Source organism: Pistacia vera, unplaced genomic scaffold (genome assembly GCF_008641045.1).
Source record: "Pistacia vera cultivar Batoury unplaced genomic scaffold, PisVer_v2 Contig476, whole genome shotgun sequence".
In the NCBI taxonomy this organism is placed as follows: Eukaryota; Viridiplantae; Streptophyta; class Magnoliopsida; order Sapindales; family Anacardiaceae; genus Pistacia; species Pistacia vera.
Genome location: NW_022196308.1, coordinates 75,043 through 135,990, shown reverse-complemented (window position 1 = coordinate 135,990; position 60,948 = coordinate 75,043). Strand labels below are relative to the sequence as shown.

At 34.6% G+C, this 60,948-nt stretch overlaps 6 protein-coding genes across 6 annotated transcripts; 3 read left to right on the top strand and 3 right to left on the bottom strand.

Moving 5' to 3' along the window:
- Positions 1–303: 303 nt before the first annotated feature.
- On the bottom strand, positions 304–865 carry LOC116146317. Its single transcript, XM_031431723.1, has 2 exons — positions 759–865; positions 304–676 (listed from the first exon to the last, which is right to left on the bottom strand). Exons 1-2 carry the CDS (start codon positions 838–840, stop codon positions 324–326), a joined length of 435 nt encoding a protein of 144 aa, XP_031287583.1. The 5' UTR covers positions 841–865; the 3' UTR covers positions 304–323.
- Positions 866–10,308: 9,443 nt separating this feature from the next.
- Positions 10,309–19,384, top strand: LOC116146316 (WD repeat and HMG-box DNA-binding protein 1). The gene is made up of 12 exons (XM_031431722.1): positions 10,309–10,684; positions 11,194–12,299; positions 12,499–12,675; positions 12,821–12,934; positions 14,407–14,511; positions 14,825–14,959; positions 15,047–15,102; positions 17,658–17,760; positions 17,853–17,969; positions 18,189–18,315; positions 18,456–18,586; positions 18,681–19,384. The coding sequence occupies exons 1-12, from the start codon at positions 10,405–10,407 to the stop codon at positions 19,119–19,121; spliced, it is 2,892 nt and encodes a 963-aa protein (XP_031287582.1). The 5' UTR covers positions 10,309–10,404; the 3' UTR covers positions 19,122–19,384.
- Positions 19,385–19,954: 570 nt separating this feature from the next.
- On the top strand, positions 19,955–21,696 carry LOC116146343. Its single transcript, XM_031431757.1, has one exon. The coding sequence runs from the start codon at positions 20,060–20,062 to the stop codon at positions 21,413–21,415; it is 1,356 nt and encodes a 451-aa protein (XP_031287617.1). The 5' UTR covers positions 19,955–20,059; the 3' UTR covers positions 21,416–21,696.
- Positions 21,697–24,330: 2,634 nt separating this feature from the next.
- LOC116146328 (basic leucine zipper 43) lies at positions 24,331–25,272 on the top strand. The gene has a single exon (XM_031431739.1). It carries the CDS (start codon positions 24,438–24,440, stop codon positions 24,993–24,995), a length of 558 nt encoding a protein of 185 aa, XP_031287599.1. The 5' UTR covers positions 24,331–24,437; the 3' UTR covers positions 24,996–25,272.
- On the bottom strand, positions 25,210–28,777 carry LOC116146315. The gene is made up of 5 exons (XM_031431721.1): positions 28,302–28,777; positions 28,144–28,220; positions 26,077–26,180; positions 25,904–25,958; positions 25,210–25,814 (listed from the first exon to the last, which is right to left on the bottom strand). The coding sequence occupies exons 1-5, from the start codon at positions 28,377–28,379 to the stop codon at positions 25,682–25,684; spliced, it is 447 nt and encodes a 148-aa protein (XP_031287581.1). The 5' UTR covers positions 28,380–28,777; the 3' UTR covers positions 25,210–25,681.
- A 512-nt stretch (positions 28,778–29,289) lies between these two features.
- Positions 29,290–32,405, bottom strand: LOC116146342 (pentatricopeptide repeat-containing protein At1g18485). The gene is given in 1 exon segment (XM_031431755.1): positions 29,290–32,405. A coding segment is annotated over 1 exon segment (2,646 nt). The 5' UTR covers positions 32,095–32,405; the 3' UTR covers positions 29,290–29,448.
- Positions 32,406–60,948: the final 28,543 nt, after the last annotated feature.

Sequence of the window (60,948 nt, the reverse complement as noted above, 5' to 3'; positions counted from 1 at the left end):
TTAATCCAAGCGATGTGTATCCTTAAAACATATAAAGATCAAGCATACTGTAGAAAGAAATGGAATATATATTAGATGTGGGACATTTTTAGAAGAAATTGTTTTTCCACATTGAAATATTTCTTTTTGTTTACATACAAGTATGATATTCTTCCGCACATACATGAACTCAGTACAAAATCTATCAAAAAGAAAGAACAAACTACTGAAAAATTAAACAAAATTGGAAGAGTCGACAAAATAACTCTTGCTATATGTGTGAATTGGAAGAGTCGACAAAATAACTCTTGCTATATGTGTGCTAGCTTCAGTACTGCATTTCCTCAGTTATTCCTAGGTGGATGGGATTTTGGGACATGATAATCAGCACTAAAAGCTGTGAAACCACCCATTTTGACCTTCTTATGATGAGGTTGAGGACCTCTCTTCCTCAGTTTGCATTCTACATTCAAAATTCCTTTCCTTCTACGATTACAGTTTCCTACAGAGTGAGCTGCACCTGAAATTGAATCTTCTCGATTCAAAACTTCCTCTTTCGCCAAGCCCCTTTTCAACATCCTTTTCCGTCCTCCAAGCACAGCCACGCCAGGAACACCATCATCCTTTTCAACATTTGTCGAGCTTCTTCCGGCAGCTTCAAGCTCTCTTCCATGTGCAGCCACACTTTTCTTCATATCTGCAAATTCAACAAACATCGCTCAAGCTTTATGCATAAAATTAAATCTCATTTATCCTGACTCGAAAAGAAACTTAAATACCTTGGTGGGTTTGCGCAGTGGAGTCTCTTACATAAACCAAAACCAACACAAGCAAAAAACAAATGAACCTTAACGGCGCCATTTTTGGCTTCCTTTCTTCTTTGGGTAATCACTTAATTATTCAACGGCAACAACATAGAGATGTCAAGTAGAAGAGAAGAGGGTCTTTATAGATTCCAACCCAAGTCAAAGCTGCGGTTCCAACGCTTACTTTTATTCCAATTTCTTGATAAAATATAATTCATAAGAACATGTAGTTACTTTGGGAAACTTAAAAAACCAAAGCGGTGTTCAAAACTTGAGTTGAAAAGTTGAAATTGTTTTCTGGGTTGGCTTCAAAAATGTTAGGGAAAAGGTCTACGATCGCGTGGAATGGAAGATACGGGTGTTAGCGCCTGTCTGCCGCCATGCATGCAACGAGGAGAGTTTTGTCTTGGTGACCAAGCTTTGGCTACACAAAAAGCTTCATAGATTTCATTTTTATAAACTTCTGCAACTCTACTCCCCATACAAACATATAAATTAAACTTTCCAAAGGTAAATTTTTCGCGTTAATATTGATCATAAGGTGTAATGTAAAAGATGTGAATCAGTAAAAGAGATTCACGGCTGCCAAAGTTGGACCAAGGCACAGTTTTTTAAGGTAGTGGAAACAAACCAGGCTTAAAATAATTCAACAAACTATAGCCTTAGGTTTCTAACTTTGATTAAATCATTAGGCTTGAGGGCAGGGTTGACTGACCTCGGTGAGGGTTTGACTGAGAATAACAGGTTTCTGGGGACCAGTTTGAGCTTTGTGATCAAGTCTGGTTGGGGAGAAACAGAATACAGATTAAAATTTTAAGCCTAAACCCTAACTACAAGCTAGGGATTATCACTCTTAGAGCAACCACATGCTAGTTTCATTATATTTATAATTTAAAATATTAGAAATTTTAAATGAGAGAATAAAATTGTAAATAAAATTTTTTTATTAAAAGGTTTGAACTTCAAAAAAAAAAAAAATTGTCCTTTGTGAATGTGCTGTGAGAGCTGTAGTTAAGTGTTGATTAAGCTTACATTTAATTTAATTAATTAATCTAAAGTATGAAGCTACTAAAACAAATATTGCATGTGGTGCACGATAGATATTTATTAATTAGATTAAAATATATTTTAGCATTGCATCTCAGATAATTAAATTGATTAGTTTCTGCAATAAATCGACGACCTATTGCCTTTTGACCTCGTTAAGGAATTAAACGCTGCAAATATTTAGTTTAATTATATTTAAGAAAGCTCTAATGAGGATGTGGATATGCAATTAATTAATGTAACACTTAACAAGTTGAATCTTCTTATAATAGAATAGAATATATATAGCCTAGATAAAAAACACTTCATTTACAACTCAATTTCATAATCTTCTGTTACAACCCTAACATAGGAGTTGACACTACTACGTCTATTGACGTCTTTAACTAAATATAAATGGTTGTTCTTTCTAGGGATGAACGACTATTCCTTAGAGATGAACGATCATTCATTCATAAGACCATCTCCAACCCATTGCACCAATTTGGTGCAAAATTGCACCAAATTGGTGCAAAACACTATTCCATCTCCAACCCACAACATCAAATATTGCACCAAAAAAAATATTCCCTATAATATTCTTTAGAATATTCTTTTTTTCTTTTATTGTAATAATCAACAATTAATCCATTTCACTTATTATTTTTGTATATATTAATTAAATATTGGGAATGATATTTTTATTAAATAATAATTATTTTGAAAATTATACTAATTTAATATAATTAAGCATTTATTTAATCAAATAAACATTACATTTAATATAGAAAAACATTATAGAAAACATTACATCTAATATAAAAGATACAAAAAAAAAAAAAAAAAAAAAAAAAACAACAACAACAACACAAAGGTAAAATTCCATATTGATAGTAATTTAATTTTCCAAATTAGTTGTTCTTCCCACAAATGATCAATTAATGAATTTCGAAGAGCATGGTGAGCCTCTGTATCCTGATTTGTTTATGTCGAGCAAGAAATTTCGAAATCGGACATTCTCATCTATGACAATTTCAACTTCGGGAGTTGGCGCTTCCATCTGATTCTCAATCGATGCATCAACATTGCGTTCATCCTCGATTTACATTTTGTGCATAATAATACACGTAGTCATTATATCAGTAAATATTTTTATCCCAAAAACGTGTCGGTCCTGCACAATGCAAATCGCGATTGGAGACCTCCAAACGCACGTTCCACATCTTTTCTACATCTTTCCTGTTTCATTGCAAATAATTTTTTTTTGGGACCACGTGGATCGTGAATAGTTTGTACGAGAGTAGACCACTTTGGGTATATACCATCAGCTAAATATAACCCATATTATAATCTTTTCCTTGAATGCTATAATGAGCGGGAGGCGCAATACCTTGAGTTAGGTTGGCAACAAATGAGTTGCCTCCAACACTTAATGTCTTGTTGGAACCTGGCAAACCAAAAAATGCATGCCATATCCAAGATCAATCAGCTACAGCCTCGAGAATATAGTTGGGATCACTACGACCAGCATATTGTCCTGCCCAAGCTGTTGGACATTTTCCACTTCCAGTGCATACAATCTAAACTACCCAACATTCCTGGAAAACCACGTTGTTCACCAATATGAAGTAGCCTTGCAACATCATTAGCATTAGGTGATCTTAGATATCGTTCTGCAAATACCCCAACAACAGCACGACAAATCTCTTCAAACTTTCAATGGTTGTAGACTCGCCTATTTTATATACTCATCAGTAGCATCTCGCCGGTAGACCATTGTAACACCTACTGAAAACTGTACAATGCATGCAATTAACAATGAAAAATTGGGCCCAAAATGTTTCTTTTCATTACAATTCACATGTCTTTTATACACAAAGGTTACTGTTACAAAAGTGCATTTAAAAGACAAAATAGGGGAACAGTGTAGCTATTGCTCCTCGCGCGCCGACGCCCCTCCAACCGCATCAACACCTAAACCTCCATCCACAAAGGAAAATAACGGGTGAGCACAAATAATGCTCAGTAAGTAAAACTCTCTAACTGTCTGTCCCCGTGTGTGACTCTTAATTCTTTCCTTTTCTAATTCGTTTCTATTTCTGTTTCTAAAACATCATGGTCTCATCTTATCGAGGTACGGCCGGATGGCGTTCACACAGCACCATCTCACTCTCTATGGCTCGGGTGAATTCACACAGTACCAACTCTTTTTGTGACTACCGAGTGAGGATCACAAAGCACCAACTCGGTTCCTCCTAACTATCGGTGGAGATCCCTAGCACCTACCCGTTCCTCATGAATTTTGGGTAATGATCACCAAGCATTTACCCGTCTCTAGTCACTATCGGTGATGATCACAAAGCATCAACCTGTTCTACTAGCCGTTGATGATGATCACAAGCATCAACAACATATCTCTTAACTAATCGGGTATGGTCACAAAGCATCTACCCATTCCTATTACTCATTGGGTGACGATCACTAAGCTCGACCCATCTCTCCAAGGCTATTCGGATGATGATCAAAAGCATCAATCCGATTCCCATAACGGTCGGTGATGATCACAAAGCATCATCCAACTATACTACTCTTCTACTCATTCTATTGTAGCTTTTTTCAGCTCTCTACCCTTAGAGTAATTTTACCCACTAAGCTCTCTACTCATAGGGTATTTCTATACACAAAGTTCCCTACTCTTTGTTGGTCACTTGTCAATGCATAACAATGCACGGATGATTCATCTCTACTAATGCACTTGTGAAATGCCAACATGCAATGTTGCAAAAATTAGGTTCATTACTCACACTCAATTCTCTATTGGCATTTCATCAAATAACTCATTGCACTATAAACTCTATCATAGCCATGAATCTAAAACTTTTCCTAACCATCCAAAATGGGGAAAACCCCTTCACAAAGTCATAATAACCTGTCAACAACACACTTCCAAAAAGGATTCCATAACACCCCTTCAATTCCATCTCATCTACCTTGCCAATCTAACAACCCATTCTCATATTTGCAAGGTATTAACATTCACAAGCATAGAAATCTCCATTTAATACTCCATACATGGCATAATACATGCACATCAAATACATACATCATTTCTATCAAAACCCAATCAAGAAATTTCATGAATTTCAACTTGGGTTGGTTTTACTTACTTGCTAGGGAGAACTTCACCAAATCTTCTTTCCACTTGGTTTCCTTGACTATTCTCTCTACTCTTAACCAAAAGAATGAAAACCCTCAAAAACCAAAATGAACTAAAATCAAAATCCACACACTTAAGGAGAAATCCTTACCTTGGAAGCCTTAGGTTGTTTTCTATACCTCAAATCACTTCAAAATCCCTTGGAAATCCTGATCAAAAGAAAGAGAGTTGAGAGGAGTAGAATAAAGAGTTGCGTTTGAGAAGAAGAGAATGAGGGGTTTTCTTTGATTCTAATTCCTTTTAAAGATATAAAACACACTCATTCCCATTTTGCCCTATTTTCTTCTATGGAAATTCCATCCATATCCTTTGATCTTCACAAACTCACCCCATATCACATATTCTCCATGAAAAATCCTTACATTCACTCCCCACTTTTCCTGCTAATTAGGGTTAAATGTCAAATAGCCCTTGAGAAGAAAATGTCTAAACCACTCAACATTTTAATCGGCCTGTCGCCGCGGCGAAGCACCTTTGTCGCCGCGGCAAAACTATCCAGAGAGTTTCACCCTTGGTTTCAACCCGTCTTCGCCGCGGCGAAGATTTCTTCTTCGCCCGGCGAAGCTTGGTACACTCAAATTCTTCTATTTTCAACCAAAATTCAGGGCACATCAACATAACATCATCAACAAAAATCAATAAAACCAACTCAAATAAGAGCGAAAGAGGAAACAATAACACGTACCTCAAGTGGGCGTTACAACTATACGCCACATCCGGAATACCGCTTTTATTTTTGAAAAGCAGAACATCCGAGCCTATCGAGCCCATCCCTTCGTTGTAACAGAGTTGTCATGACCTTTCACCTGATCAACAATAGAATGAATAAATTGCGAGACATAAATCATCGGCGAAACATGGAATCATTAAACCGTGGATTCTCGGCAAAATAATCTTTGAACAATTGCGATCGCAGTTTCTCGGTTGCATTATGACTCTATGACCAGGAATTGATCCTCTACGATCACCTGGTTGTTCTATTGATTGAGATAGTGAAGGAGGAGGAGGTTGTGTTAGCTCTCATGCGAAGGATTGCTTCTTGCTCGCATCATTGCTTCAAGATCATTCATCATTCCTCATCATCAATTTCATTGTCGGAAAATGATGATGAATTAGAAGATGATAAATGAGATGGACCTCCAAAATTGAAATTCATCTTGTAGATATATTAGTGAATGATTTGGAAGTTGATTTGGTATGAGGTTTTATAGTTGAAGAAAACACTATTCTAGATAAAAAAATAATAATTCAAAGATGTGTTTGTCCATTCAAACTTTTGAGATTTGTGCTTATTCAAAAAGATGTGTTGTCCATTCAAGCTTTTGAGCTTGTGGCTTATTCAAAAGATGTGTTGTCCATTCAAGCTTTTGAGCTTTGTGGCTTATTCAAAAAGATGTGTTGTCCATTCAAGCTTTGAGCTTTGTAACTTATTCAAAAAGATGTGTTGTCCATTCAAGCTTTGAGCTTTGTGCTTATTCAAAAGACGTGTTGTCCATTCAAGCTTTTGAGCTTTGTGGCTTATTCAAAAGATGTATTGTCCATTCAAGCTTTTAGATTTGTGCTTATTCAAAAAGATGTGTTGTCCATTCAAGCTTTGAGATTTGTAGCTTATCAAAAGATGTGTTGTCCATTCATTTTTGAGCTTTGTGGCTTATTCAAAAAGATGTGTTGTCTATTCAAGCTTTTGAGATTGTGGCTTATTCAAAAAGATGTATTGTCTATTCAAGTTTTTTTTCAATATTTTGATGATCTTACTGGATCCGGAACTAATCTACCGGAATACTAAATTGTTATTTTAGTTTATGTTTGTATTTCTTTAATTTTAGTGCTTAATTAGTGTTAATTTTTATTTTGAGTTATTGTAGTTTAATATTTGCATTGAATAAAGTTCTATTTTTAATTTTCATCATTTTTTAAATTATATCTTATTTAAATTTATTATTATAATAATAATCAAATTAAATTAAATACAAATACTCAAATTTGATGTGATTTTTGGTGTAAAATTTAATACTCAAATTAACTTAACAAAAAAAAAAAAAAAACAAAACAAAATTTTAAAAAAATATATTTTTTTTATTTTTGCTACAGTGGCCCGCCATTTTGGCGCAGTGTTTAGCGTGGGTTGGAGTACCACCCCACGCATTTGGTGTTTTTTGCACCTTTTGGCGTGGATTGGAGATGCCCTAAGGAATGATTGTTCATTCATAGGAACAATCATTCCTTATGAATGAAACACGTTCCTTCATAAGGAACAATGACGTTCCTCCTAAAAAACATTTTTTGTGTTTAGTCAAATCATTTAACGCTTGGTGTGATGAAGCTGATGTGACAATTCTAATCAGTGTCACGTTGGATTGTAAGAGTAGATAATTGTGGCGTAGTATACTATCCAATTTCTCAAAGTTAGGTTCAATAGACAACAATTAATTTCCAGAATCATGTTTTTCTTATATTTTCTTTTTCCCATTTCCCCAAACCTTATATGTATTATTTTCGAACTTTATAAAAAACTGTAACTCAATATAAAGTTTTGATATTCGCTTTGCACCTAATAAGACACAGCTATATATATATATATATCTCCAGATTTTATTAAATACAACCCTTGAAGCTTAATAGAGGCTAATGTTTTAAATAAAGAGAAAGAATGAGCAAAAACAAAGCGAATAATATTTATTTAATAAAGTAAATATGTTTCAGCTCATTCCATTAATTAATTTTTAAACGAGAAAAAGGCACTTGGTGATTGGGAACTGTAGATTCCAAGAGGCTGCAGAATCAAAGTTAAACAGTTGACGAAAACATGGACAAGTGATCTTGCATTGAATCAATAAACCAGCATGGTTAACAACAAATAAATACATTAATATATGATTAAGATTAGCAACTTTAGAATACGAGATGTGCCCTCCAATTTCTCATCACTGGGTTCGCCTTGAAACTGATGTCAAAGGAAAAAAAAAAAATTAATCTAAAAGATTAATTTTCACAATTTATTTACTTAGTATATCGTGACATCTGGGCAGACTAGTCAATCTAATTCGATATAAAGTTGAAACTGATCATAGATATGTTAGATGGATTAAGAATTAAGCATGTACGCTAATCACATAATTAAGTATATAAACACTAACATGATCACCCACGTGTGGACACATGTGTGATTAAGATACTAGGATTAATAGATGAATATGCATAGAATTTAATCAATCAACAAGAAAGTTTATTTTTATGACTAAACATGGCCTAATTTACAGCAGTAAAATGAAACTTTAGGACTTTACTGTCTTTACAAATTAGGTGCCACCATATATATAATATGTATAGCCCTAACATTTACAAATTGTATAAGGTCAATACTTAACAAAATAAACGTAATTTGTACTTTTGTTTATTTTCTAAAACTTTAATTAATTAATCTTGTTAAACCTAAACCTAAACCAATACCGTTAATTAATTAGTCTCCATTCAATAGGGGCTAAGAGAGCTAATTATATATATATTGAAGAATATATTATTAATGGCAGTGAAAATTAACGGTAGAGGCCATTAATGAAAATACTTTACGCCACCACAGAGTTTCATCATCGGGAAAACAAGAATTAGGCAATTATTGACTCTTGGAGACGAATTATGTGTGTTTGTGAAAGTTAAGTTTTACATGAACAGATACAAATATTCGAAAAACAGAGGGATGTTTCTGATGAGGCAATGCCGTGGAAGAACTGCCATTCAAATTATTTCTAGGGTTTAAGAGAGTTTGTACCCTAAAGTGTACGGGAGAGCTGCTTTCAAGGGTTTAGGGATTCTAAATTTCATGTGGATTTGAGTATGCGCACTGTAAATTTCTAACAAGTTGGAAAATTTAGGGTTTTGGTTTGCGAGTTTGGAATTCAAAATGGGTTTAAAGAAAGACAAGTTGGTTTACCTTTAAAGAACATTGACACATGGAAGGCATTTGTTGTTAAACATATTTTACTATCATCAAGATGAACGATACTGTTTGTATCACCAGCAGTCTCATGAACTTACGTGTAATTTCATCTTTAAGAAAATTAGAGAAGCCTAACAAAGAGAAAGAAGAATGCCCTAAAATTTGACCTAATATTAAAAGCAAAAAGACAGCCCAAGTAAGGTGGAAGTTGCAGGAGGAAATCGCATTTTTTTTTCCCCTTATTTTTATAAGAATTCTTGTCTATAAACAAGGTTGTCTCATGATGATGTATCTTATTCAATTATTACTTATGTAACATCAATCATTTTACCAGGATATTGTCTGAATGCTCCTGTGCTCTTCTATTGCTTTCTTCCCTTTTTATTTTATTTTTTTCTCACTTGCCATACACTCTGCAGATTACGAATTAACCATACATATTTGATTATTTGTTCTGCTTAATAATTTGGCTCAAAAGTGAAATCGAGTTCTTGCTCTGGTGAAAAAAGAGGAAGTCTTTCATACAACATGTTGGAATTAGGGGTGAAATCGAGTTGAGTATTTGGGTGCTCGAACCTGACTCAGTTGCTATCGTTCTAAGTTCGAGTCTGATCGAAACTGATGAATCGAACTCGAACTTGATACCTAAAAGTTAAATTCAGTTTCGAATTCGAGCTCAATTAATCAAGTTTTAGTCAAGCTTAATCAAGTTTTAGTTGAGGCTTTTTGAACTTAATCGAGCTTTTTGAGTTTTTTGTACAGCGATTGAACTCGAATCGTGGGATTATTCAAGCTACTCGAACTCGAACTCAACTCGATTAATGCTGAATTGAATTCGAGCCAAAGCCAATCCAAACTTGAGCCACTCGCGCAGCTCGACTCGATTTTCACCCTAGTTGCAATACAACTTACCAATGAGAGAATACTATATCAACGCGATTGGAATACATTTGTTATTTTATTGACAAGAGTTTTCCTTACAATATATTGCAATACAATTGGTCAATGAGATTACGTCACATCAAAGCGAGTGTAATACACTTACTCTTTTATTGGTCGGTTGTATTACATCTTGTCATATGAAAGATTATATTAGCGAGAAAACAAGCCAGCAAAGAAATCAAGAAAACACTAATTAAATACATAGAATCAATTTCATGGGTCAAAAGTTAACTCAAAAAGAAGCCCATAATTTGGATCTTGGGCTAAAGCATTCGACAATAACGGGCTAGTTCCTTGTTCTTCTTAGCCCAATTAGCTCAACCCTTTTTATTGTCGTCTTTTAATCCACATGACACAGCACTTCCCTAGCGCGAAATCCAAAAAAGCACCCGAAATTTCCCGCCAAAATCAGAACCAGATCCAAAGACACAAGTGAAGTAAAAACTGCCACAAAACCCTAACGAACCCATTTCTAAGCAAACAATTAGACGACCGCTATGAAAGTTCGATCGGTGAAGCTGCGAGAAGCGCACAAGTCCAGCGCCGGTAGCAATGGCTCATTCTGCTCGATCTTGTGGGACCTACAGGCGCAACACTTGGTCACTGCCTCATCATCAGAAACCACAGTGTCCATCCACGACTCTCTCCTTCCTTCAAATCCGCCTAAGATTCTTCGCCACCATCGTGACGGCGTCACCGCCTTAGCTCTCAGCCCCAATTCCACTTGTCTCGCTTCTGGATCTATTGATCACTCCGTCAAGCTCTACAAGTTTCCAGGTACCATTTAGAGCTGTTTGTTTTAGTTATTTCTGATTAATTGAAGAATTAAAGGTTTTTTTTTTGGTAATTTTTTTTTTAAATTAAATACAAAAAAGGATGGGCCTGCTCTGTAAAAATATTTTTTCGAAAATCAGAAATATCTTTTCAATTTCATTCACAAAAGCTGAAAATGCCACTTTGGAGTTTTAGTGTTTCAGGATATGTTTTCGTTATTTGACTTATATTGAAAATTAAAACCAATCACTAGAGGGTATTATTTAGGCCGTTTTCATTTTCAAATTCATTTTAGAAGAGAAATTGAAAACACTGAATCCCGTTCCTGTTTTCATATTCTAAATACTGCATAAAAATTACCAGTTCTCCCTTGAATTAGTTAGTAAAATTTTGATTTACTCAATGGAGTGCTTTAATAGTTTGGTTACATCTAATCAGCTTGTGGCAACGACTCCATTTATGCTTGTCTTTGTGATTGTAGCTTGATTAGTATTTGCAATCTTTTTTATCAGATGGAGAATTTCAGACTAATGTTACTAGATTTACATTGCCAATTCGGGTCCTTGCATTTAATAATTCTGGGAGCATGCTGGCTGCTGCTGGTGATGATGAAGGCATTAAGCTTATTAACACAATTGATGGTTCAATTGCAAGGGTTCTTAAAGGGCATAAAGGACCTGTCACTGGTTTAGCTTTTGACCCCAATGGTGAATATTTGGCATCTATTGATTCAATTGGGACAGTAATATACTGGGAACTTCAGTCTGGAGTAACATTACATACTCTTAAAGGTGTTGCTCCTGACACTGGTTATGACCTTTCTATAATGAATGTACTTTGCTGGAGTCCTGATGGGGAGTCCTTGGCTGTCCCGGGTTTGAAAAATGATGTGGTGATATACGATAGAGACACAGCTGAAAAGTTGTTTTCATTGAGAGGTGACCATGTAAAACCTATTTGTTTCTTGTCTTGGTCACCTAATGGCAAATACATGGCCACTTCTGGTTTGGATAGGCAAGTTCTCATATGGGATGTTGATAAGAAGCAGGATATTGACAGACAAAAATTTGATGATATAATATGTTGTATGGCATGGAAGCCTATTGGCAATGCTTTAGCTGTAATTGATGTTACAGGAAAATATGGTGTGTGGGATTCAGTTGTTCCTTCATCAATGAAATCTCCTACTGAAGGTATTCCAAGTTCACGATCAAAGAACAGTAATGGGCTTCTTTTGTTTGATGAGGAGGAGGAGGAGCAAGAGCTTAGTGTATCTGGTAGTTTAAGTGATCTTGGAGAAGATAGCCATGGTGAATCTCAACAACCTAGTAGAAAAAGGTTACGGAAACAGTCTGTAGTTGATGAAGATCTGGATGAGGATGTAAATAATGATTTCTTGTTTCCAAAGAAAGAATCCAGGAAAAAAGCTCATACAACTCGCAAGGAATACTTTGATAAGGGAAATAGATCAAGTGTAAGGACATCTAATAGGACAAAAATGCAGGAGGCTTTTCAGCCAGGTTCTACCCCTGTACAGCCAGGAAAGAGGTCTTTCTTGTGTTACAATATGCTCGGGACTATAACCACAATTGAACATGATGGATATTCTCATATAGAGGTAATTAGGCTGTTCTTAATCCTTCGCTTCCAATGCAGTTCTTGTTTCTTTTTCCTCTTCTGCTCCTTTTGGGACAGATTCATCAAAATCAATCTGCCAATTTAGTTGAAAACTTAGAATAATTCTTGTTAGTCAGGAGGGTATATAATTTAGGTTTTATTGTATAATGTACTGAGAGTTTACGCTCTCTGGGATGCAGATAGATTTTCATGACACTGGCAGAGGTCCTCGAGTTCCATCAATGACTGATTATTTTGGATTCACAATGGCCGCATTAAATGAAAATGGAAGTGTTTTTGCAAATCCTTGCAAGGGTGAGAAGAACATGAGTTCTCTCATGTATCGTCCATTTAGCAGCTGGGCAAATAATAGTGAGGTAGGTTGTTTGCATTTCACTTTTTCACCTTGTCTTTAATTTCACCTGGTAATTTGGACATGACCATATTTTTTCTAAGCAAACGATTCATTCTTTTGCAATAAATATTGTTATGCTAACTTGTAATGCATGCTCCAAACACTAGTGGTCTATGCGATTTGAAGGAGAAGAAGTCAAGGTTGTGGCACTTGGTACAGGTTGGGTGGCTGCAATTACAAGTCTTAATTTTCTTCGCATCTTCACTGAGGGTGGTTTGCAGGTTTGTAATATAATTATCATTTGTGTTTTATGATTTGGGCAATAGTTTAAGATGTACGTGTGCAGCCCTCCACTGTACATTATAAATTTCTGCCTTCACTGCATGAGTTCATGACTACTGTATGCTCTTTTCTTATCAAATCTCTNTGAGGTAGGTTGTTTGCATTTCACTTTTTCACCTTGTCTTTAATTTCACCTGGTAATTTGGACATGACCATATTTTTTCTATGCAAACAATGCATTCTTTTGCAATAAATATTGTTATGCTAACTTGTAATGCATGCTCCAAACACTAGTGGTCTATGCGATTTGAAGGAGAAGAAGTCAAGGTTGTGGCACTTGGTACAGGTTGGGTGGCTGCAATTACAAGTCTTAATTTTCTTCGCATCTTCACTGAGGGTGGTTTGCAGGTTTGTAATATAATCATCATTTGTGTTTTATGATTTGGGCAATAGTTTAAGATGTACGTGTGCAGCCCTCCACTGTACATTCTAAATTTCTGCCTTCACTGCATGAGTTCATGACTACTGTATGCTCTTTTCTTATCAAATCTCTACTGCCTACAATTTTGGGCTGGGCCATGGGTCTTTCATGGGCTTAGGTAGAACTCTCTTTGGAAATCCGGCTTGCCAAGGGAGGGTGTCCAAGCCTTTATAACCCACATGCCTACCCTTTTCCCTTTCAATGTGGGATCCTAACATTCCACCACGCTTCCGCAACCGACGTCTACGTCGGCCTCTTTACCCTTTGGGTGACTACGCGGATTCCCTTTCCCTCGGGCCTCCATGCCCTTTCTCTGGGTAGCAGCCCGGGCCCAAGGTCAGCTTGTCACGCGTGCGCTGCCACATAAGCGTAGGATCATGCTCTGATACCAATTGATAGGAACCTAATCCAATAACTCAACAATTTTGGGCTGGGCCATGGGTCTTTCATGGGCTTGGGTAGAACTCTCCTTGGAAATCCGGCTTGCCAAGGGAGGGTGTCCAAACCTTTATAACCCACATGCCCACCTTTTTCCCTTTCAATGTGGGATCCTAACACTCTCCAACCCCTGGCTCTCCCCTTTTGTGTTTATCAAATTTACAGTAGCTGCAGACTACAGATATTTATCAGAAAGTTGATGATAGATCATATTGGTTGATTATTTTATATAGATAAATATTTTTGTGAACTTCAACATTAAAATCATCGCAAGCAAAAAAGAGATGTGTTGAGATAATTCACTCTAACAAGATGTAAAAATGAGTTGCTTGCTAGTGATGATAGCATGCGATATTTTATTAATACAAGCATAAATGCTGATAGACAAGTTTGCAATTCATAAATAAGCTGTGATGACCTTGTTGCTAGTAGATATATGTTTTGTTGTAATTCAATTATTTCAAGTTCTTTTATTTAAATCTTTTACTTTTAGGTGGTTGTGAGAGCTTTGTCCATGTGTTTATCAATGTTGCTAAGTGCACTTTTTTGCAGAGACATATTCTCTCCCTTGATGGGCCAGTGGTGACGGCAGCGGGCTTTCAAGATCTACTAGCGGTTGTCACTCATGTTTCAGATTGTCTTCCTTCTAATGATCAGGTCTTCTTTTCAGCTTTTTGTAATCCTTATTAGACTCAGCTAATTGGTTTGAGGCTAACCTGGCTCACTTTTCTAACAATTTAATAACAATTGTTCTGACAAAAACATCACTAAATTTAAAAGTACACCTTTTAACTGCCAAAAGTTCTCTGAATAAAATAATCTAGTTAGCTCACCGCTTGAAAAATTGTCACCCAGATAGGGCAGTTCAGTCAATTGGCTTTGATTTCTTCAGCTGATAATATTTGCTGTTTGCTGGAAAGTAGTACAGTAACTTGATTCTTTTTATTTGAAAAAAAATAAAAATGAGCAGATGCTAGAGTTTAGAGTATTCAATGTAGCCAAGGGGACTCAGCCCTTGAAAGGACGGCTTCCAGTAACTCCCGGTTCAAGTGTAGCATGGTTTGGGTTCAGTGAAGAAGGCCAATTAAGTTCCTCTGATTCTAAGGTATTCTCTGCTATATTCTCCAATCATGTCACCACCGTGAATAGTGCTCCTTGACATTGGCACTAAGTTGGTGAGTAAAATATGCAGGGTGTATTGAGGGTTTATACAAGCTTATATGGTGGCAGCTGGCTTCCACTCTTCAGGTTCAAGAATTTTCTGTTTAAGAACATGGAATTTTTCTCGTAACTGAGATTTTCTTTTATTTATTTATTAATATGTTTTATATAGATAGGTTCTTTTTCTATAATAAAGCTCTATCATGCAGTGCTAGTAAAGAGAAGAAGTCATATGAAAACTATTGGGTTGTTGGCTTAAATGCAAGGAAGTTGTTTTGTATTGTCTGTAAAAACCCTGACTTTTTCCCTCAGGTAGGATTGCACTCCTCCGACACTTCTTCTAATTTATTGTTTTCTTTTTTTTTTTTTTAGTCGTTTAAGAACTACTTTTGTCTTCTTTACAGGTGATGCCTAAACCAGTTCTCACTCTGCTAGATCTTTCATTTCCCCTTGCATCCTCTGACCTGGGAGCAGAAGCCCTTGAAAATGAGTTTATACTGAATAACATTCATCTCTTGCAGGTTAATTTCGCCCACCTAATCTATCAGTGTTTATGCTCACTATCTTATCAGTTCTTGAGCTTAACTAATTTATATGTCAACAAGTGTGTTTTGTTTTAGAGAATGTCAGTTTTATTGCAGATAATTGGTTTTCTTCTACTCTCTCATCCATTTGGGAAGTCATATTGAATTTCTCTTATGGTCAGTTGCATAAAATTCTTATATGTAAGTATTTTACAGACTCAGAAAAGAATGGAAGAAATTGCAGAAGCTGGTTTTGACACCAGTTTACTTGACGATGAGGCTTTCAATATAGAAGCATCTCAAGATAGATGCATCTTGAGGCTTATTGCGTCTTGCTGTAATGGTGAGTCTTTAAAATTTGTAACAAACTCACGACTGTGAATACAAATTAATTCTGTGGTCCTTTTTCTCTTCAAATAATCTAAATTCTGAAACAGTTGTAAAGTTCTAAGCGGATATCCATGCTTGTGATAATTGTCATAGGTGACAAGCTTGTGAGGGCTACCGAACTTGTGAAGCTTCTATCATTGGAAAAATCAATGCAGGGTGCAATAAAGCTTGTTACTAAACTGAAACTCCCAAATTTGGCAGAAAGGTTCAACAGCATACTGGAGGTAAACCTTCAATAATCAAACAAATCTTTTAGCAGTTCTTTACTTCTATTTATATCGTGGTGTGGTTGTTCACATTTCTCTAATTCGATAATAGGAAAGGTTGCTTAATGAAGCCAAGGAGAGGCTAAGTACTTCCCACATGAACTCAAACGGCAAATTGCCCATCAGAGATGATGTTACAGTTGGCAAGGCCTTACCTTCAACCGAAAGAAGTAAAATGTCAGAACCTATTATTCCATCATCTGCAACATTGTCCGACCCTGCATTTACAAAGAAAGGAAAACCGACCGAGGGAGTAAAACTTGGTCATGAATTACTGCATCAAAACCAAACTTCAAAGGTGGAGAACATCAGGGGCTCAAGGAATATAGAGGAAGTAACGAAAGTGGGCGAAACCAAGATGCTATCACGGTGTCCAGCAAATTCATTGTCAAAGCCTACAAACAATCAGGAGAAAATGCAGAAAGCTGGAGAATTGGATCAGGCGCAACCTCAGCGGCCATCTAATCCTTTTTTCAAGTCATCAATCAAGTGATATTCACCAATGTGACAAAAGAGTGATCACAGATGAGATGAATGTGCTAAACTGAAACCACATCACCCGGTGCATCCTGTAGAAATGATCCAAACGGGTATTTTTGTGGGATAATTGTGCATGTAAGGAGCAAAATTTTGTGCACAATGGTTTAGAACAAACCATGGAATGGGATCTGCATCTGTAAATATGTATTTAGGAAACATAAGCTTCATATGTTATTCAAACACTTTCTTGTGGTAGCTTTATTTTATGATTGTGAGGAAGCAATTAATTATTTTTCTATTTTATTATGAGTTTTCTTTCCTTTAATCAAATGGGTCAAGTTCTTCATGGTATATTTAAAAATAATCATTCGGAACAATTCTATTTTTGGAAAATTTGCATTAAATAAGCGGACAGATTCATATTTTTATAATTTTGGAAAGAACAATACCATTTATATAATCTTTTTATACAAAATCCTACATACAAACTCGCGTGTTTTGATCCAATAAATTTAACAGTTAGTATATATATCAAACATACAAAATTATTATATGTGTTTATAGAAAATAATTTTTATATATAGTATTACTATTTTATAAATTCAATTTTAAATCAATATTTTGAAATGTTAAATTCTAACGAAAATGATAAGAAGTATGCACCCACACGCGGCAAGAAATGCGCCTTGTTGACTTTTAGATCTACTAAACAGCAACAACGATAATTACGAAAATGACAAAACACTCCAATATCTCNATAGTGCTCCTTGACATTGGCACTAAGTTGGTGAGTAAAATATGCAGGGTGTATTGAGGGTTTATACAAGCTTATATGGTGGCAGCTGGCTTCCACTCTTCAGGTTCAAGAATTTTCTGTTTAAGAACATGGAATTTTTCTCGTAACTGAGATTTTCTTTTATTTATTTATTAATATGTTTTATATAGATAGGTTCTTTTTCTATAATAAAGCTCTATCATGCAGTGCTAGTAAAGAGAAGAAGTCAGATGAAAACTATTGGATTGTTGGCTTAAATGCAAGGAAGTTGTTTTGTATTGTCTGTAAAAACCCTGACTTTTTCCCTCAGGTAGGATTGCACTCCTCCGACACTTCTTCTAATTTATTGTTTTCTTTTTTTTTTTTTTAGTCGTTTAAGAACTACTTTTGTCTTCTTTACAGGTGATGCCTAAACCAGTTCTCACTCTGCTAGATCTTTCATTTCCCCTTGCATCCTCTGACCTGGGAGCAGAAGCCCTTGAAAATGAGTTTATACTGAATAACATTCATCTCTTGCAGGTTAATTTCGCCCACCTAATCTATCAGTGTTTATGCTCACTATCTTATCAGTTCTTGAGCTTAACTAATTTATATGTCAACAAGTGTGTTTTGTTTTAGAGAATGTCAGTTTTATTGCAGATAATTGGTTTTCTTCTACTCTCTCATCCATTTGGGAAGTCATATTGAATTTCTCTTATGGTCAGTTGCATAAAATTCTTATATGTAAGTATTTTACAGACTCAGAAAAGAATGGAAGAAATTGCAGAAGCTGGTTTTGACACCAGTTTACTTGACGATGAGGCTTTCAATATAGAAGCATCTCAAGATAGATGCATCTTGAGGCTTATAGCGTCTTGCTGTAATGGTGAGTCTTTAAAATTTGTAACAAACTCACGACTGTGAATACAAATTAATTCTGTGGTCCTTTTTCTCTTCAAATAATCTAAATTCTGAAACAGTTGTAAAGTTCTAAGCGGATATCCATGCTTGTGATAATTGTCATAGGTGACAAGCTTGTGAGGGCTACCGAACTTGTGAAGCTTCTATCATTGGAAAAATCAATGCAGGGTGCAATAAAGCTTGTTACTAAACTGAAACTCCCAAATTTGGCAGAAAGGTTCAACAGCATACTGGAGGTAAACCTTCAATAATCAAACAAATCTTTTAGCAGTTCTTTACTTCTATTTATATCGTGGTGTGGTTGTTCACATTTCTCTAATTCGATAATAGGAAAGGTTGCTTAATGAAGCCAAGGAGAGGCTAAGTACTTCCCACATGAACTCAAACGGCAAATTGCCCATCAGAGATGATGTTACAGTTGGCAAGGCCTTACCTTCAACCGAAAGAAGTAAAATGTCAGAACCTATTATTCCATCATCTGCAACATTGTCCGACCCTGCATTTACAAAGAAAGGAAAACCGACCGAGGGAGTAAAACTTGGTCATGAATTACTGCATCAAAACCAAACTTCAAAGGTGGAGAACATCAGGGGCTCAAGGAATATAGAGGAAGTAACGAAAGTGGGCGAAACCAAGATGCTATCACGGTGTCCAGCAAATTCATTGTCAAAGCCTACAAACAATCAGGAGAAAATGCAGAAAGCTGGAGAATTGGATCAGGCGCAACCTCAGCGGCCATCTAATCCTTTTTTCAAGTCATCAATCAAGTGATATTCACCAATGTGACAAAAGAGTGATCACAGATGAGATGAATGTGCTAAACTGAAACCACATCACCCGGTGCATCCTGTAGAAATGATCCAAACGGGTATTTTTGTGGGATAATTGTGCATGTAAGGAGCAAAATTTTGTGCACAATGGTTTAGAACAAACCATGGAATGGGATCTGCATCTGTAAATATGTATTTAGGAAACATAAGCTTCATATGTTATTCAAACACTTTCTTGTGGTAGCTTTATTTTATGATTGTGAGGAAGCAATTAATTATTTTTCTATTTTATTATGAGTTTTCTTTCCTTTAATCAAATGGGTCAAGTTCTTCATGGTATATTTAAAAATAATCATTCGGAACAATTCTATTTTTGGAAAATTTGCATTAAATAAGCGGACAGATTCATATTTTTATAATTTTGGAAAGAACAATACCATTTATATAATCTTTTTATACAAAATCCTACATACAAACTCGCGTGTTTTGATCCAATAAATTTAACAGTTAGTATATATATCAAACATACAAAATTATTATATGTGTTTATAGAAAATAATTTTTATATATAGTATTACTATTTTATAAATTCAATTTTAAATCAATATTTTGAAATGTTAAATTCTAACGAAAATGATAAGAAGTATGCACCCACACGCGGCAAGAAATGCGCCTTGTTGACTTTTAGATCTACTAAACAGCAACAACGATAATTACGAAAATGACAAAACACTCCAATATCTCCACAACCACAAAACTTTCCCACACAATGAAACTTTCGTAATTTACCGCATAACAACCTCCCCAAAGCCAACAGGCCCACCACCAACTTATCCACCTGACAACCAAAACGCCCTTCAAAATCTATTACCCAAAAACAGCATCTATTTTTGTTTTCTTTGTTTTTCCAAACACAAAAACAAAAGCAAAAACAAAAACATGGCTCAGGTCTCTTCTTCTTACCTTCACCTTCAGCACGAATTGGATGACGAAACCCTAACCCTAGATTCTCTTCCCTACTGGTCTCACCCCGACTTCGACATCTACACTTCCGATACCGAATTATCCGCGCCTTCCTATTCTCGCCGTCAATCCGCCGTTCGTTTTCACGATGACGTCTCTGACTCCGATTCGTTGATTGCCAACACCTCAGATCTCTTCGACCATCGCGAGAATCAGGTTCATTTCGTCATGGATCTGTTTCAACAACGCGTCGAGCAGTCTCAGGTAATTGGTGGTGGTGGTGATGATGATAGTGGTAGTGGGTTAGTCTCGGATCCTTTAAATGGGTCGGGTTTTGGTGTAATTGGAGAGAATAGTGATATAGGTATTGAACATTTGGATGTCGATTTTGGTCTAGGGTTAGGGTTTGGGGTTTTGAATATTCGTGAGAGTAATGAGGATAATTCCCGTAATTTTAGCAATATCAATCTTAATGTTTTTGATTGTAATGAAGATGATTTCTTTGTTGAGAGGAGGGTTTCAGGTGAGGCGGGATCCTCGGGTGTTCGGGTTATTGGGTTTAGTTCAGATTCGGAATCTGATGATGGGAATCAGCGTGAAGTTGCTTTAGGGGATTTGGGTTTGCATTCGGAGGATGAGTATGTGAGTGAAGATCATCTTGATGATGTTACAAGCATTCGTCTTTGTTGGGATTCACTTAATGTGGAGGATAATAGAGAAACCAATGAAGATTTTGAATGGGAGGAAGTTGATGGTCGTGTTGATGAGAGGGAGATTTTTAATACGTTTGTTGATGAAAATGATGATGAAAATTCAATTTCGCTTTCCATTTCACCGATAATTGCCCCTGAAGATGTTGTTAGTGTGGAAAGAGTAGGAGGATTTGGGAATTTGGAGTGGGAAGTTTTGTTAAATGCTAATAATTTGGAGACAAATCCTGAAATGGATAATCATAACGAACCTTATTTTGGTGATCATGATGACTTTTTTCATACTGCAGAGTATGAGATGTTTTTTGGGCAGTTTGCTGAGAATGAGAATGCATGGATGGGTAGACCCCCAGCCTCAAAATCAGCTATTGCCAATCTTCCACTGGTGGTTCTGACTCAAGAGGATGTGGAGAGTAATAATGCAGTTTGTGCAGTATGTAAGGACGATATTGGTGTTGGAGAGAAAGCAAAGCAGTTGCCCTGCACCCATCGGTATCATGGAGATTGCATTATACCGTGGCTTGGGATTAGGAATACATGTCCTGTCTGTCGCTATGAGTTACCCACAGATGATCCTGGGTATGAGAGGAGGAGAACCCAGAGAGCTGCTCGTGGCCAGTGATGGTGACTCATGTTCACATATGATTTTGAAGTTTCTTAATGAGCACTAGGTTATTTAAAGATATTGCTGTTGGGAAAAAAATTAATCTATTTACATGAAGATTGTGAGAAATTTTTGGTATTTAAAGTTTTAGTGGGAGTATAAGAATGTTCAATGACTGCATTGTAATCATGATTTTTGAATTTAAATAATTTTGAATGTATATATTGGCTGTGTTTTTGGCTTTTTTTTTTTTTAATTAAATCTTAGGCACTAGAATGTTTTTGGAACAAGTGTAAAATGTAATATATGCTGTATTCAAAGTATAATTCTTTTTCACTTATTTGTCTTTTCTAATTTGTTGTTTGCTTTGCTTGTCTTTAACGCTTAAATTGTTGCAGAGTCTGTGCATTGTATGATGTTGTTTAGGGTTTCAATAAGGGCCCTTTTGTCCTTGTCAATGGGATCTCTCGGAAAAAGAAAATTTGTTTGGCAATAATCTTTTATATGTTTTAGCATTTTAAGTCAATTGCTGCCACAAGGTCTGGGGTTCAAGCCCTGTCATGGGCACCTGCATGGCCAGTAAAGCCATATTTAACTGCTTCCCAGTGATGGCAGGGTTTGTTGGGAACTCTAGTCTCGAACTTGGGCTTGCAAAGCAAGCGTAGGGGATTTCTGGATTATCAAAAAGAAAAGAAAAAAAAAAAAAAAAAAGTTCAGCATTTTATTTTCTCAGTAACTCATCTCTGTTTGATACTGTTGGTTTCTAGGTGGCATTGAGGTCTGTATCAATGAAGGATAAGCAACTTATTCTTTGCACTGTATTGTTTTCATGTTGTTAGTTCGCCTGCTGCAGGGTGCATCACAATCTAATGTGCATGGCTAGATGCTTACATGTTTGGCAAAGATAATTTGAGGCTAAGACAGCCTCTGCGAGTTATCTTTGTTGCCTTTTGCTTATATTGAAGTTAACATTTTAGTAAGCCTTTATTTGTTTATTTTGTGATGTGATTTGGAAGATGTTGTGTTGGTGAATAAGCGCCAATGAGGTGTTTATACTGAAGCCATCCCTTGATGTTTTGTTCATTAATAGGGAGCATGTTTTCTTGGTAGAAGAGTTTTAGGTTCAATTGCTATCTTAAATACTGCTTTCAAATATTAGTTGTATATGCGAGAAATATAAATTTGGTAGGGTACAAGTTCTTCCAATTTTCTGGTGGTATAGATTTTGGCCTTTTTGTTTTCTCTCTTTCGAAATGGTTTCAGGTTGGTAATGACTGGTCACAACTTAGTAAGTTGAGCTGGAGGAAGTCCCTTTCGCTGCTATGAGCCATTTAAACTGAGTAAAGTGCAAGGGTTTGAAGGCACATCGCTGCGATTGTTAGATTGAAAATTTTTATTTATACCTATAGGTGTCATTGTTTGTGGGGCTTTGCAATTTACTGTCTTTTGGCCAAATAGTCAGAACTTCTTGTTCATCAAAACAAGAAAGTTGCAGGGATTTTCTAGTTCAACAATTGTTTTAAAAGATTCTTTGTTTTTTTTTTTTTTTTTTTTTTTTTTTTTCTGTAGCTTTCTGAAGGAGACATCCATCGATCCAGAGTTTTGCAAGATATGAACTCCAAGAAGCCAAAAGTGACTTTTCAAGCATTTATCACATAGAGTATTCGGATACGGAACTTTTTTTTTTAAATGTCGCGAGAATATATCTTTGAGTAAAGCTATTTGAACAAACTCTCGAACAAAAGAGTTTGTCTTGGACAAAAGAGTTTGTACAAACTGACGTGACACACCAATGAATGTTACATGACATAAGGCTCACATAACATTAATATGATATTAAGTTATGTAGTCTCCAAAGCCGTGTGGCATGATGTCATGTGATGTGCTTACGTCAGTTTGTAAAAACTTATGTGTAGCATTACTTTGTATCTTTCACTTTCCTAACGGAACCTTTACCTGTAACAGTAACTGGTCTGGCTGTTGTCTTTCTTTTGAAAGATGGTAAACCCATTAGGGCATGCCTCTGGTACAAAATGCGAGCTCAGAGCTTTCTCTGAAATCAGCCCATAAACACAATTTCAGTCGTTTTATACCAAGAGTGCTTTGTAGCCAGATTGTTAGCTTTATCTTGGTAACATTTAAGGACAGGAGGTTCTCCCTTGGTATTTCTGTTTTTTCCTTTCTCACCATTGTTTATTGTCTCTCTCTCTCCTATGATTTCATAGTGTCTGTAAGATATTACAAGTTGCTTTGAAATTTTTATAGTGGCTTAAAAATGATGCCATTTGTTAAATAGCTGTTCGTAAAAAATCCAATCCTATTCTGGGAAAATATTCTTCTTCAATAATATTACCAAGTAAAATAGCAATCTTAATGACAAATATAGCTATACGTGCAAGTTAATGTCACCGCCACTCTTAATTGAGAGTAATTTACCACATTTAAATCAAACTTAACTTTAGGCAAATAATAATTTGATTCAAGTAATAGTGTAATTAAGTCATTACTAAATTCATCTATATTTAGATATAAATCAAAGATAGATACCTGGCTAATTAAGTCATACCATATTTGTTTAAAATTAAAGTTAATTCTACAATAAAAGAAACAAGAGTTTGCTTGAATTGGAGCTAGGATGTTTTGTTATGAGTTTAGAAGGACCAAAGTTGTAGCCATAATTTCGTATTAATTGATTGTTTTAGTAATCTTGATTGCTTGATCCTCTTTGATTCTACCAAATTTAGATTAGAAGAAGAAATATGAAGTTAATTAAATGTCTTTTAATTTCATTAATTTTGTCAAAAAAGCTTTACTTGATGACTCTTCAATACTAATAAATTAAAGAAGGTAGTCATGCAATTATTATCATTAATTGGTATGAGTATAGTTAATTTGTTATTAGTAGAAATGATTATTATTAATCTTGATTTGATTTCAATGTTGCTCCCTATAATTAGTGTCTAATGTAAAAACTTGTAACATGATTTAAGTTTTACATTTTTTCTTTCTTTTTCTCTTGTTCTTTCTGAACATTGAAGCCATGGAGCCACATGAATTCAAGCAACAATATGGAGCAAACCCAGTTCCAAATCTTCTTCAATTTCCTTCAACTTACCCAGCATGGAGCTCAAATTTCTCCGGCGGATTCTTACCCAGTTCTGACGACCAGTTTCATGTTCCTTTCCATGTATTCTCTCCAAATACATCGTCTGTCAGCATAGGCTCGACTCTAGATGATGAAGCAAGAGAGAACAGAGTGAGTAACATCAATGAAAGGAGGCTGAAAAGAGTGATATCTAACCGGGAATCTGCTCGAAGATCAAGACTGCGCAAGAAAAAATTAATCGAAGAGCTTCAGTTTCAGGTTAACCAAGTTAAAACTATTAATCATCAACTATCAGAAAAGATCATTCTCTTGTTAGAAAGCAACAACCTTATCCTCCAAGAGAATGTACAGCTCAAGGAGAAAGTTTCTTCTCTTCAAATACTTCTCTCCGATCTCATGACCCCTCTCCGGGGTCTGGAAGAAGTCACTGCCCCCACTGCAAATATGAATAGCCTCAGAGCCGAGGCTTCAAGTCAATCCATTCATCACTAAACCATGGAATGAATATACCCTTTTCACAACTTAGTTGTTCATGTAAATATCCATGAAGGTTACAGTAAGGGCACTTATCATCAGCTGTATTTGGAATAAACTCTACTCTTCACATATGTATGATCATGAAATATTATAAATTCTATTTCTTCTCTTCTGACAATCTATGAAACACATACTCTTAAGGTAAAAGAGAGATTCATAAGTTTGATATAGAAAAGGAGCATGTACAACACAAAATAATCTTCTACATAAAACTGATTGCTCCAAATGGTCTGTCCCAATTTTTTGGGTTTCACAACCTTTACCTGCTCCTGCATTACTATGGGCAGCTACAAGCAATTTAATTTCTTAAGGATCAAAGTTGAATTTAATCCTAGCAAAATTCTCTATTTAAGAAGTCATTTCCAATATTTTTGCATCATTCACCACTGTTTATCACTTCTGACTGACCAATTTTCTGAAGCTCGTATGCACAAATGAATTTTCAATAGCCATTTCTCACAACTTGATGCAAAAAATTAGAGCCATCTGCCCCTCCACCCCAACCAATGAGAAAAAAAATATAGAGAAGACAAATGAGAGGTGGAAGAAAGTTCTGTTTAGTTTCTTCTCATAACGTGTTGGTCTACAGCATCCACATCTGTTTATGTACAATACTTTGAAAGAAAGCAACAAATTGATTTTCAGCCACTTTTCTTTGGCGTAACCCTTCCATTGGGGACATTATTCATAGTTTCTGCAGTTGAAGATGAAGCACAGCTACTCTGATCTTCAAAACCCTGCACTGGGTCTGCAAATGAACGAGTGCAAGGCCACCTAGAAAAAGTTGACAAAACACAGCTTAGCTCATGATTCAGCAAGACAGACTCCAGGTTTTGTAAATACCTGCATGAATTGTGTCATACCTGCTTGATTTTATTGTCTCACCATTTATTGTCATAGTTTCCTCAAATATGTTGCCTGTAAGAACAAAGAAATCCAGAACGGAAGTTTAGTTGATTAATCCTACAGATAAATCAGAAAGTAAGGTGTATTAGAATGTACAGGGCAAGAGGGGCAAAGAGCAGTAGTTGTTTACCCCCATAAAGATTCTTCTTCGAGAAGTATTTTGCCATCAACCGACGACTGCAGTCAGCTTCATATTTTTGGTACTTCTCAATATAGTCTGTGCTATTGAGAACCCTAACAAGAGTGAAATATAATATAGATCTATAAGCTAGTACAAATCAATATATTAAGGTATAAACAGAGTCACTATGTGACTGCGATAGACAAGTTACTCCACTGCTATAACATGTGAACAATTCAGGAGGTCATCATGTGAAAAGGTAAAAATTGAGAGCCTAAGAAAGTGGTTAGCTTTGGTTCAAATTGGACTCGATCAAACCTAAAATTTTTGGATGTAAATGGTCAGGTAATCCATCAGAAGTATATCAAGTCATAAATGCCAATAATTTTTTGAGAAAGAACTCAAGAATGAGACATCATTAACAGAAATCAGAATTAATCATTGATTATATTTAATTTATCCTACATTTACTAACTCTTTGCCATTTAAAGACTCATACGTTGGTAAGAGTGTCACAGAAACAAAAGTTAATCTCTGTAGACTGTCAAAACAATTTAGGATGTAATTCAAAAGGATTCACTAATTCTAGGTTGTGAACATATGCAAATGTGCCTGAGCTGTATGTATATTACATGCACACCAGCACATCATGTTATGAATGTCTACCATAAAGGCATAGACTTGTGCAAGTGCGAGCGAGAGAATATACCAAAAACTAATATCTACCCTATAGAAGCACAAATATGCACAAGAGAGTATCTCAAGACTGAAAAAAAGAATAAAGTTTGAAACGATAAAGCAGAGCACTAATTTCTTCCCCACTATACATCCATTAAAACAAAGAATAATCCTTAAAGGATCAGAACTAGTTAATGTGGTAAAGGAGCTATATTTTATCAAACAAAATATTACCATAAGCACTAAAATAAGAAGAAAAAAATCAAACATGCACAGGCAATCACATATTGGTTAAAAATGATGTTAATTTATTCAATATAAATAAGAAAGAGAGTAAGAGACTAAGTTAAGTAACACCTGCATTTTGATTAGAAGACAAAGCAAGCCATACTAAGCACTTAGCTGTAGCATGAACAGGTAGCACATAGAGGCAAAACAAATGAAAACAAGCAGGCATCGCTATTCATTGCCTTAAAGGAAGTGGATAATTAGACCAATTCAAACAAGAAAATTCCAAATAAAAATGTTATTCCTTTAAATTAATTCATAAATTTTAAATCTGTATCATGCTATTTCAAATGACCATCAATTGAAACAATATTATGAAATGGATAAATGAAGAAAACACATAATGGATCTAAAAATCCAGATTTGCATTCCTCGAATTGAAGATCTATGCCTCATTTCTAGATATTTTGGAAGACAAAATATGGAAAAAGAAAAGGCTAAATCTTTTGGTCTCAGAAAAAAGAATATATCAAAAAAATTTCAAACTCTTAACTATAGAAGATCCTTTTCTTTCAACTAATCACACAATGGTGATAAATATCTTATAATTCACTTAACTTTTGGCATACTTCGAATTTAAAGGTTCCCAAACTTGGTTACCCGTTTTGTCATTCTCCCTGTTGACATGAGCATGCGCATGCCCATGCAATTCCATTTTCAGCAATGACATAAATGTAACAGTTCAGTACATTCAATTACCACAGCTTGAAACTTTGTGTTGAAGAGCAGCAAACTTTACAGCTTCCGGAAAAGAATTTGGAACATTCTTTCCCGGCAACAACATGTTATATACAATTTATTCTTTTCTTTTTCTCAGTCACAAGAATTAATCTCAAGCAGGCTGGTATAATATCCCAAAGAAACTTTGAATTCCTACAGTATATATAACTAGCAATTTAAGATCCATCCTGTGAATCCCAATCTTTTTCTAATTAAATACTGGAAAGAATCACAGAAGCATTATACACGATTATTCGGACAGAAAATTAATTAAGATAACAAAAATATTTAAAAGAATATGATCTCATGTGATACATGCATACGCAGCAGGAAAAAAAAAAATATATAAATCAGATACAAAATTTTCTGGAGAAAAAAAAAAAAACTTACTGAAAATGTTGGGGAGTTGAGTCAGGCTTTTCCTCGAATACATCGAAGACGCCATTGTTGGTTGTAACATCGTCAACCTTACATGCAAAAAAACCCTCAAAATAATCACAACACTAAACACTCAATAATAACATATATGCATTATTCAGAGAGAGGACCTCGCGCTTAGGTTGAATAGGGTGAGTAGCTGAGTTTCGAGAATCGGAGGACGGCGAAGACGATGGCACAGCCGCCATTTGCGGTTTTAGAAGCTGCTCAGCACACAGTTCTGTCTCGTTTCTATATATTTTCCTCTAAAGTCTAAACACTCTTTAGATGGTATCTATTGTATATGTAAAAGTCAAAATCAAGTGGGTGGCCCGTGGCCTCGCCTTCGAATTAACGCCAAATTAAATAACTCACTTTCCGGCTTGTCCCTTCTTCAGTCAATGCTATATACTGTAGTATTAAGTAGTGCTTATAACTTGTGCAAAATACTTCAAATCTAGGGATGGCAAAGGGTCAGAGCGGGCCGGGATCACCATTCACGTTTCCGACCTCGAAACAAAAATGGGCAGTCCTGTCCTTGGCCTGATATCCGCTTTATTCCCCGAAAAGATAAGGCATATCCTTAATTTTGAAAAGGTATTCACACTCAAAATATATATTACTCAATTATAATAGACACATTAAATAAAATATGGACTTTATTAAAGAGAAAATTATCTATTTTGCTTTGTGATTTTTTCACAAAATATTTTATTTATTTAATTTTTAATTATTGCGAGGATTTTTGGCCTGGCCGGGCCGGGCTGAGGATTAGAACCAATCTCGTCCCCGGCCCGAAATCATTGGAGGGACGAAAAATCATCCCAGTTTCCGACTCGTCTCCAGTTTTGGCATATCCCTATTCAAGTCCAAGAGTGCTCCAACAAACAATTTGTGTTCAATAAACGCCATTACATTGTCCTTGAGCCCTATCAAGTTATATATATAAAGTTGAGATCTTTTAACTTAATTTGATGATTTAAATGCATGACACAAATTTTCTCCTATCTAATAAGCACGTAGACAGTGCCTAGAGGCATGAAGAATCAAGGTAAATAATTTTTTTTTTGGCATATTGGGGATGCTTATGCTGATACATCTTCATTTTATAGCCAGAAATCATACTATAATAATAAATATGTCTTCTCATTTACCTATACACTCAACCTTCTAAATTAGGAAGGTACTTATGTGGCAAATTGATTAACGAATCTAAGAATAAAGGGCAGCAACAAGCTAATATCTAAAAAAAATTTGTTCTGCAACTGAGTTTCTCCCCTACCAATAATCACCACAAGAGCAAAAACCATCTCTAAAATGATGAAACCGTTTGTTGTCTCTCACTACTATCTCCCTTCCCATAACCTTTGAGATTAACTTAGCCGCATTATGACAATCTACACAAATCCGCAGGTTCTTGTTAATCCTCAGTGTGACACCTTCAGTTGTCTTTAGCAACCCAAAAGAAATTGCAAGCTTCTCACTATGGCCGCGCAATATGTTTATCTTCTCATCTTCTTCTACTTCATGAAGCACACAATCTGTGTATGGTTTATATCCAATTTTACTAATTTTTTCCTCTAATGTTCTCCACATTCCTCCGATCTCTTCTGATTCTGGTAGTGTGGTATCACTAGCAACAAAGCTGTAAACATTCCCTCCAAGTTCAATCCAACTGCGGCCAGCATCCTTTTGAAGGCCAATCCCCTTCATCGTTTGCCGAACCTTCCTCACATCATCCCACTTCGCTGATCCAGCAAATAAATTTGAGAGCAACACATAATTTTCTGCTTTGGCTGGCTCTAATTCTAATAACTTTTTGGCAACTTTCTCCCCAATATCCAAAGCACCATGGATTCGGCAGGAACTTAGCAATGAGCTCCAGAATCCGGCATCTGGTTCCTCAGGCATCTCATCTATGAGTTTTAGAGCATCATCCAGTCTTCCTGCACGGCCCAGCATATCCACAACACATGCATAATGCTCTAGTTTTGGCTTTACCCCATGGAAATTCTGCATCTGGTTGAAATATCTCAGCCCATCTTCAACCAACCCTGCATGGCTACAGCCCATCAAAATACCAACAAATGTGAAGCCATCAGGCTTCTTGCCCAGTGCCTGCATATTTTCAAAAAGCTCTATTGCCTCTTTTCCATACCCATGTATTCCATAACCCACAATTATAGCATTCCATGATGCCACATCTTAATCCTTTAACCTGTCAAAAATGAATCGAGATTGTTCTATACAGCCACATTTGGCATACATATCTATGATTGAACAGCCAACAAATACATCATCTAGGAGGCTAGCTTTTAAAGCATAACAATGGGTTTCTTTTCCAAGCCGCAAGGCGGATAGCTGGGAACAAGATCCAAAAACACTCATTATGGAAATCTTACAAGGTTGAATTCTATTAGATAACATCTGTCTGAAGATAATTAGCGATTCATCTGGAAGTTTGTTCTGTGAGTAACCAGCTATGATTACATTCCAAGATACTAAACTTTTGTTGCTCATTGCATCAAAAAGAACTCGTGCAGAAGATAATTTCCCACAATGCATGTAAAGTGATAGTAGTGAGATGGCTACAAAAGAATCTGTTTCTAACCCATTACGTAGCACAAATCCATGAGTCTCTTTGCCATACAGCAGGGTTTTCATATGAGTGCAAGCTAATAGGAGGCTACCGATGCTAAACCAGTCAGGTTCTAAGCCTGAATTTGACATTTGACTGAATAATCCTAAAGCCTTTGAAGGATCACCATTTTGAGCATGACCACCAATAAGTGCATTCCAAGAGCTAACTGTCCTCGACTCCATACCATAAAACACATGCTCAGCAGAAGTCAGTAATCCACACTTTGCATAGGCTGCAACAAAAGCATTGGCTACCAATTCATCATTTTGAAACCCATGTCTTAATGAATAACCATGAAGTTCCTTCAAGCTCAGCAGCTCAGACTTCTCCAAACAAATTGTTAATACATTCAAAATTGTGACCTCATTTACCTTAGTTTCCTCTTTTTCCATCTGCATTCTACGTAGAAGATCAAACGTTCCACACACATCTCCTGCCATAGAAAAAGCCCCAATGATGGTATTCCAAGAAACAACATTTTTATCATTGTTTTTATCGAATAAGATTTGGGCTTGAGCTAAGTACCCGCATTTTGAATACATATCAACCAAGGCATTGTTCACCATCAATTCCTGATTCAGCCCCAATTTTACTGCTAAAGCATGAACCAAACTTCCCATTTCCAAATCTCCTTCCATCGCGCATACAGGTAAAACTGTCACTAGAGTTGCAACATCTGGTATCAAACCTTCCTCAGATCCCATCATCTTCATAAAATACTCATAACTTTGACTAACAAAACCATTCTCAGAAAACCCACGAATTATAGAATTCCAAGAAACCGAGTTTCTTTGAGGCATAAACTCATACACTTTCACCATTTCATCAACAAACCCACATTTTCCATACATGGCAACCAAAGCATTACCCACAAACACATCTCCAATCAAACCCATCTTCACAGCCATTCCATGGATAACATATCCAAACCCGACGCTAGCAATCCCTCCACAAGCTTTAATAACACAAGGCAAAGTAAAATTATCGGGCTTCAGCTCCGTACCCGAAATCAATTCAATAAACATGTTTAATGCATCATTATAAAGCTCATTTCTAGTGTACCCACTAACTATTGCATTCCACTGGAACAAATTTTTCGTCTGTAAATTATCGAACACGCCACGAGAATCCAGTGGAGACCCACACATTGAGTACATAGTAATGAGACGAGTGTTGAGAACCAAGTCATTTCTAAACTGGGTTGAAGCCAAAACTAGCTTATGGACTTCTTTACCAATTTCGATGTCTTTTTGTTGGCCACAGGCTTGTAATAATACGCCCATAGCTTCTTTAGCGTGAGCATTGTGCGGGTTTTCTCGCAAGAGAAACAAAGCTTTGGCGAGGTTTTTGGATTGACAGAGATTGGTTACTTCTTGGAGGAAATTGAGATCATGGGTTGATGTATTGTTGCTGGATAGAGGAGTTTGAGTTTGTGTTTGGGTTTGGGGGGTTTTGGTGGGGAAAGAAAGAGAATAATTTGCGTTGAAGGTTGAGCGAAGAGTGAGTTTATCATTTGATGTTCTAAAATTTCTTTGGAAAATGGGAGACTGTTTGTGATAGCGGTGGTGGTGAAGAAGGAATGGATGTGAACGCACCAGAGACATGTTCAGGGATCCTAGTTATCTGGATATGTCTTGTCTGGTTTTACAGTTATATTCTATGTGGGCATGAGCCAAACAAACTACATCACCAGTCAAAAGAAAAAACAAAAAGTCAAATTTGAAATCCGATAAACTCAGACACCATAGGAAAACATATCTTCAATTCTTCGTCATATTCTCAAATATACTACCTTCAATGGATTTACAAAACCAATATGCTCAGAACAAATTCGCAAAACTGCATGCATATTCAAATGACAGCACTATTAATTAACCTTTATTATCGCCAACATAGAAAATTTCACTTTTGATATATCACCTCTGTTAAAACAGTATCCGTAAGTATTTGAGAAGGTCCATCACTTAAATTTAATACCAAGAAATTATGATTGCACTTAATTTGTCCGAAGTAATGAAATATGTCCCATATATTTAACAGGGTCGAGTGTCTTAGCAGCCATTTATGCCCATGCTTGATCTGTTTATCTTCTGAGTACAAATTGATTTATTCTTTATAAATTATACTGCTGCAACAACTTTCCATTATTCATCTTTTAATTATTTTCCTTGGAGTTTTCTTCAAGTTACTTGGAACTTACAGTGAAGTTGATATCATGGATCAAAAGTTCTAGAGGTAAAGTAAAGTATAATATAATATTATTTCTTGCAAGATGCTTATGATATTAAATTATTGTATTATGCATTATAGAGAAATAACTAAATAAATTACGACTTCTTATCTCTAAGCTGAATGTTCAGCCTTTATCATCTGGCCCCCGCGCGCAATATCTGTTCTATTTATTGAGTAAAATTAGGTCCATGATTCTTTTGTCCTTTTATTTGATGTCATGTACATAATATACATAAAATTTTAGCTGAATTAAGTAGATTAGATAATAACAGTTTTAACTATTATTAGGGTGACTTGATGATAAAAAAGCAAAGAGATTTTTTGAGCTTTTGAGTTCGAGTCTCCTTAGGCCCTAATAGGAGTGGCATTTAAGACTCTTATTTAACAATTTCAAAATCTCGAGAGATTAGTTTAGGTGCACGCAAACTGATTCAAACACCTCGTTGATAAAAAAAAAAGAAAAAAAAGAAGGAAGATATTTACTGTTTTGAATTTTATACATATATTTTTTGCACTAAGCATTAAAAAACCTTAGTCAAGCATAAAATGTACATGCAATAGGCCTTCACATTTTCTATATAGAAAAGCATTGATTCGTCTAATTTTACTCCCCACTCAAGCTTAAAAATCTTCCTTTTCAAATGTTTTTCTCCGCGTCGTTACATTAAACATTATCATCACTTCCTCTCTGAATATACAAGCATCAGCTGCATCACCATCCTGCTCCTTTTTCCTCTTAAAGAAATTTAATAAACAGCACGTCGCCCACTTCACCCTCTCTCTGTCTACTTCTGTGTGTCATAAAGCATCCGTCCAAGAGGCCTCAAATTATAAACAAATGGTGTGTCGTTAGGTCATACTTAAACAAATCATTCCATATTTCTTACTTCTTACTTTTTGTTTCTGCTGATGATCAATTCACTCTTTAACTCTCTCCTCTAATAAATCCCTAGAAATTGTTTATTATTTGTACTCGTTAATCATGAAGAAGGATGTGATATATGCATCTTCCACGTGGAATCACAGGTTATTCACTACTTCTCTTCTATTTAAGCACATTTATTTTTTCCCCCAAAGCACAGGTTATTCTTTCGTTTGAATCACGGCGAAAATGGACACAGTAAATCGTTTCAAAGCCTTCTGTTTCTTAATATTCACAAAAATCTTCCAACTCTTGCGGAGAGCTGCCCCATTAGTAGTAGCAGTACCTCCTCCCATTGTTGTCCACCACGAAGTAGTGGACGAGAACTACCCTCAACCGGCTGCAGCTCAGCCGGTTGGCGATCAACATAACCTAGACTGGGCGATGATAATGATCGGCTTTTGTTTGCCATCAGCCGTTGAAATAGCTCTTCAATCTTTGCAGAATAAGCTCCCACCCGTTTTCCATTTTCTTTCTCTTTCAATCATATTCTCCCTCACTTTTGTCTTTGTTGGCAAATTCATGAGTACAAAATTTCCCATGATGGCTCAGTTGCTGGAGAGAGTTGGTGTGCTGTTTGCGGTGATGGCGATTTTTGTAGCCATCACAATTCCGCTCCCATTGTGGCTCAAATGCATCACATGGACCCTATTCGCCGTCTCCTTCATTGCCATCATAATTTGTATAATTTATAGCCATTTCTAAACGCTTATATTTTGTTAAAATTATATGTGTGTTGAACTAATTAATTTGACCGTAGAAAAGCTCGTATGTGAATGGAAAAAGAAGCGGACCACTGCCACTGGACCTGCAGATGAAGTGAATTAATAATACTAGAACCGGTCAATGATTAATTTGACCAAGTTATTATATAGTTTGTTCACGAAGACCGCTTGCTCATGTTAAATTATCAAAGAGTAACACCAAATTTGCTCATTAGTCATTAGTAACACTGGTGATGAGTATTGAGATTCCAATAACTTGGGGCGCAGCCGCATCAGTATATTCATTTTTGTTAGCTGCAACGACCGGGCCAGGGGCCGCCGTAATAATATTATATTTGCTGAAATCACACCGCATGATGAACATAAACACATTAATTAAAAGACTTTATCTATCTATATATATATATTCTTTATTTATTATAAGATCATTTCACAACTTTAGAGGCTTTAGGGTTTGAGAATTGAGATTGATTAAAAATTGAAGATAACCTGAAACTTCAAAAAGCTCCTCAGAGGAATTACTATTGGCAGCTGACGATGTGAGAATCGCGATAACTTTTTTCTCTTATCATAACACCCTTGTGTTTAGTGAAACCAAATTAACCTTTCCCTCCTTTGCAAGAACCCGGGATGCATGCTATGTTACTTAAAAAAGCTCAAATTATTTTTTAATAAAACTAACTAAAACGTTCACACGATGATTTATGGCATCGGTCTCACAAAAAGATTTAGCTTTGATCACCATAAATTAGACTTTAATCAAATGATTATTAAGTTCTTGCTAAACTTAAAACCGTTCTATACTTTTGGCATGAGGGCGGATTTGAATTCACTTTTAAATATTTTCATTTAGGTATTAGTTTTTCACGAAATGTTGAAAACAGATACAAATTTCAATTTGTTCAATTTAAGGACACTTGTCTCAATTTAGATACCCCTATCAAATAAATTTTTTTATTAATAATAAAATCATATTGTATCATTAAAATCAGATGTCAAATTTTGTTCAGTTTGGCTTTTTAGTTCCAACGTGCTAGTACCTTTATCAAATAATAGAAGAAAAGATGATTAAAAGTATTATTGAAGGGTTTATCATTGCAATTTAAAAAGGCATGTAAAAATAAAATACATACAACTATTATTTGAAAATAAAACTAATGGGGGCCATGCATGCATCTATGACCCATTTTCCATCTTAAGTGGAATCGCCATTGATTCGGTGAAAAAGAGTAACAAGACGACAGATTTTTATAGTCAAACAAAACACATAAAAAAGAACTGTAATATGTATCATAATTAATGGAAAAAATTAATTACTGGCATGATAATTATCAAGTCCAGAACTAAAAAAAAATTGAAAATTTCAAAGAAAAAGAGGAAAAAATGCCCTTTCATTCAGGTTCAGGTGCCTAGTTAAATTAATTTTGATGTGGTTTCACATTTAGATGCTGTTACCTGTGTGGAGGCAATAACATTCAAGCTGATCTCACTACATGACAATATCGGACATATCTAAGTCAACAAGAATCAACGCCAACGCATTCTTTTATTCTTTGCATATATTGACAAATCACGGCCGGATTCATATGCTTGTACCTTACCAACGTTAGACAGCATAGAATCAGCAATGTAAACACAGAAAGTTCTGTTATCCCATATAAATAAATATAAAAACAGATTTTGATAACGACTTTAACATCAACATTTCAATTCTTATATGTACGACTACGACTCTGTTGCCATTATTGATTGTACTTAATTGATATTCCTTGATGCAATCAGAATTTGATGGCTATATTCTTTCATAAAGCCAAGGAACAGGACAACGAACGTACGTAGAGGAGATATTAGATTCTGCAATTGAAACAATATGTGGATACCCGGTTAAAGAAATTTATGAAGAGAAATATTTATTATAATAAGTACCTTATTTGGACATGGAGATTGTTGTAATACATGAACATCGAAACAAAAAATATATTAATGTCGGTAAACCGCATTCTGTGGTTAATAAATACAAGCCATGCGGCCTGATTAAGTTTGAATATAAGCCAAAAAGAGAGAAGCGGCGGCTGCTGCTACTATAATCCAAAACATAACGTTTTGGTTGTTAATGAAGTTTTCATGCATAGGTCTTTCCTCCTAACGGTTCCTTGGTTCCTATAAATGAGAATGGAACTTACCCAGAAAATCATGCCAGAGACAATAGGAAAAAATGGACACTGCAGTTCTCAATATTAAGACACACTTTCTTTCTTTTGCAGATCGTTTTAAGGCCTGCTTCTTTTTCTTATCGCGCCAACTTTGGCCTAGGATTGCTCCTGTTCTTGCTGATGAGCAGGGAAATCTCAACTGGCCAAAGTTGATAATTGGATTTTGCTTTTCGGCAGCAGGTGCTCTTTTGCCTGGTCAAATTCACCCTCAACCGACTCTAACCTTCCATTTGTTTTCTCAGGCAGTCGTGTTTGCTTTTGCTCCCCTCTTTGTCGCCAGGTTCATCGGTGAAAGGCACCAATATATCGCCCGAGTGTTAGAGGAAGTTGGCGTCTTCTCAGCAGCCACTGCGTTTTTCCTCTGCATTACGATTCCATTGCCCTTGATTCTCAAGTTAACCACTTGGGCTGTCTACGGACTTTCTTTACTCGCAATTTTTATCGCAAATATCTCTACTGATTAAACACGTTGCATCTGTTATTGCTTTCAGAGGTAAGGCAAGCATATTTGATAATATACTCATTCGTAAATTACATTTGATAAAGAGCATGTTCATTATATCAAGTAACAAATCCAGACACGGTCGTTCATGGGAAGAGGTTCCCAGAGTTGCGTTGTTTAAGCTGCATGTAACTACGCCAGCATGGATTATATGTATGGAAATCTTTGTGTTTATTGTTCTTTAATTTATATGAATTAGTGGAGTTATGATCAAGCTAGTAAATTTGTAATGCAGGTACATATATAGAAGTGGTTTTTGTTGCTTTATATTGTGGATTCTCTCTCTTTCTCTTTGTATACAGAACATTTGAGTACTATAAACGAAGAAAACAGAGTATTCCTTTCCGCTAGAGGCCGGGCGTTCTTCTTTTTTAATTAAAAGAGATTAATAGTGGAGAAATATTTAGCACGACTGCGCACCATACCCTAATTACCCTCAACCTTGGTACTAGGGCTTTTTGAAAACACTCGTAGTTGTTATCACTTAAGACCATCTCAATTTACGGATAATTTTAGGCTTAAAACTGCATTCTGAAACTTTGCTAACTGCTATACTATATGCACTTGCTATTATGGGGTCACACTGCCAATAACAGTGATAGGTTTTTGCTTGCCATCAGCATTGAAATAGCTCTTGTTCTAATTCTTTGTCTTGCAATCTGTTATGACTAAGAAATTAAAGGCTGACGTGGAGTTGCGTGACGAAACGTGGCCTGCTCCCGTCAGAACGGTAAGCGCACGTCAGGCCTGCCAAACGCCCTGGTGCTCCCACGTGTTGCTAACCTGCTCCAAATCGCGTGAAATCGGCTTGGAAAATGGGTAATGGGACGTAAAATCAGATTAGGTCCTGACAATCACACCAACCCAAGGATTTAGTGATGATTACGCACATTCAACTGGGTATAAGAAGAGGAAGACACCTTCATTAAGGGGATTCGACAATTTTACATAAAAACTCTCTCTCTCTTGTAAGCAACACATTTTTACTTTTTCCTAAATCTTATGTAAGTCAGTCCGCTGTTGCGACCTGACCCACATTATCAATATCAATACAAATCAGTGGATGTAGGACTTGCTACCTTAGCATCCGAACCACTTTAAAAGCTCTTATAGCATTTATTTCGTATTGACAATCCATATTCATGTGCGTTCCTTGTCCAATCAACGTTGCGTACGTGTCAATTGGTTGGTGCCTAAATCACGCATCAACACAATCATATATATTCTCCTTCAGTTTTCTCTTTGTTAGCAAATTCATGAGTTGGAAAATTACCCATAGTAGCCCGAGGGCTTGAAGGGTTTGGTGTATTATTTGCAGTGATTGTAACTATTGTAGCCATCGCAATTCCACGCCCTTTTTAGCTCAAATACCTCACTTGACCTTCGACGTGTCTTCTTAATTGCAATTGTGATTTGTATATCGAGTAAAGTTAATTAAGTCTCACCAAATTTTTTTCCAAATCTCAATAATAATTTTTTGAAAAACATATATTTTGCCAATAAGAATTTGGAGAGGAAATAGGTTGTCTAAGAAAAACGAACTTCAACTCGATCAAATACGAAAATGGTGACTGAAATTTAACCCGGAGAAAAAAATAGAAATAACGAGGTTAATAAAGACATTTAGAAGAAAATATATTAGAGAAAGGAAATTTAGAAATAAAATATGAAATATTTATAGATTAAATTTTTAAAATGATTTTAACAGTTATTAAGTTTTGAAAAAGATTTACTAAAATAACATCATTTTAAAAATATGAAATATCCCAAATGCCCCATAGATTTAGAAAATTATCTTTGACTTCCCCTCATATTTCAAAAAATATCCCAAACCTCCCCCTTAGAGCTGTTTGTTAACAGAAATTTTTAACAGGAAGGATTAAATTTCATAATTACACCTTGAGTGTACACAACTTAATTAATACCAACAACCACTCCCAAACTCCCTTCATCGTTCGGTGGCAACAATGGCCGTTGTATGCATTCAATGATTCACCTCAAGCATAACTAGATGTGCCTCAAGTGAAATCATACATTGATATAATCTTCGGTTGTAAAAATGCTCAAGCAGCCACACACGCCACTGAACTAGCACGAATTGATCGAGCTCCAGTCCCAGTTTTCTCTTTGCTCAGCTGAAGATCTGATTCTTCATAGCAAATTGATGAAAAAGGAGCAGAGACTTTTCAGTGTTATTGTCGATGAAAGAAACTAATACGAGGGACAAAATGAAGTCGAAAACTCCATCCTTCTTCAGCCCTGTAACAATCAGGTCCATAAAACCACGTGTAGCCACTTTTATTTGGCTTTCTCATGCAGCTAAGCTACTAGTGACAGCTTTTAAACCATTTGGCATCCTGCATATCTTTGCATAATGTATTGAAGTGGCAGCATTTTAAATGAGTTAACGTGTAAGTAATGTTTAAAAAGTCAAGTTTGAGAGGAAGTCAATTAAATTATAATCCAATAACTATTAAAAGAAAAATGGAAACATATTAAGGAAGAAAAAGGGAAATTCGGATAGAGAAGAAAGGAGAAAGGAAAAGAAAGCATAAAGAAAGAGAGGATATATTGCCTTGTGCTTTTACAAATTTGACCCTGACCCATTAAAGAAATCAGTTAACAAACGGCTATAAGGGGAGGTTTGGGATATTATTCAAATGTGAGGGGAAGTGAGGGATTGGTATTTTAAACCTATGGCGTGATAGACTAACTAAAACTCATACCTCAGGGGAGGTTAGAATAATAACCATTATTAAAGGCATCACATTATCTTTTAAAACATCTCTTTAAACTCTACATAATATCAAAGAAGAAATACTCCAAAAAAAAAAATAAAAAATAAAATAAAATTAAGCGTGCAAACAAAATAAAATCCTTGGAAGAGTTCAAATGATATTTAAACAGTGGAATTACTCTTAATTTTTGTTTTGATACGAAAAGAATCTTAACTTTTGATAATTCAATCCAATAAATAGGTTTTAGTGTTTTACACATATGGAAAAAAAAAAAATCTTAATAAAATTTGATTAAAATTACAATTTTAAATCTCTAATAAACTAATAAGTAGAAAATATGCATCTATTATTCTAATAGTAAAAATTTTCAAACCTAAAATTATTATTTTCAATTAATCTTGTATATCTTAAGATTGAGAGGAAATTCTTAGGAGATAAAAAAAATATTTTGAGATTTTATAAGAAATAAAGATATGAATATAGTCCTAAAATGTAAAATAATAAAGAATATTGAATTTATTAATTACAAATTTGAAGTTCAAACATAAATATCCTTTTTACTGACTCTAAACATGAAGATATGATCATCTAAGCAAGGAATTAATAAAACACATGCATGTAATTATTGAGATAACTAATTAAAATTTCTCAAAAACTATTTGTGTACTTACAACTGGTAGAGTCCTTTATAATAATTTATTTTTTGAGAAAATAATAATTTTATTTAAAGTTAAATTTGTCAAAATTGAAAAAAAATTAAAAAATTGAACTATTGAAACAAAATATGAGCTTAAAATTATTATTCCAAAATTGAGGATGGAACAAGTGCTCTAGATTGGGAACGAGGACTTCTCCATTTTTGGGTAGAAGCATGAACAACCTGTAGAACGATGTTGTTCATGATGGAATGACTTGGCGGGAAATGAATCTGATGTTCCTCATCTTGGAACGGGCACTACAAGATTCACATTTGGGGGTGTAATTATCAATTTTTGAAGTATCAAAATGGGGTCCTAAGTCAAAGAATGCAATGTGTGTGGACTGTTTTAAAATAAGGACAAATATAGGGGTCATATGTGATGAAAATGCTGATGTGTTAGGGGCTATTTTAAAATACTATAATAATTGAGGGGGCAAAATGATATTTTACAAGTCAACCCCTTTATAGTAAGCTGAATCAATGTTATGAAAACCGGACTGGACCAGACCGGATCGGACTGTCCGGTCGGACCGGTTCGACCGGTAACCGACGGCATATCCGGTCTGGAATTATGTAAAAATCACTATTTACGTTTAAACCATATTGGGCCGTCGTTGGACTGCTAGAATAGTGCCAAATCGCGGTCCAATCGCCTCTGAATCCTGTCAGATTCCGGCATCGATCGAGGGAGAAAACACCGCTATTAGACTTGACGGCATCTCCACGGCGAAACCCAGCCATTTTCAGTGGCCGTCATCCAACCTTCATCGCTCGCCATCCACCTGAACTTCACGTGACCGTCAGACTTCTTTTGTTGATTCCAACGATTTTCAACGCTGATGGAACTCCCTAGCACCACCATCAGATTCGCCGGCACGTATACATAAAAAGCCCAATGATTCCAAACCTTGATTGGCTGTCGATCGTCGCTGCCGCCACCATCACCAGTCTCTTTGCGCGACAAGGGTGTTTTGGATAGATTTCAAACCTTAAGGGAGTATTATAGGGGTATTTTTGATAAATTTCAAACATTAGGGACTAAAAAAATTTTATAGAATATGGTCCAACCGACCGATCCAACCGGTCAAACCAGTCAAACCAAAAATGGAACCCTTGAACGGGTCATGGTCCGGTCTGATTTTCAGAGCATTGAGCTGAAGTCGACGAGAAGAAAAGGAGAAAGAGAGAAAAAAGGAAGGAAAGAGGAGGAAAAGGTGTAGATCGAATGAATAATTGTTGGGAAAATGAAAGTTGACATCTATTTTTTGTGGGAGAAGGAGAACAAGATAATTAGAGGAGTTTCACCATTTGGGTTGAGCTTCACAAGTTTTGAGTGGAAAAATCTAAAACCTTAACCTTTATTTTAATAATTCTTTCTAACGTTTTAGTTAATCATGCCTATTCTTTTAAATTTCCCCAATTGTTTTATTTCTCTATAAAAATAATCATATATATTCTCCTTCAGTTTTCTCTTTGTTAGCAAATTCATGAGTTGGAAAATTACCCATAGTAGCCCGAGGGCTTGAAGGGTTTGGTGTATTATTTGCAGTGATTGTAACTGTTGTAGCCATCGCAATTCCACTCCCTTTTTAGCTCAAATACCTCACTTGACCTTCGACGTGTCTTCTTAATTGCAATTGTGATTTGTATATCGAGTAAAGTTAATTAAGTCTCACCAAATTTTTTTCCAAATCTCAATAATAATTTTTTGAAAAACATATATTTTGCCAATAAGAATTTGGAGAGGAAATAGGTTGTCTAAGAAAAACGAACTTCAACTCGATCAAATACGAAAATGGTGACTGAAATTTAACCCGGAGAAAAAAATAGAAATAACGAGGTTAATAAAGACATTTGGAAGAAAATATATTAGAGAAAGGAAATTTAGAAATAAAATATGAAATATTTATAGATTAAATTTTTAAAATGATTTTAACAGTTATTAAGTTTTGAAAAAGATTTACTAAAATAACATCATTTTAAAAATATGAAATATCCCAAATGCCCCATGGGTTTAGAATATTATCTCTGACTTCCCCTCATATTTCAAAAAATATCCCAAACCTCCCCCTTAGAGCTGTTTGTTAACAGAAATTTTAAACAGGAAGGAGTAAATTTCATAATTACACCTTGAGTATACACAACTTAATTAATACCAACAAGCACTCCCAAACTCCCTTCATCGTTCGGTGGCAACAATGGCCGTTGTATGCATTCAATGATTCACCTCAAGCATAACTAGATGTGCCTCAAGTCAAATCATACATTGATATAATCTTCGGTTGTAAAAATGCTCAAGCAGCCACACACGCCACTGAACTAGCACGAATTGATCGAGTTTACCGAGTGCATCTCTTCCATGTCAAGCTCCAGTCCCAGTTTTCTCTTTGCTCAGCTGAAGATCTGATTCTTCATAGCAAATTGATGAAAAAGGAGCAGAGACTTTTCAGTATTATTGTCGATGAAAGAAGCTAATACGAGGGACAAAATGAAGTCGAAAACTCCATCCTTCTTCAGCCCTGTAACAATCAGGTCCATAAAACCACGTGTAGCCACTTTTATTTGGCTTTCTCATGCAGCTAAGCTACTAGTGACAGCTTTTAAACCATTTGGCATCCTGCATATCTTTGCATAATGTATTGAAGTGGCAGCATTTTAAATGAGTTAACGTGTAAGTAATGTTTAAAAAGTCAAGTTTGAGAGGAAGTCAATTAAATTATAATCCAATAACTATTAAAAGAAAAATGGAAACATATTAAGGAAGAAAAAGGGAAATTCGGATAGAGAAGAAAGGAGAAAGGAAAAGAAAGCATAAAGAAAGAGAGGATCTATTGCCTTGTGCTTTTACAAATATGACCCTGACCCATTAAAGAAATCAATTAACAAACGGCTATAAGGGGAGGTTTGGGATATTTTTCAAATGTGAGGGGAAGTGAGGGATTGGTATTTTAAACCTATGGCGTGATAGACTAACTCAAACTCATACCTCAGGGGAGGTTAGAATAATAACCATTATTAAAGGCATCACATTATCTTTTAAAACATCTCTTTAAACTCTACATAATATCAAAGAAGAAATACTCCAAAAAAAAAAATAAAAAATAAAATAAAATTAAGCGTGCAAACAAAATAAAATCCTTGGAAGAGTTCAAATGATATTTAAACAGTGGAACTACTCTTAATTTTTGTTTTGATACGAAAAGAATCTTAACTTTTGATAATTCAATCCAATAAATAGGTTTTAGTGTTTTACACATATGGANCTATTATCTTTTTCTTTGTACTCAAGTCTATTGCAAGAGTATCAAAAATTGAAAGGCACAATTTTGAATATAAAGTGAAGGTAACAGGACATATGGACATGCACATCCAAGTGACCAGGATGCAATGCAATGCAAGGTCAACTTTCTCTTTGTGATTGGTCATGAACACTATAATCCTCCCATCTCCCCCGCTTGACCACAATCCAACAAATAAATTTAGCAGTCTTGATAATGTCACCAATTTAAAAATGAAAAAGAAAAAAGAATGTGAACATATTATGATTGTATAACAACTATTTTTAACTAAGAGAAAAGAATATTAATAATAATACTTGATTTTCTAAAGTTTCAGTAGCCTCTACCACTCACTCTTCATGCCTAGCCAGAAATTTAGTTAAACAATCCTTTACAACTAGAATAAAGTTATTCTTTGTGGTAATCAATAGGTTCAATAACTCATTATTCCCCCTAATACCATTCAACTTCAACTCATAGATTTCACAGTTGAGAAAATTTGTCATAGCTTGAATCAACCTTGATTTCCCCGTAATAGAAGGACCGAACAACATATATTCTCTTTTCCACGCCTTCCCTTCTCTCTTATAAAGATCTTTCCTATTCACAAACCTCTCCAATTCCTCCATTATCTTTTTCTTTGTGCTCAAGTCCATTGCAAGAGTATCAAAGATTGAAAGCCACAATTTTGAATATAAAGAGAAGGTAACAAGACATGTGGACATGCACATCCAAGTGACCAAGGTGCAACAATGCAAGATTAACCTTCTCTTTGTGATTGGTCATGAACACTATAATCCTCCCATGTCCCTTGCTTGACCACAATCCATCAAGTAAATTTAGCAGTCTTGATAATGTCATCTATTTAAAAATGAAAACGAAAAAAGAATGTAAGCATATTATGATTGTATAACATCTATTTATAAGAATAGCCTAAGAGAAAAGAATGTGAATAATAGGACCTGGTTTTCTAGAGTTTCAATAACCGCTGCCACTCCCTCTTCACGCCTAGTTGATAATATAGTTCAACAATCTTTTACAACCATAATGGAGTTACTCTTTGTGGTAATCAACAGGTTTAATAACTCACTATTCCTTTTAATATCATTCAATTTCAACTTATAGATGTCAAAGTTGAGAAAATTTGTCATATCTTGAATCAACTTTGATTTCCCCATAACAGAAGGACTAACCAGACAACATATATTCTCTTTTCCACGCCTTCCTCTCTCTCTTATAAAACTTTTTCCTATTCACAAGCCTCTCCAAATCTTCCATTATCTTTTTCTTTGTACTAAAACCCATTGGAAGAGTATCAAAAATTGAAAGCCATAATTTTGAATATAAAGTAAAGGTAACAAGACATGTGGACATGCACATCCAGATGACCAAGGTGCAACAATGCAAGGTCAACTTTCTCTTTGTGATTGGTCATGAACATTATTATCTTCCCATCTTCCCCGCTTGACCCCAATCCATCAAGTAAATTTAACAGTTTTGTTAATTAATGTCACCTATTTAAAAATGAAAAAGAAAAAAGAATTTGAACATATTATGATTGTATAACATCTATAGCCTAAGAGAAAAGAATGTGAATAGTAATACCTGATTTTCTGGCATTTCAATAGCCTCTACCACTCCCTTTTCACGCGTAGTCAATAATTTAGTTGAACAATCCTTTACAACCACTTGGTATTTAATGTGTCACTTGAGATAAAAAGTTCAACGACTATCATAATTTGTCTTTTTTGTTTTTAAGCATGATACATTGTGCAATATATGATTTAGATGTAGACGAATTTTAGATAATGAACAAAAATTTGAAGAGGATTCAGAGAAACATACTCAAGAAGATTTTTGAAGAAAATGGCTCTGTGGAGTACTTGAAAAATCTTGGTCTCAATAGAAGAACAAACCCTCAAAACTTCAAAACATGTGTTCTAGTTGTTAGTGACAAACATTTTAAACTCTATATAAAGGGGATTTTAGATGGGGATACTACACCATCCTTATTGCAAAACCAACAAGACTTTATCATTAAGGTATATTTAGTTTAAAATGTTTTCGATTTTAATTTTCACAACAAATATACATATTTCACAACACAAAACTCCAGAAACTTAATAACTTCTTTATACTATAAATTTACGTCAAAAAATTTAAAAATATCCTACAACTTATTCATACAAAATTAAAAAAAAAAAATTGTCTTATAAAATAAATTTAGAAATAAAAGTAGTTGTACACATTTTGTGCCAATCTCATGCATGACTCGTGGCAGTATTGTGCTTATATATTAACAAAACTCTTTTATAAAAATAGCTGAAGAGAAAAGAATGTGAATAATAATACCTGATTTTCTAGAGTTTCAGTAGTCTCTGCCACTCCCTCTTCATGCTTAGCCGACAATTTAGTTGAACAATCCTCTACAACCAGAATGAAGTTATTTTTTGTGGTAATCAACAGGTTCAATAATTTACTGTTCCCCTTGATATCATTCAACCTTTACTCATAGATGTCAAAGTTGAGAAAATTTGCCATAGCTTGAATCAACAACTCATAATAGAAGGATCGAACAATATATATTATGTTTTCCACGCTTTCCACTTTCTCTCATAAAACACTTCACTATTCACAAACCTCTCTAGATCCTCAATTATCTTTTTCTTTGTATGCAAATCTATTGCAAGAGTATCAAAAATTGAAAGCCATAATTTTGAATATAAAGTGAAGGTAACAAGACATGTGGACATGCACATCCAGATGACTAGGGTGCAACAATGCAAGGTCAACCTTCTCTTTGTGATTGGTTATGAATACTATAATCCTTCCATCTCCCCTGCTTGACCACAATCCATCAAGTAAAATTAACAGTCCTGATAATGTCACCTATTTAAAAATGAAAAAGAAAAAAGAATGTGAAATTATGATTGTATAACATCTATTTATAAGAACAGCCTAAGAGAAAAGAATGGAAATAATAATACCTGATTTTCTGGAGTTTCAATAGCCTCTACCACTCCCTTTTCACGCTTAGCTAGCAATTTAGTTGAATAATCATTTACAACTAGAATGGAGTGATTCTTTGTGGTAATCAACAGGTTCAATAACTCACTATTCCCCCTAATATCATTCAACTTCAACTCATAGATGTCAGAGTTGATAAAATTTGTCATAACTTGAATCAACCTTGATTTCCTCGTAACAGAAGGATCGAACAACATATATTCTCTTTTTCATGCCTTCCCCTATCTCTTATAAAACTCTTTCCAATTCACAAACCTATCTAAATCCTCCATTATCTTTTTCTTGTACTTAAGTCCATTGAAAAAGTATCAAAAATTGAAAGCCACAATTTTGAATATAAGTGAAGGTAATAGGACATGTGGCATGCACATCCAAGTGACCAAGGTGCAACAATGCATGATCAACCTTCTCTTTGTGATTGGTCATGAACACTATAATCCTCCCATCTCCCCTGGTTGACCACAATCCATCAAGTAATTTAGCAGTCTTGATAATGTCACCTATTTAAAAATGAAAAAGAAAAGAAATGTAAGCATATTATGATTGTATAACATCTATTTATAAGAATAGCCTAAGAGAAAAGAATGTAAATAATAAGACCTGATTTTCTAGAGTTTAAGTAACCACTCCCACTCCCTCATCTCGCCTAGCCGACAATTTAGTTGAACAATCATTTACAACCAGAATGAAGTTATTCTTTGTGGTAATCAACATGTTCAATAACTCACTATTCCCCCCTAATATCATTTAACTTCAACTCATAGATTTCAAAGTTGAGAAATTTTTCATAGCTTGAATCAACCTTGATTTCCCAGCAACAGAAGGACTGAACAATATATATTCTCTTTTCCACGCCTTCCCCTCTCTCTTATAAAACTCTTTCCTATTCACAAACCTCTCTAGATCCTCCATTGTCTTTTTCTTTGTACTCAAGTCCATTGCAAGAGTATCAAAAATTGAAAGCCATGATTTTGAATATAAAGTGAAGGTAACAGAACATGTGGACATGCATATCCAGGCGACTAAGGTGCAACAATTCAAAGTCAACCTCATGAACATTATAATCCTCCCATCCCCGCTTGACCACAATCCATCAAGTAAATTTAGCAGTCTTGATAATGTCACCTGTTTAAAAATGAAAAAGAAAAAAGAATGTGAATATATTATGATTGTATAACATCTATTTATAAGAATAGCCCAAGAGAAAAGAATGTGAATAATAATACCAGATTTTTTGGAGTTTCAGTAGCCTCTGTCTCTCCCTCTTAATGCTTAGTCGGCAATTTAGTTGAGCAATCTTTTACAACCAGAATGGAGTTTTTTCTTGTGGTAATTAACAGATTCAATAACTCACTATTCCTCCTAATATCAATCAACTTTAACTCATAGATGTTAAAGTTGAGAAAATTTGTCATAGCTTGAGTCAACCTTGATTTCCTCATAACAGAAGGACTAAACAACAAATATTCTATTTTCCACGCCTTCACCTCTCTTTTATAAAACTCTTTCCTCTTCACAAAGCTCGATAGATCCTCCATTATCATTTTCTTTGCATTGAACTCCATTGCAAGAGTATCAAATGTTTTTGGATGGTCAATATTGACTGATTGCCACACATTTATAACCATTGACTTTTTAAAGTCGTCTTTTCCCATATCCCTATATCCCTGAGAAGAAACAATAGGAGCAGGTCTCTATAGATTATAATAAATCAATTTAAGTGGAACTTTCGTCTTTGAATTAGAAATGGGAAAGAGGGTTTGCTACACTTTTCCAAACTGACAAGCTTTACAAAAAGGTATTTTATTTCTAAGAGAACCACATACATGAAGTTTATTCATTACATTGCTTAAAATTTTAACATGTGGATGACCCAATCGAGCAAGTCATAACATAGTAAGACTTACTTTTACATTACATTGATTAATTTTCATACACTGATGATCAACAGCAACTAAAACATGACTATTTGAACTTGAGCTAGAACTGGAACTGGAACTAATTTTATTAGTGGAAGAGAGAGATGCTATTTGAAGATAAGCATGAGATAACTAGAATGCAAAAGCAGATTGTTCAACAGCAGAAGATGCAATGCTTGAGAGAGAAACTTTCAACTAATACATTCCATCTTTTAAAATACCTTGAAGGAGAACAACTTTAGTAGCTTTATCCCTTATAAGACAATGATCAGAATGAAAATCCACAATCACATCATTATCTTTTGTTATTTGAGAAATTCTCAGCATGTTCTTCACTATTTGAGGAACACATAACATATTTTTAGGATGTAATAATCTATGAGAACTAGTAGAAGGTATAAAAGACACACTTGTATGAGTAATAAGGACTGACTGTCCATTCCCAACTTGTACTTGAGAACCTCTTTGATAGTTAGACTTCATCAATAAATTGCTTATGTCTACAGTCATGTGATCAGTAGCTCTTGAGTCTACATACCAAGTTTGATCAGTTAAAGTCTGTGGATTGGCACAAACAGATTTTTTATAGGAGAAGCTTGTGAATATTAACAGGCGGGTCACTTAGTCCTTGCTTAAAGGTCATCTTAGTAGAAGCTAGTTACTCATGAAAACTGAAGAGTGCACCATGTTGTTTTTCCAACCTCATTTCATGTTTGTGAAGCAAAAATTGTGTTTCCTGAAGTATAGTTTGGCTACTGTTTGAGGTTAAATTTGTTACAACAACATCATATTCTTGTCCTAGACCATCTAATATGTATAACAATAGCTCATAATCTCTATATGAACTCCATTACAAATCAATTCATCACAAAGTTCTTTCATCTTTATCACATATTCATTAATGCTTAGTGAATCTTTTTTAGTACTTTGTAACAAATTTCTCAAATGTAGGGTTCGAGCCTTAGAGACAAAATGAAAATGCAATTCTAAAGTGTTCTAGATCTCATAATCCCGATACACTTAACAACATGTTTAAACATATATTCAAAAATTGTGAAGAGTAGCCAATTGTCCAAAAATTGATCAATTCACTTCCAATTGAAGTAGTTAATGTTTGCTCTCTTGATTGATTGTCCAGATTATTTTGATTTGTCAATCAAAACATAGGAGGACATATTTGTTCACCCATGACATATCCTTCGAGCTTATGAGTTGCTAAAGTAGGAAGAATCTACGAATGCCAGTATGTATAGTTTTCCTCTTCTAATTTGACAGTGATCGTAGGCAAGGAAAGAGGAGCAGCCATATTTGTCTAATTTGTAGATTCAGTTTGCATTTTTGCATATTTGGGAATAGAGATTAACGAATTGAAGCTCAAATTCACTATAGACGCATGTCGAGGGCTTTGATGCCATGAAAGAGTTTCAAAGAGAATTCTAGTATCGAAGAAAAATGAAGAATGTATAACAAATTGAAGAGAGGGAAAAATTTTCTCATTCGCTGAAATTTTGAATACAAAGCTACTAGGTTTAGTAGGTTACTGGTGTTCTATTTTTAGCTGAAGAGTAAAACGCATCGCATCACTTATTTACAAAACAAGAGAATGAAACACATTATTTTTGCTTAAACTTTGATTCTTAACACTTTGACCCACTAAGCTAATTTAACAAACAAGCTAAAACTGGACTTTGGACTTTTCTCAACATTCCACCTCAAACTAGACTTCCTAGCAGCCTATTGAACTGCTCAACATTCCTTCTTCAATTGAAGTTTTTCTCAACATTAATAATGTGTGTATAATATACAAGGTAAAATTTCTTAAAATTTTGAGGGCAAAAGACCTTAACTATTCCATGTGCAAATTGCAATGCATCATAAAAGTTTTATGATTTTTCCATTCTTTCATCAAGATCATCTCCTACCACAACGGTTTTTTTTTTTTTTTAAATCTTATAGTAGTTTTCTCTTTTGCCGGTTTCTCTAGTAAATTATGTCTCCAAACCAATTGTTTCCTTCATTTTGATTTTTAGCCCTCCATGGGCTGTCCTACCATGCGCCAAAAGTTTCCATCAAGCCCTTATTTCATAGTTTATATAAACTAAAATCAACCCCAAAGTTTAATCGAATAACAAATTTTTTTTTTGAGATTTCATAAATATAAAAAATCCCTTTAATGAGTCATTCGTGAATTATTAAAATTTATCCTATGGTTAGTTAATAAATATTAATTTTTGTTGAATAACAAAAACTTAATGGTTAAAAAGTTTCTACAATTACCATAAGGATTTTTTTTTTTTAATTTAAGTAAGAAGATTATTGTTATTATCCTTGAACTAAACATCCATAACTTTAGATAGGACCATAAAAGGAGTTTTAAGTTTATATGTTGATTATATATGTCTTTATATGTTGTGTATCTAGGTCAAATACTTTTCGATATTTCTTATACCTAAACTCTTGATAACAAAGCTTCTATCTCTATTTTTACTCTAATTTACATTGTAGTCTTGTCACTTATCCATTTCAGAAAAATACTAAGTCACATGTTAATATATAATTATTAACGGGACACGAATCTCCTATCTACAAGGGTTATATTCATTTCCATTTAGGTGAGCCTGACTAACAAACCAAGTGAACAAAGAGAGTATTCAATTAATTTTTGGTAATTAAACTTAGTAATCCACTATAGCCAATATGAAGCTACGCTGTATTTTCTTTGTCTTGAATAAAAAATAAGTGACATATAGCTATATACTTTTATATAACCAGACCAAGAAGCATAATCTCCATTATTCTTTCACTTCAATCACAACATAAATGGACAAACTATGTAGTTTCAAGGCTTTCTTTCTCTCAATATCCACATTTCTATCTCCCAACTTTTACCAAGAGTTGCACCTGCAACATTACCACCCACATCAGTAGCTCCTCCTACTGACAATAATGGTAGCAATCTTGAAGCAATGGTGGAGCACATGTAGTTGCTGATCAATTTAACTTAGATTGGGCTATGATAATGATAGGTTTTTGCTTGCCATCTACAGTTGAAATAGCTCAACAATCCTTCCAGACTCAATCCCAACAACTCCCACCCATTTTCCATTTTATTTGTCCTGCAATCATATTCTCCTTCACATTTCTCTTACTCAGCAAATTCATGAGTTCAACATTTCCTAAATTAGCTCAAGTGCTTGAAAGGCTTGCTGTATTGTTTGTCGTGACTGCAATTTTTATAGCCATTACAATTCCAATCTCTTTGTGGTTCAAATGCCTCTCTTGAACACTATACAACATCTCTTTTATTTTTGCTATAGCGATTTGAATATGTCTGTTATTTTGTCAACTTGTGATTCTAGTGGTGTAACACTAGTCATGGTATTAACACTTCACTTTGAATATTGCACAATCATTCTTGTTTAAATTTTCAGTGTGACAAGCTTGTGTTAAAGTGACCACCTTCTATTATGTTGTTTATTTGCTATATCGGGTAAGCACCTCTAAGTCAAAGTGATCACAATGCATCTGGTAGATATTTTAGGTAACACGTGTTGTATTTCTAAAATTCAATGAGCTATCTCATTCTCTTATGAGATATTTGTGTGGTCCATAACACTTGTCAAATTGATATACAATGTGCTGGAAAGTTTATTCTCTTTGATAGGTGGTCTCAAGAAATGGAATAAACTTTTCATAAAGTTGACTTCATAAAGTATCTTTTTGGTCACTTGTCCCCTTGCATTGGAGCCCAAGTTTTCTATTAATTCGTCTCCTCCAATGCAATTCTTCTTAAGCTTGATTATTCCTATGATATTACTGTGAAAATTCCTCGAGGTTTCTTTTGTTTTGCATCAAGTTTCATATGCCTTAGGTAGGCTTACAAATACCTTTGATAAACTTTGTTTACTTGTTCATGTTTGGAACTTGGGTTTCCATTAGTGATGCTTGATGGGATTCCAAGCCTTTAGAGCTGAAGTGCGTCTTCAGTGTTAATCCTTGAGAGGAGCTCAAGGCTAACCAGGTGGTCTTGTGAATGTGGAGCTTACTGTGGTAGTTCGAAGTTTGACCAAAGGGTAGAGTTTGAAGCGTTGCAAAACAGGGAGTGTTCTTGCAACTGATGCTTAGCTTTGGTTTTGTAATTGAACTATAAATGTTTACCATAGTGGATTGGCTTCATTTGAACTTGGTCCCATGGATGTAAACATTTTTCCGAACCATGTAAAAACCCCTAGTGTTCTTTATTTTGTTTCATGGTTGGTTGTTTTGCAATGATGAAGAAGGAACACTAAAATCAACTTAGCAACCCATTCTGCTTAAGTTTTAATTCACTTTGTAATATTAAAACTTTCATTATAATTAAGACTCGTATCTAAGAACTTTTACTTTCGGCCGATGGAATTAAAATGGGCATAAGAAAATAGTGAAAGGGTCAATGGACTATGATCTATGCATCCTCGTACTTGTTTTGATAAAATAAATAATGGATTGCTTATGTATGTCTATAGTAGGCATGTTTGGAGAATTAAGAAAGAGAAGGGTTTCATAAGAGACTTCGATTATATTTGCTATGTTTAAAGATATAAAAAAATCACTTTTTGCATTGACTGTCTCCTTTTGTACATAACCCTCGAGATACATTAAAGAGAAGACTCGTAAATAAGATGTTCTAGCAAGTAAAGTTGCTTGGTTTGTTCACTTGTTATGAATAAAATGCTTTTCAATCACAAAAAAGTCTCAATTTCGCATGACTTTACTATTGATAAATCAATTATACTATATATACAAAGTTGTATGATCTTAACTTTGCATTTCAAGTTATGTGACAACTTATGTTTTAGCACTATATTAATTATAAAATGTGAGTAACTTTTCTATAATTAATGCAGTATTGACACATAAACTGCTACGTTATTTGAGATATAAAGTTATGATTTTAAATTTGTATATGTATCTTATTGTTGATAAATACCTTCAAATTCTTGTATACATATTAACTATGAAATTAATTAAAGGTCAACCACACAAATGTGTTACATTGTTTTGTATATATAATATAACATGATATTATGTCTGTAATCATATTAACCAAAAAAATTTGTTGCAAGGGATTAGCAGGGGAATAGAGTAAATATTTCATATGTAGTAAAACCTCTCTATAGTCATAATGGTAGGACTAACTAATTTTATTACTATGAGAAGATTATAACTTAATAGAGGTGTAGTTACAAAATTTTCTTATTTTATAATTCATGTTTTAGTAGTACAGTATTAAGATTTCGATTCATGATTTAATAGTATTAGGATTTCAATTCAGCGCTTTAATTGCCTACTTTTAAAAAGGATGGAAGATCGAATTTTGGAACCAACAAAGATAAGTGTCCTTGATGAAATTGTAAATGCAGTTGCTGCATGATCACATTAATGTGAAGCCATAGACAATTGTCACTTGTTTTAAGCATTATAAAATTAGGACCCCCAATGTCGATGAATTGTAAGTTACAAATGAAGTGGATGAGGAGAATCAAAGAGTCATTGTATAATTGAGTGATCATATTCGACAACTTCACGACACTAATCGAATGGATATTAATGTTTTCCTCAATCATCTAAATGAGCAACAAGTCATGTATACTTTAATTGAAGAAAAAATCATTGCTACAATTAGACAAGAAGAGAAATGAAATAATTATGAGGATGATAGTACGAAAATATAAAAAGTTTCATGCCAAGAAGCTCTAAACATGCTTTTGAAATTAGAAATATTTTGGCTTCAACAAAATGATGTACATTCTAGCAAGTAATGTATCCATAAGTTAAAAAATGTAGCAACAACTTTAAAACATAAATTATTTTCTCAAACAATTTTAGATAAACATTTTATTTCATCTTAAACCTTTAATATAATGTATCAATTTTTTTTTTTTTTTTTTTTGTAATATATAGATAATTTTTACTATGTAGAAGCAATTTTCCTTAAGATGAGAATTAGAAAAATTATAACTTATTACAATGTAGAGTTTATTCTTATTTATAACTATCTCAAATTGGGAATAAATTTTTTTATGATTATATAAAGTTTATTCCTATATAGAATATCACTATAGAAAGATTTTACTGTATATTATTTAACATGAAGTATCCGCTATAACTTTACATTTCGAATATGCTTCCCTATTCATTGTTCTAACTTAATTATATATGAAGTTACATCCCAAATTCAGGAATCATAAATTTTATTTAAAATAAACTAATTCTATAAGCAAGAACTTCTCTTACATAAACCATTAATTTAATACCTATGCATATGTAATCTACTTCTGGAACCCGCGTCAAACCGACCATACCCTCATTCCTACAAACAGAAACCATATTCTGCTAATATTATTTTAACACTTCTGAAATTAGTATTTGAATAATATTAACTTATTCCAACAGGTAAAGATGCACTAATCGATGGCTTAGTGATCAAATTTTATATATATATGTCAACTACTTTTGGTAGATTCGATGCATATAACCAATAAGAATTAATAATCGATCCATTGTTGAATTCTATTTCTCCAACAAAATGATGAGAAAATCGAACTTAATGTACGTTTTATTCACTAAAATTATGATTTGAAGTAGTATTATTGCAGACAGCATCTTGATTAATGTAATTAAATATGATTTACTTCCCGCGTGAAAAGGTTTAGAAAAGTTACCATTGTGAATTAGATCATGGTGGTCTTACCACTTTTCAAAGAAAGCTAATTTCTCTTTTGAGAAGAAAATTAAGGGGAGACACGTCGATGGCCTCTCCTCCATCCTTAGTGCATCCGTATTACGGGCTCAGGGCTTTATAATGTAAAAATATTGGAGGGAAATAAATTAACCTTGTAGTGGCGAACAAATTAAGATGAGTCTCAATTGATTTGATCCATTAGGGTCAAATTACAGATATTTAAACATTGTAAATATCAGGGTCAAATTATAACGTTAACATCAAAGACGCCTTGCAAAGTTTTCTAGTCAAGAAGTCATACAACTACCATAAAATATTCAACCAAACTCTAATTAATGGTTAATTGTTACTCATAATAAACTCCATTCATGAATTTTAGTTCAATCTTACTTCAATTGCATTTCGGATTTTGAAGAATTAATGGTGTGAACATGGGCACTGAAATGTTGGCAACCTGTAACCCAGCCTCAAGTAGGAAGTTAAAAAAATTTAGACTCTACGGAGTGAAATAGGCACAAGGAAAGAGCAATAGGCCGGACCAACCTACAAAAACGAAACAGTCCCTTCGTCACCAGTCATCCATAATATCAAATAAATAATTTTCATCTTTGGTAAAACTTACCAAGGGTTATAGTCATATTGGTCCTCCTGTTTAACTACTTCAACCATTTCCGAACAACTTATGTTATGACATTTTCGGTGGGTGCCAAAAGGCAGCCCCCAGGCAATAGAGGCCTTAAACGCTCAATTGGGAGGAAGAATTAACCTATGATAACCAGGATCAAGCTTTCCTATAATAAGGATTATTTCCTAGTATATATATGTCAAACTTATTTATTACAGATTGTTTTGTGAAACATGTGTTTTAGTTTAAAGATATATCCATCAATTTTCTTTTAAAACTCAATCCAGTTATAAATTTTCATCATTTCTACCTAGCTATAGTTCATGAAATAAGATTACTTATGAAAAATACAAAAGGTATTAAATATCATCTGGCTACTGTTCCTTAATTATAAATTGGATAATCCGTGGAACACACTACTGAGCTGCTGTGTCTTTCCTTATCTTCTTAATACTATTAATATATTAAACTCACCATCTTATCCTCCATTTCACTTTCACTTTTGTTATTCCACAACTACTACACTGCTTAATGATTTTCTGGTCTAGCACAACAAAGCATAATATAGTACTACGGAGAGGACAACAAAAGTCAAAAAGATTTAAAGTAAAACATTATAATAGAAATTATCTTATGTTTTTGCAGTTGACTAAGGTGAGAAGAAACCATTTAGCTAGATTCGTTTATTCACTTGCCCTTTTGAATCATGCATTCATTGACGCACTAACCATCTATAAGTCAAGGCCTTGTTTCTCTTATTTTATAACCAGACACTCATAAAAACATTATCATATTTTAAGAGAAAGTAAATAACAAAATCAAATATGAAATAATGGATAATTCATATGGTATAAGAGTCTACCGTAAACAATAAATGCCGATAATTAATCAGCTAATTTTGTTTTTGCTTCGAACTCTTCGTTTCTCACCCTTCTCTTTTGTCAGTTGTCTTGCAAAAATGGGTTATTCTTCTTCTTCTAACTCCATTACAAAGTGCGTCTTTAACAATTGACCATGGCTTTACCTACCACTTAAAAGTAAAAAAGATGCGCTTTTTTTTGTCCATAATGTTTATGTAATACTCAAGGCAAATTCTACCATGCTTCCAATTAATTAAGTTGAAACAGAAGCAATATTAGCTCGCTTGACACTTGTCTTTTCTTAATCTTGTTAACTTGACACTTGTCTTTTCTTAGTCTTGTTAATAATTTTTGGCCTTTTCAAAGTGAAGAACCTTACCTTATTCTTCTCTTTATGTATACTCTATGACGTATTCATGTCGCTTTGCCTTTTTCTACATTCTCGTCATGTCAAACAGTCTAGTCGAAGCGCAATCCTGACCTTTTTCTTCTTTTAAATATACACAAGTGTTAGTGTTACTGGAAACCAGAACACAAAAAACCATAGTCTAGAGTTACTCTTTAATTTGAGAACCACAACGTAGAATTTATGGATATACTTAATCTTTTCAAGGCCTTCTTCCTCTCAGTACTTACCAAAATCTACCAACTTTTGCCAAGAGCTACGCCATTAATACCCCCAGTACTTCCAGCGCCTCCTATAGCTTTCGATCATGAAGCGATAGAAGCTGAGCCGGTGTACAACCCTCGACCAGCTGTTCCGGTTGCCAATCGGTATAACTTAGACTGGGCAATGATAATGATAGGTTTTTCCTTGCCATCAGCCGTTGAAATAGCTCTTCAATCCTTGCAGATTCGGTCCCAGTTCCCCCCAATGTTCCATTTTCTTTGCCTTGCTATCGTATTCTCCTTCACTTTTCTCTTTGTTAGCAAATTTATGAGCTCAAAATTTCCTGTAATAGCTCAGACTCTCGAGCGATTTGGAGTATTGTCTGCAGTGACAGCAATATTTGTAGCCATCACAATTCCACTCCCCATGTGGCTCAAATGCGTCACTTGGACCCTCTATGCAATCTCCTTCCTCGTTGTCATATTTTGTATATTATATCGCGTTTAACAATTCAACTATTCTCTTATCTATTTTCAAAAACCCCGGATTTAGAATAAATTAACCAAAAACAAAACCTTGACATTAGTCGGAAGGATTTTAGAAATTTCTGTATTTCTAAAGAATTGTTCCGGAATAAAAAAAGGATAGCCTCACCTAAAAAAATCATATGAATAAAATAAAAAGTACACAAATAAAAGTTCTTTGATCCAAGAATATGAAGCGTAGAGGTAATTACAAGTCCTTGGAATATATTAGCTAAGAATGTTTCAAGTTCAATCTTCTTGTTGTTGTTCTTGACGTTGTTGCATTTGGTGGAGGCAAAGGAATAAGCATCAAACAAAGGATGTTCGTTATGTCGTATCAATGCAGACATGCTTGTTCAAGAGGAAGCTAAAAGCAGGATGAGATTTTCTACTTAAAAGTTGTTTTATGACCTCGAAATAGTTGCATTATGTATAGTACTTTTTTGAGTGTAATACTTTGTGAATTGAATATCGCAATTAATCCATAGTGTTCCAACTTTTGTTGCATTATATCGTGGATTCTGTGTCTTTCTTTCCGTTTAATTCTTTAATTAATTTTTCGAATGTTCCTTTAACTTTTACCTTTGACTTTGATGCTTGGAAATAAATTTGAAAAGGTACCAAAATTTCTCATTGACTTCCTCCTTTTCTTAAAAATTTATGAAAACCTAGAAAATTTATGAAGTTTTGCTGGCCAGTGTGTTTACTAGCACAACCCAAATTCATAGCTGAATCCTTTTGCAAACATATTAAAATTGATTGCGTGGGAAAACTCATATATATATAAGAAAAGTCTATCTGAATTCGCGCACCTCAAATCTGCAAGGGTTTATTGTGATGTTAAGTGCGATGGGCATAGAAAATATATGAGAAAAGAAAAGATCAAGGAAGATACCAAGATTTTTGTTAGCATGTGCTATACTAATTTTTTTGTTAATGATTGAGGTGTTCGGATTAATACATCTCAATTAAACTCTAAGACCTATTAAACCCAAAGAGTTAATATAAAAAGCAAACCTTCTTGATTGTCAGATCAACCTCTTCGTGTTAAAAAGTGTTCTACTATTTTATGTATCAACTATTTGTTGCTTAAATAAAATAATAGGAAAAAAGTTCTACTCACTGTCTCAGTGTGAGTTCGATGCATGGAATGTGACCAGTTCAACTATTTCTATGGAAGGCGGCTCAATCTTGTGCCGACTCAGGGCCCAGCCCATCCTCTAGAATCTCCCACTGTTTATATTTATTATAAATCAAGAGTAATTAGAAATTTTGCATTTTACCCAAAATTAATCAAAAAAAACTGACAAACAAATCAGAAATTAATAAAAACCCCTTTGAACTCCTTCAACTTCATTTTCAATTCCTTGATCTCCCAAATAAAATCAACTTTTCCCGAATTAATTAAACTCATTTCCACTTCCCAAGTCGAAGCCGCGTATGTCGCGAAGTAACGGACCATAATTTTGTAGATACATATTTAACAAATAAGAAGGCATACGCATGACGTAGAAGTCTAATTTTTTGTCAAACCGTTTCCTTTTTTTTTTTTTTTTATGTCAAATGTCGAATCTGTCTACTACTGAGTACTGATTTTACCTTTGACTCACCCTTCTACATAAATATAATATATATTATCCAAATTCCAACATTCCAGCTTCACAAAGGTTGGGACATTGGGCTAAGTTTTTTTTAGAAAATGATAGGGTTATAAAAAATTACACACCGAATCTATGCATATAATCCTGATTGTTGATTAATATTAACTTATAATTAATCAACTGTTAAGATTACGTCACTTTATTCGGTGTACGAATTCGGTGTGCATTCTTTGGTAATTGACTAACTGTAGCCTTATTCGTTTTTTTTTTTAATTGGTTCTTAGTTTAGAAAATTATTTCATAATAAATATAATTTTAAATACAAATAAATTTATGGGAGTTTTATTAGGAATTGAAATATAAATCTTATGTGAAATAGAATGTTTTATTTATTATTTATAAATACAGGGGTGAAAACTAATTTAAGGTTATAAGAGAATGTAACTTGTTAAGAGATTGCGCAGCGAAAAATATACATTCCTGATTAATAATTTTAGAATTCAATAAACGAAAACATATGTTGCTTGAAAAAGTAATGTTGAAACCACACCCTATTATATTATGTTTCTTAGAAAAACGTATTTATTAGTTTATAATTATTCAACTGGTTGAATTTTTTGAAAGTGGAGAAGAGCACTGATGGAATAGAAACAAGTTGGTTTGCTAGGAACATGTTGAAGATGACCGAATTAGAACCCTAAGGAAACTAAGTCCTTAAAACCTTAATCTTAAGATACCACAAAGGTTGATCACTCCCTTTAATAAGTCGAGATTCAATCATTCAATCAAGAACACAAGAAAGCAAAGCAAATAGCTTTATGAAATAAACTTCAATTGATAATAATCTATCCTCAAAAAATAACATAGCTGCCCCTTTTTATAAGCAACAAACCCTAAAAGAAAACCTAGCTAATTGAAAAAAGGGTTGGGCCTAAGT

Excerpts from the sequence above, each read along its gene's own strand:
- LOC116146343 (XM_031431757.1), top strand. The coding sequence starts at position 20,060 with ATGGCTCAGGTCTCTTCTTCTTACCTTCACCTTCAGCACGAATTGGAT.
- LOC116146328 (XM_031431739.1), top strand. The coding sequence starts at position 24,438 with ATGGAGCCACATGAATTCAAGCAACAATATGGAGCAAACCCAGTTCCA.
- LOC116146316 (XM_031431722.1), top strand. The coding sequence starts at position 10,405 with ATGAAAGTTCGATCGGTGAAGCTGCGAGAAGCGCACAAGTCCAGCGCC. Across the intron at positions 12,300-12,498 it reads ATGGATATTCTCATATAGAG|ATAGATTTTCATGACACTGG; the intron begins GTAATTAGGCTG and ends TCTGGGATGCAG. Across the intron at positions 17,970-18,188 it reads ATAACATTCATCTCTTGCAG|ACTCAGAAAAGAATGGAAGA; the intron begins GTTAATTTCGCC and ends AGTATTTTACAG.
- LOC116146317 (XM_031431723.1), bottom strand. The coding sequence starts at position 840 with ATGGCGCCGTTAAGGTTCATTTGTTTTTTGCTTGTGTTGGTTTTGGTT. Across the intron at positions 677-758 it reads CACTGCGCAAACCCACCAAG|ATATGAAGAAAAGTGTGGCT; the intron begins GTATTTAAGTTT and ends TTGAATTTGCAG.
- LOC116146315 (XM_031431721.1), bottom strand. The coding sequence starts at position 28,379 with ATGGCGGCTGTGCCATCGTCTTCGCCGTCCTCCGATTCTCGAAACTCA. Across the intron at positions 28,221-28,301 it reads CTATTCAACCTAAGCGCGAG|GTTGACGATGTTACAACCAA; the intron begins GTCCTCTCTCTG and ends TTTGCATGTAAG. Across the intron at positions 25,815-25,903 it reads GAGACAATAAAATCAAGCAG|GTGGCCTTGCACTCGTTCAT; the intron begins GTATGACACAAT and ends AACTTTTTCTAG.